The sequence below is a fragment of the Gossypium arboreum genome, chromosome 8 (assembly GCF_025698485.1).
Source record: "Gossypium arboreum isolate Shixiya-1 chromosome 8, ASM2569848v2, whole genome shotgun sequence".
NCBI lineage: Eukaryota > Viridiplantae > Streptophyta > Magnoliopsida > Malvales > Malvaceae > Gossypium > Gossypium arboreum.
The window spans coordinates 88,278,768-88,350,856 of NC_069077.1; positions in this window are offsets into that span (position 1 = coordinate 88,278,768).

The following is a 72,089-nucleotide window of genomic DNA, read 5'->3' on the forward strand; positions in this document are numbered from 1 at the left end:
GGACATGAATGGAATTTTTGGAAAGTTTAGTAGTAAGGGCATTTTGGTCATTTAGTTATTAAAATGAATTAAAAACAAAATTAAAAGCCAATTTTTGTCCATCTTCTTCATTAGGCCAAAATTTCAAGGGTTCTCCATAGTTAGGGTTTGTTTCAAGCTTCCAAGCTCCATAGTAAGTGATTCCAAGCCCCGTTTTTAATGTTCTTTACGTTTTTGGAATCCCGGTAGCTCGATTAAGCTTATACTAGCAATAATTCAACCTAGGGTTCATATTTGGAAAAATACCCATAGGTGAAATTTTTTTATTTTGGTGTTTTATGATAGAATATGAGGTTTTAAATTATGTTAGACAACTTGTACTACTCGGTTTTAAGCGAAAACGAGTAAAAGGGCTTAATCGGTAAAAATACCTAATAGTCATAAGTACATGTTAGAGTGTGAATTTGATGTTGCCATAGAAGGGCAAAATGATCAGCATGTCATAAAACATAAGAATAAGGGATGAAGTTTAATTCTCGAACCTAGGGGCAAAAGCGTAATTACGTAAAAGTTTAGGGGCAAAAATGTAATTTTTCCAAAGTTCGTATTAAATGCTGTTTTGATGAATGTATGTATTAAACAAGATTAATTTGGCATTATAGATCAAGAGAAACGAGATTCAAGTCGCGATCGAGGGAAAAACAAAGTTTACGAAGAATAGGCTCGATTGCTAATAATTTTGTACCGAGGTAAGTTCATGTGTAAATGTAGTAACATAATTATCATTTTAAGCAATTTAATGTTGTTTATATGATATGATGCTGATTATTATCATGAAATATTATGCTTTGTGGTTATTGTTGAATAATATGTAATTATGTGAATTACTTGATGAGTATGAACTATCACCAAAGTATCGGTTTCAATATTCCGTGGAAGACGGTAAAGATGTGTGATCGAGGAAAACGCCCGTTTGAACCTTGGGAATAGATTAGAATACAAGTGACATGTCACTAGGATATTTGAGTTCCGAACTCGTTGAGTTGAGTCCGAGTTCGTGAGATGTAACTAGGCATCCGAGCTCGTTGAGTTGAGTCCGAGTTCACTTATGGATGCGAACGCCCGAGTTCATCGAGTTGAGTCCGAGTTCACTTATGGGTGGGTTACATGGTAGCTTGGCTACATAAGTTCCGCAGGCTATTGAGTTTGTCTAGCTGTGGGTATGGCTCTTATGTTCATGAGATCCGCGTATTCGAATTATATTCCGATGTGTTCAACGGGTGAATCTTACATGAATAAGAAGGCCTAAAACGAAGGTGACATGTTGGTAAGTGTGGTAAATGAGAAAATTTGACAGGTATGTGCTTAACCCTCAGGTTGAAAACTTGGTATGATGAAATCGTAGAAAGATATTAAATGTAAATGAAACATGAATGTCATGGTTTTGTTTATGCAAATGATGTTTTATGTGAGATTGTGTGATTATGTTACCTTCTATTTGCATGTGAACTTACAAGCATTTGTGCTTACTCCCTCCTTTTCTTTCATTGTAGTTTTGACAAGCCGACTTGAGAATCAGGATAGGTCGAAGACTCGTTCACACTATCCGAAGGCTTAAATTGGTAAAATGGCTTGTGTATTTTGAATGTGGCATGTATGGCAAAACACTCACTTTGTGTAATTGATCTTATGATATGGATATGGTTTGGTAAGAAAAGAGTTTGTAAATGATTAGCCATTGGAATGGCCAATCTAAGTCATATTTGATGTTATGTATGTTTAAAATGCTATTTAGTCCATGAAAATCCTTAGTAAAGTGAAATTTACCATAAAACAGAATCTGACAGCAGCAGTGATGTAAATTTGAAAAATAACTAAAAATAGTATAAATGGAGTTAAATGATGAGTAAGTTATGAAATTGAAGCTTAATGAGTCTATTTTCATATGGATTGAACAAAACAGGTATATAAATTATATTTTATGAGATATTTGAATTTTGTGAAACAGGGCCAGAGTGATTTCTGGATCCCCTATTCTGACTTTAAAAATTCATCATAAATTTTAAAAAAATAATTAGAAGTCATGATTTATATGTACAGATTTCATATTGAGTCTAGTTTTAATAGAAACAAACTTCATAGTCATTCAAATTATGTATAGAGAGATATCTAATTCGTAATATATAGAGGTCAGAGCAGTCAAACCCTGAAACATGGGAGATTTTAACTAATAAACTGTACTAATTGGCTCCGTCAAAAATTCTAGAAAAAAATTAGTAAATATATATATGGTTCTAGTTTTAGGGAAAATTTACGGAATTTTATTTCGAGTTTCGTGACTCGAGATATGAATTTTTAAGCGACTGTGACGCAGATTGCTAGCTTTCTTGGAAATCTTAAAATAAATTGTTTGAAATTTGTTTAAGTAATGAATTAAGTCATTAACACCTCGTGTTCGACTCGTGACAGTCTCAAGTACAGGCGTTAAATTTGGTGGGATCAGAGCAGGTTTAGTCGATTCTCGGACTAATGTGTTGTATGTACGGGTTTTGCTATACATGCCATATATATATTGTGATAGTGTGACGACTTCTGACCTTTTAAATGATTTTTTTATAGTAAATAAATCCCGATCCGATTCTACCGATAATGTAGAGAGTAATGCACCAGCTCCGCTGAAGGGCGGTGCCAACTAAAATCCACCTCCTCTTGTTGGTCAAGGAGGAGGAGAAGGGCTCGAAGCCTTTCTCCGGATGATGAGTGCACAGTATCTTGAGTTCGTTCGTGACGAATGAATGCACAACCTCCCCACCTCCCCGATTCCTCAACCTGTACCCCGATGCCTCAAGGTGTAGATCGATAAAATTTCACGAACTCCAGTTGATGTAATCCGTAAACAAGGGGCTGAAGAATTCAGGGCAAATATTGATGATGATGCCGAGAAAGCAGAGTTTTGGCTCGAGAATTCTATTCGAGTATTTGATGAATTGTCTTGTACACCTGAGGAATGCTTGAAATATGCTATATCATTGTTGAGGGATTCAGCTTATCATTGGTGGAAGACATTGATTTCAGTAGTATCGAAAGAGAAAGTAACTTGGGAGTTCTTTCTAGAAGAATTTCGGAAGAAATATATCAGTGAAAGATTTATTGATTAGAAGTGTAAAGAGTTTCTTGAATTAAAGCAGGGGAACATGACAGTTACTGAAGACAAAAGGGAGTTTGTCAGGTTGTGTAAGTATGCTAGAGAATATATTCCTACAGAAGCTAAAATGTGCAGACGATTTGAAGATGGACTCAATGAAGACATAAAAGTATTTGTTGGGATTCTTTAATTAAAAGAAATGGTAGTGTTGGTTGATCGAGCTTGCAAGGCTGAAGAACTACTTAAAGAGAAGAAAAAGGTAGAGGCTGAGACTAGAAATTGGAAGAAAAGACCAACGAGCAGTTCATTCTCACAGCAATCCAGAAAATCTAGAAATATGAATCCTCGTTCACAGGTTTCGGCTAGACAATCATATGGAAATTCTAAGAAGCAAAATGTGGGTCCTAAATCTCAGACTACTTCTGGGGCTAGTGTGGGAAATACGAGATTTGTTAAGCCTGAGTGCCAGCGGTGTGGCAAAAATCATTTTGGCCCATGTAGAGTGAATGAATGTTTTCGGTGTGGTTCTCCGGATCATTTTATTAGAGACTGGCCAGAGAGAGCTGAGAAAGAAAATTTTCAGAATGTAAAAGCTAGTGGTGCAGACCCGAGGGGAAGATATTCGAGAAAAGCTAGAAATGAAGCAAGCAGCAAAAATGTAGCAAGAGATTCAGCAGCTAAATCTGAAGCAAGGGCTCCAGCTAGAACTTATGCTATAAAGGCGCATGAAGATGCTTCATCACCCGATGTGATTACTGGTATATTTTCTCTTTATGATGTTAATGTTATTGCTTTGATTGATCCCGGTTCTACTCATTCATATGTATGCATGAAACTGGTGTCTAGTATGAATATACCTGTTGAGAACACAGAATTTATGATTAGAGTGTCGAATCCGTTAGACAAATGTTTGATAGTTGATAAAATATGCAAGAAATGCCCTTTAATGATTCGGGGTCATTACTTTTCGGCCGACTTGATGTTGTTTCCGTTTGATGAATTTGATGTTATTTTGGGTATGGATTGGTTGACATTGCATGATGCTATAATAAATTGCAAAGAAAAGGTTATAGAATTAAAGTATGAAAGTGGTGAAATTCTGCGGGTTGAACCAGACAAATCAGAGGCATTATCTAGTATGATTTCTTCGATGTCGGCTCAGAGATATTTGAGAAAGGGTTATGAAGCTTATTTGGTGTATGTAATTAATACAAAAGAAGTTGAAAAGAAAGTTGAATCAGTGCCGGTTGTGTGCGAATTTGCGGACGTATTTCCAGAAGAATTGCCGGGTTTGCCTCCAGTCAGGGAAGTAGAATTTGGTATTGATTTGATACCGGGAACAACTCTGATCTCGATTACTCCATATAGAATGACACCAGCAGAGTTGAAAGAATTAAAGTCACAGTTGCAAGAGTTAACTGATAAAGGCTTTGTGAGACCGAGTTTTTCACCTTGGGGTGCTCCCGTGTTATTTGTAAAAAAGAAGGATGGTTCTATGAGATTGTGTGTTGACTATGGGCAGTTAAACAAGGTGACAATAAAAAAAAATTATCCGTTGCCAAGGATTGATGATTTGTTTGATCAGCTAAAAGGAGTGACATGGTTTTCAAAGATTGACTTGAGATCTGAGTATTACCAGCTGCGAGTAAAAGAGTTGGATGTGCCTAAAACTGCTTTTAGAACAAGGTACGGTCATTATGAATTTTTAGTTATGCCGTTCGGGTTGACAAATGCTCCTGCTGTGTTTATAAATTTAATGAATCGTATATTTCGGCCATACTTGGACAAATTTGTTGTGGTGTTTATAGATGATATTTTAATTTATTCAAAAGATGAGACAGAGCATGCTGAGCATTTGAGGATAGTTTTGCAAACTTTGAAAGATAAGCAGCTGTATGATAAGTTTAGTAAAAGTGAATTTTGGCTCCGGGAAGTTGGATTTTTGGGTCATATTGTTTCAGGTGATGGTATACGGGTTGATCCTAGTAAGATTTTAGCCATTGTTGATTGGGAACCACCGAAAAATGTAACCGAGGTTAGAAGTTTCTTGGGGCTAGCTAGGTATTATCTGCGGTTTGTAAATGGATTTTCTATAATTGCTGCTCCTATGACTAGACTACTCCGAAAGAATGTTAAATTTGAATGGACGGAAGAATGTCAACAGAGTTTTGAAGAATTGAAAAAGTTATTAATTGAAGTACCAGTGTTGGTACAACCCGAATCAGGTAAAGAATTTGTGGTGTATAGTAATGCTTCTCGAAATGGCTTAGGATGTGTACTTATGCAAGAAGGAAAAGTGGTGGCTTATGCTTCGAGGCAGTTAAAATCTCACAAAAGAAATTATCCGACTCATGATTTGAAATTGGCTGCTATAGTGTTTGCTTTGAAGATTTGGCGACATTATTTGTATGCTGAAAAGTGCTGAGTATATACTGACCACAAAAGTCTTAAGTACATGATGTCACAAAAAGACTTGAATTTGAGACAGCGAAGATGGTTGGAGTTATTGAAATATTACGAGCTTGTTATTGATTACCATCTGGGAAAAGCGAATGTGGTTGCTGATGCTTTAAGCAGAAAATTGCTATTTGGTTTGAGAACTATGAACACTCGGTTAAAGATATCAAATGATGGTTCGATTCTAGCAGAGTTAAGAGCAAGACCGATGTTTTTACAAGAGATTTTTGAAGTTCAGAAAGATGATCAAGATTTGTAAGCCAAGAGAAAGCAGTGTGAAGTTTATACAAGATCAGATTTCAGAATTGGATCTGATGGTTGCTTGATGTTTAAAAATTGGATTTGTGTATCGAAAAATAATGAGTTGATTCAATAGATTTTGCATGAAGCACATAATGGTTGTTTGGCAGTTCATCCGGGCAGTACGAAAATGTATAATGACTTGAAGAAAATGTACTGGTGGAGTGGAATGAAAAGAGATATTTTCGAGTTTGTATCAAAGTGCTTAGTTTGTCAACAAGTGAAAGCTGAACACCAAGTACCTTCGGGATCACTCCAGCGTATCATGGTTCCTGAATGAAAATGGGATCGGATTACTATGGATTTTATATCAGGGTTGCCGTTAACTCCGGGGAAGAAAAATGCCATCTAGGTAATAGTTGATAGACTGACTAAATTGGCTCATTTTATTATGGTACGTACGGATTATTCTCTTAATAAGTTGGCTGAATTGTATATCCGTGAGATTGTTAGACTTCATGGAATACCTTTGTCAATCATTTCGGATATAGATCCGAGATTTACTTCACGGTTTTGGCAAAAGTTGCAAGAGGCATTAGGTACAAAGTTAAATTTCAGTACTGCCTTTCATCCACAAACTGATGGACAATCAGAGAGAGTAATTCAGATTCGTGAAGACATGCTCAGATGTTGCGTATTGGAATTTCAAGGTACTTGGGAAAGGTACTTACCGTTGGTAGAATTTGCTTATAATAATAGTTATCAGACGAGTTTGAAGATGGCACCTTATGAAGCATTGTATGGTTGTCAATGTCAGACGCCATTGTATTGGACTAAACTCAAGGAAAATCAGATTTATGGAGTTGATCTAATAAAAGAAACCGAAGAAAAGGTGAAAGCGATTCGAGATTGTTTGAAAGTCGCTTGAGATAGATGAAATCTTATCTGGATTTGAAATGAAGGAAATTGAGTTTCAAGTTGGTGATAAGGTATTTTTGAAAGTGTCTCCATGGAAGAAAGTCCTTAGATTTGGACGGAAGGGCAAGTTAAGTCCGCGTTTTATTGGACCATATGAAATAATTGAAAAAGTTGGACCGGTAGCATATCGGCTAGCATTACCACCTGAATTAGAGAAGATTCATGATGTGTTCCACGTATCTATGTTACGTCGGTATCGTTCGGATCCTTCACATATAATTTCACCGACAGAAATTGAACTACGACCAGATATGACTTACGAAGAAGAACCGATTAAGATTTTAGCTCGAGAAGTCAAACAATTAAGAAATAAAAGTGTCGCTCTCGTGAAAGTATTGTGGCAAAAGCACATGGTAGAAGAGACTACATGGGAACCTAAAGAAACTATGAGAAACCAATACCCACACCTGTTTACCGGTAAGATTTTCGAGGACAAAAATTCTTAAAGGGGGGGAGAGTTGTAATATCCTGAATTAGGGCCTAATCGGAATAGTGGTTTTGTGACCACAAATCTGAGATAGAAATAATTACTTTATAATTATTTTGATGTTTATGATATGATTGCATGATTGTGTGAAAATTTCGTGATGAAATCCTATGCCTAAAGTGCTTAAATTGAAATTAGGGACTAAATCGAATAATTTGCAAAACTTGCATTCTAGGAGTTTTTAGTATGAAATTGTTTTGGAATATTAATGAGGAGGTCTTAAATAGAAATTTGACCAATTTCTAAGTCTATGGACAAAATTGGACATGAATGGAATTTTGGAAAGTTTAGTAGTAAGGGCATTTTGGTCATTTAGTTATTAAAATGAATTAAAAACAAAATTAAAAGCCAATTTTTGTCCATCTTCTTCATTAGGCCAAAATTTCAAGGGTTCTCCATAGTTAGGGTTTGTTTCAAGCTTCCAAGCTCCATAGTAAGTGATTCCAAGCCCCGTTTTTAATGTTCTTTACGTTTTGGAATCCCTTAGCTCGATTAAGCTTATACTAGCAATAATTCAACCTAGGGTTCATATTTGGAAAAATACCCATAGGTGAAATTTTTTTATTTTGGTGTTTTATGATAGAATATGAGGTTTTAAATTATGTTAGACAACTTGTACTACTCGGTTTTAAGCGAAAACGAGTAAAAGGGCTTAATCGGTAAAAATACCTAATAGTCATAAGTACATGTTAGAGTGTGAATTTGATGTTGCCATAGAAGGGCAAAATGATCAGCATGTCATAAAACATAAGAATAAGGGATGAAGTTTAATTCTCGAACCTAGGGGCAAAAGCGTAATTATGTAAAAGTTTAGGGGCAAAAATGTAATTTTTCCAAAGTTCGTATTAAATGCTGTTTTGATGAATGTATGTATTAAACAAGATTAATTTGGCATTATAGATCAAGAGAAACGAGATTCAAGTCGCGATCGAGGGAAAAACAAAGTTTACGAAGAATAGGCTCGATTGCTAATAATTTTGTACCGAGGTAAGTTCATGTGTAAATGTAGTAACATAATTATCATTTTAAGCAATTTAATGTTGTTTATATGATATGATGCTGATTATTATCATGAAATATTATGCTTTGTGGTTATTGTTGAATAATATGTAATTATGTGAATTACTTGATGAGTATGAACTGTGACAGCCCAAAATTGACCCTAGTCGGGATGTGGTTTCGGGACCACAAAATCGAGGCATAAAAATAATTTAAAATTTATTTTGATGCCTATGATATGTGTTAATTTGTGTGTGGCATTTTTGATGATTCGATTTAGTGTTATAAAGGTGAATTTCACTAGAAAGGACCTAGTAGTAAACTTTGAAAGTGTGATGGGGAAATGTGTGATGACTTGTTGATAATGCATGCAAAAATAAGGGATTTGCATGCCAAATTTCCCCCCCCCCCCAACATGTAGTGGCCGGCCATGACAAGGGTGTATGGGTTAAACATGTCATGAAACATGTTTTGTTGATGCATTAGGGAGAAATGATAAAATAAAGAGTATGGGTAAGTAAAGAATGAAAAAAAAAAGTGTGTGAGTGTGGTAACTTCTCCCCATTGCCGTGAGTTGTAGAGGAGGAAAGGAAAAAAATTTTGTTCATCCATTTTTCTCTTCTTTGGCCGAAAATACTAAGGAAAAAGGAAGGATTTTTGCTTCATGCTTGGTTTAGAAGAGAACTAGAAGGAGATTCGGCTATAATTGCATCAAGATTAAGGTATGTTTGAGGTTGTGTCATGAGGTTCATGCTTGTTTTGGTTGCTAACTTGATGTGCATGTTAGCCATGGTTCAAATCCTTGTTATGCCATGAAAATGGTATTTGGCCAAGGTTGATATTGTGTTAAAGCCATTGCATGCTAAATGTGAAGCTTGTTGATGATGCATGTAATGATGGATTGACTACTCTTGAAATTTCTTTTAGTATTCTTGAGTAGGACATTGAATTCTTTGTTTAACCATGACCAAAGTTAAAAGGGTATGGTTGTGATGTATTCGCCATGGTGCATTCATGAGCATGATTTATGCTTGTTACTTGATTGGTAAAATTTGTGTTTGGATGGGTATGAACCCCTTGAGATTGACCATGCACCTATATGTATATATATGTTTGCACATGATGTGTTGGAATGACATATATACTACCTCAAAGTATGTATTTTCATGTGATTGTGTTTTGATTATGAAGCAAATGATAGATGTGTATTGAGCTACAATATGTAAAGCATTAGCTAGTAAAATGTGTGCCATGCATGTGTGGTATTAAACATGTAATTGGCCTCAACATCAACATGCATAATCGGCCCATGAATGAGTACCTAAGAGGTTGTGTTGTTTGGCCATGAGTAAGCATGTTGAAGGCTTTGTGTGTTGAGTCGATTCATGAATTCCGTACTTATGTGACTTTAATGTCTAGTGAATATATGTGGGCTAAGTGCCTTGAGTTCCTCTTTTTGATACTCAAATGATTGAATCAATTTATTTGCTAAATTAAGCTCAAGAGCAAAGAGGGACCAAATCCGATAAAGGGAAGGAAAAAGTAGTCGAATAGCCATCGGAATCATTCGACAACATCCGAGGTAAGTTTTCGAGTATCGAAACTTAGATTTTGATTCGATTGAACAAAGTAATAAGCAATCGAAATTGTGCCCTTGTATGTGGCCATTGAGCCGAAATGATATTCTTGATTAAGTAAATTGTGCATAAAAGTTTGATTGAAATTGAAACAAAGATGTGTATGAATGTGCGAATTGTGATATCCGGGCTAAGCCCGAAGGCAATTGTGCAAGTTGTGATATCCGGGCTAAGCCCGAAGGCAATGGTGCGAGATCCGGGCTAAGCCCGAAGGCAATTGTGCGAGTTGTGATACCCGGGTTAAGTCCCGAAGGCCTTTGTGCGGGTTACCATAACGGGCTATGTCCCAAAGGCGTTTGAACGAGTAGCTATATCCGGTTAAACTCCGAAGGTATGTGATTTGAGAACTTTGAACTTGCTGTAAAAATTTTCAGTTATTACGCTTATGAAATTCCCAACAACGAGTGCGTTTGGTGTGCTTTGCACACTATGAGTAAGTGTATATGAGTATTCGCTCAAATGATAAATGAGCTATCGGCCTTGACTAAGCCGTTATTTGTGTATGAATACAAGAGTTGGGATTGTGAAGTAAGCATGTCTTTGAGAAATTGTGCATATGAATTATTGTTTAGCTACTTGAATGCTATGCTTAGGTTGTGTGTATATTATGGCTCGAAACTTACTAAGCATAAATTGCTTACTCCGTTTCTTTGTTTCTCTGTTTATAGATTTTGCTCGTTAGCGATCGGATTCGGGATCATAGAAGTTGAAGTCAACCACACTATCAAAGCCCTTTTGGTACTCCTTTAGTTGAGTTTTGGATATGGCATGTATAGGACTACCCTCGGTTATTTTAAGTACTTGTGATGTATATGTGTACGGCCATGCGAAAATGGTTCGTAAAAGTGGAGTATGGAATTTGACCATATGTGGTTTGTAATTATATTTGGTTTCATGATGTGATTATGGTTTGAATGAGAGAGTTGGTCACATGATCAGCCATTGGAATGGCTAAATATGATCATATGTGGACCTAAGTATGACTAGACTATAGTTGGTCCATGGGAACTACAATATAGGTAAAGCCTACCTTAAAAATAGAGGCTGCCAGCTGCAGTGACGTGGATGTGAAAAATCACCAAAATTTGTAGGAATGGTGTTAAATAGTGAATAAATTATGTGATCTAACCTTGATGAGTCTATTTTCATATGAAAGTAACGAAACGATCATATGATCAGTATACCGAGAGATATTAAAGTTCTCGTGAGACAGGGCCGGAGCGGTTTCTGGGTCCCCTGTCGCGACTTTGAAAATTTTCCATAAATTATCAAGAATGAATTAGAAGTCATGCCTTATATGTAAAGATTCCTTTTTGAGTCTAGTTTTATTGGAAACAAACGGTATCAGTATTGAAACCCTGTACAGAGAGATATTCAAGTTATAACGCGCAAAGGTCAGTGTAGTCGACCCCTGTAACATGGGCGACTTTAACTAATAAACTGTACCAATTGGCCCGACCAAAAATTCTAGAAATAAACCCATGGATGGATATATGAGTCTAAATTCAGGTAAAATTTATGGAATCAGTTTCTGAGTTGTGAAACTCGAGATATGCTTTTTAAGGCGACAGCGACGCAGTTTTCCAGCTTGCCTTGGAATGTCAAATTGGTCGGTGCCATAAGTGGTTTTGGCTTGTTAACCCCTCGTGTCCGACACCGGCAACGGTCTTGGGTTCGGGGTGTTACATGAACTATCACCAAAGTATCGGTTTCAATATTCCGTGGAAGACGGTAAAGATGTGTGATCGAGGAAAACGCCCGTTTGAACCTTGGGAATAGATTAGAATACAAGTGACATGTCACTAGGATATTTGAGTTCCGAACTCGTTGAGTTGAGTCCGAGTTCGTGAGATGTAACTAGGCATCCGAGCTCGTTGAGTTGAGTCCGAGTTCACTTATGGATGAGAACGCCCGAGTTCGTTGAGTTGAGTCCGAGTTCACTTATGGGTGGGTTACATGGTAGCTTGGCTACATAAGTTCCGCAGGCTATTGAGTTTGTCTAGTTGTGGGTATGGCTCTTATGTTCATGAGATCCGCGTATTCGAATTATATTCCGATGTGTTCAACGGGTGAATCTTACATGAATAAGAAGGCCTAAAACAAAGGTGACATGTTGGTAAGTGTGGTAAATGAGAAAATTTGACAGGTATGTGCTTAACCCTCAGGTTGAAAACTTGGTATGATGAAATCATAGAAAGATATTAAATGTAAATGAAACATGAATGTCTTGGTGTTGTTTATGCAAATGATGTTTTATGTGAGATTGTGTGATTATGTTACTTGCTATTTGCATGTGAACTTACAAGCATTTGTGCTTACTCCCTCCTTTTCTTTCATTGTAGTTTTGACAAGCCGACTTGAGAATCGGGATAGGTCAAGACTCGTTCACACTATCCAGAAGGCTTAAATTGGTAAAATGGCTTGTGTATTTTGAATGTGGCATGTATGGCAAAACACTCACTTTGTGTAATTGATCTTATGATATGGATATGGTTTGGTAAGAAAAGAGTTTGTAAATGATTAGCCATTGGAATGACCAATCTAAGTCATATTTGATGTTATGTATGTTTAAAATGCTATTTAGTCCATGAAAATCCTTAGTAAAGTGAAATTTGCCATAAAATAGAATCTGACAGCAGCAGTGATGTAAATTTGAAAAATCACAAAAAATAGTATAAATGGAATTAAATGATGAGTAAGTTATGAAATTGAATCTTAATGAGTCTATTTTCATATGGATTGAACAAAACAGGTATATAAATTGTATTTTATGAGATATTTGAATTTTGTGAAATAGGGCCAGAGTGATTTCTGGATCCCCTATTTTGACTTTAAAAATTCATCATAAATTTTAAAAAAATAATTAGAAGTCATGATTTATATGTAAAGATTTCTTATTAAGTATAGTTTTAATAGAAACAAACTTCATAGTCATTGAAATTCTGTACAGAGAGATATCTGATTCGCAATATATAGAGGTCAGAGCAGTCAAACCCTGAAACATGGGAGATTTTAACTAATAAACTGTACTAATTGGCTTAATCAAAAATTCTAGAAAAAAAGTAGTAAATACATATATGAGTCTAGTTTTAGGGAAAATTTACAGAATTATATTTTGAGTTTCTTAACTCGAGATATGAATTTTTAAGCGACTGTGACGCAGATTGCTAGCTTTACTGGAAATTTTAAAAACAAATTGTTTGAGCTGTTTAAGTAATGAATTAAGTCTGTTAACACCTCGTGTTCGACTCTGACGATGGTCTCGGGTACGGGGCATTACATGGTTTCACAACCTGGCCCAATATTCTCTACACATCCATACGATTTATTCGTGTGGGGCCCATAAGTTCGTGGGGCCCACACTGCCCATTTCGGCCCAACATGGCCTAAAACGGCCTAAGCCCGTGAAATCGCTCATGGCGGCCTCTAAATGTAACACCCCAAACCCGGCCTAGACATTATGGCCGAATCTAGCGATGCCATATTGAAGTGTTTTTCGAAAAACATAACTTCGTGGAAAAGCCTGTTTTATATCAAACATCTTTGTGATCTTAATGAAAATATAGGATGCCTCGTTCATTGTTAATGAATCAAGTCATTTTAGCAAAATGTTAATCATCTTAGATTGTTATTACATTTTAAAACAATGTTTGTTGTGGAAGCTTGTAAATTATGTTGTGCAAACGTGGTGTTTTGAAAAGCATTTATTATTTTTTCAAAAATCTGCGTCCTACTACTAATAGATATGATTCAGAATAAATAAAATCCCAAATTAAAAGTTAAAAATTTAAAGAGGCCTTATTACAAAAACAAATACTCCAAAATAACACCGGTTGCGGGACTAAACAATATTTGTAGCAGAGCTACCAATACGGTACACTTCCTCCAACCATAATAAACCCATCCCCATGCAACATATCATGTGTCATGTCATATTATCATACATGTATGCAGTATATAAAATGGCATGCTTGATTACAATCATACATATCATAAGGGCATAATAGTCATTCTACCCCATAGGGGCATAATAGTCATTTTATTAGTTTGGGGTCTAAGTATACTTACCGAACCAAAACTAGGTCTAAAGTCGTCTCGGACGACCCGTGCAACCCTAACAGTCAAACATTGAGAATGGGCCCAAGGCCCATAATACGGCCCATGTGGGCCCACACGCCCGTGTGGCCCATAAAGCCCAGACATGACAGCCTGGCCTAATATCGTCTACACATCTGTGCAATTTATCCGTGTGGGGCCCACCTGGCCCATTTTGGCCCAACATGGCCTAAAACGGCTTAAGCCCACAAAATCGTGACCAACATTAGTCATGCTTAATACTGAAACACTCCCCAAACGAACTTGTTACCGTCACTTACTTCAACTCCTTTAATCGATGTTGCCTTACAACTTCATAGGTAAACCAAGTCCAACACGATTAGATGCTGCCAAAATAACATTATTAGAACCCTAACATAGTTTAATCAACATGGCCTCATTCCCTAATCAGTTGGGTACAGCTTCCCCCTTACCAAAAGGCTTACTGACCCCACGTGAGAAGAGTTGAGCAGAAGAGGAAGAACAAATTCAGCAGAGAACTAAAAAGGAGGATTGAACTGCAACAGAAAATAGAGGAGGGTGTAACGACAGGTACAGACAAAGAAGAGAATAGTTGAAAGAGTAGAAGTGAAGCAGGGACCTACCAAAAACGTAAAACCCAGATTCAGAGAGAGGTGTAGTCAGCCCACACTCCAAACGAAAGCCAGAAGCACTCGCTTTGACAAAGGCAACAATGGAACAGTTACCACTCCTAACAGAAATCAGTAGCACAAGAAGAAGGAAAGAAGAGATGAGAATCGGCGATGAAAAACAAGGGAAAGATTGATGGAATAAAAACAAAGTTTAACTACAAGGGAAGGAGGTATTCGGCTACATAAACCGAGTGTGAGCAATAGGAAAGCAACAAGAATAATCGAGGGAAGAAAAGTGAGGGAGAGAGGGGAAGTCGATCAATCAAAGCACAATATTGGAGAGCAAAACCAAAATAGGCCAACCCAGAAAATACCCAAATGGTCACAAGTAATATTTGGCTACCAAACAAACAAGACTAAAAAAAATGAAAAGAAGAATGGAGAGCAAAACTAGAACACAATTTTGGCACTAAGAGTAAAAGGTCCTATGACCGAATTGGCACAATGGAATTCTCACATTCGGCATACTACTCCCTCACTCCTCAGCCTCCCTTAATTCTCTCCTAAAATCTCTACATAATATCCTCCTAGAATTCAGCTATACACTCCCCACTCCCCTTAAACACTCCAACTGCCCCTTAGCATCAAAATTCTACTTACATACAACCTCTTACACGGCACAACAGCAAAATAAATTACTCCTTTTGCACACCAAGTCTCGAACCTCAGACCCTATGGAATAATCCACACGCCCCTATCCCCTAGATCAGTAGCCCTTTTATGACATGTTTTCCCCACAATTATTTAAAAACCTACTGTCTAGGTTCAAGCATTTATTCCCTAAAAACAAAACCTTTTGCACATGCCCAAGCTTGAACCCAAGACTTCTTAGACTCTTCCCAAGACACTTAACCACTGAAGCAAATACACAGTTGTGTCACTAACATACAATAATAAAAACTAAGATTTTAGGGCGTTACAACTTTACCCATAAAAGAAAATTTCGGCCTCAAAATTTACCTGATCAGAACAAATGAGGCTATTGTCGTAGCATTGCCTCCTCGGGTTCCCACGTGGCCTCCTTTAACCTGTGATTATGCCAAAGTACCTTAACCAGCGAGATAGACTTCGTTCTTAACACTTTTACATCATGGTCTAATATCGAAATTGGCTCCTCCTCAAAAGTCAAATTTGGTTTAACCTCTATCTCCTCAGTTGAAATAACATGCATGGGATTAGTGCGGTAATGCCTCAACATAGAGACGTGGAACACGTCGTGCATTCGGCCCAACTCCAGAGGTAACTCTAACTGGTAGGCAACTGGTCCCACATGTTTTAGTATGTGGTAAGACCCAATGAACCTAGAGCTCAAGTTGCCCTTCTGCCCAAATCTCAGTACTTCCTTCCATGGCGAGACCTTGAAAAACACGAAGTCCCCTATAGAATACTCAATCTCCTTACGCTTCAGAGCCGCATACGACTTATGTTTGTCCGATGCTGCCTTCAGTCGATCCTGAATTAGTCTAATTTTATCCTCAGTATCAGAAACTAACTCAGGGCCCAGAACTCGCCGTTCGCCCAACTCAGTCCAACATGAGGAAGTATGACACCTATGACCATATAATGCCTCATAAGGTGCCATCTGTATGCTAGACTGGTAGCTATTATTGTATGCAAACTCTGCTAATGGCAAGTAGTCCTCCCAATGGCCTCAAAAATTTATTACACAACTCTTCAACATGTCCTCCATTATCTGAATCACCCTCTCTGACTGACCAACTGTCTGAGGATGGAATGCAGTACTGAAGTCCAACCTTGTACCCAATGTGTAACACCCTGAATTTGGGGCCTAGAAGAGTTGGGTTTTGAGTCTGGGATTCGGATAGAAGAAAACCTGAATAGTTAAGAAGTTTTAAATATTATCGTTTAAGAAAAAATTTTGAATTAAATTACTACTAGAAAATTTTCTTTGTATTTATTATTACGGATATTTTAAATTTTATGAAATTTTAATTAGTATTATGAGATAAAATTATTATTATTAGAAAAATATTATTGTATGTATGTTTGAAAATTTTTATGAAAATTATTATTATTCTTGTATTATTGATATTCAAATTTTTATTATTAGATATATTTATAAAATTATTATTATTATTATTATTAGATAGGAAAAATATATATATTTATAAAAGTATTGTTGTTTTGGTGTTTAAACTCTAGGAAAAAAATTGTTTTAATTTTTGCCTCATAGAAGGAATCTGGGCATAAGGCTTATAAAATAAATTGGGCAAGACTGGGCATGAAGAAGCATACCTGGCCCAGTGGTTAGCATGCTAGGTAGTGGGAAGGAGAGCTGGGGTTCGACACCCAGCATGTGCAAAAGTGTTTTATTTTTCTTTATATCAGGGAACGACACAGGGAAGCCTTATATATAGTTGGGGTTAAAGGAAACACAAAGGGAAGCTCGGTCTAGTGGCAGAGGCGTTGGGAGTGTGGTATAGTGCCTAGGTTCGAGGGTTGGCACACACAAAGGCTTGTTTTTATTTTAGAAGCCAGGTCACCTTAAAGTAAGGTTTAAGAATAGTTGCGACCGAGTTATACTACAAGGACGCTTGTGGCGCAGTGGAGTAGGGTGCTAGGAGTTCCACAAGGGCACGGGTTCTAGTCCAGGCGCAGGTATGTTTTAATTTTATATTTTTAAAATGAACGGGACTTCAGCAGGTAACCTTTAAGATAAAATGTGACGGTATATTGTTGAAAGCGAACATGCCTCTTAGTGGCCAGCAGCGTCCTAGGTAACCTGGAGGTCCTGTGTTCGAGCAAATACGATGCAAGAGAGCTTCTTTTTTTTGTCAGACGACGGGAAGCGCCGACGAGATTGAAACTCTACCAAGAACAGGAGGAGTCGGTGAGCGGTGGATCGTTGCTAGCAAAGGAGAGTTTGAATTAAATTCAAACTTTGAATTTGGCTATGAATTAAGGAGCTAAGGAAGGAATTAAAATTGGAAAAGGACTTTTGTGCCTATTTAAACACCCATTCGGCCATAAGCATAAGGTGCCGATTGCTTTTATTTTGGGGGGGCCTTCATGAGTTATATCCTTCTTGGAGGTTTGGGATATTTTTTTTAGTGCGGTAGCCAATTTTCTCTATGACAGCCCTAAATTGACCCTAGTCGAAAAGTGGTTTCGGGACCACGAAACCGAGTCTTATAAATAATTAAAAGTTATATTCTGTGTTTATGATGTGAGTAAATGCATGTGTGAAAGTTTCATGCATTAATTTGATCATTTTTATGTGGATTTATTAAAATGGACTTATATGAAACATTGATGGAAAGTGAGAGGTTAATCTTACAATGGTCTATTAGTACATGCATTGAAAAGAGTGGTTTTGCATGTCAATTTACCCATAATGAACATAGTGGCCGGCCAAGAAAAGATAATGCTCCACCAATTCAAATTTAAAACAATTTTGTATTAACAAATGAATTAATAATTGTAATAAAAGGAATTAAATAAAAGAGAAGAAAGAGGATTGTGTTCATCTTCTTCTCCTACCTCTCTCAAGCCGAAACAAAGAGGAAAAATAAGGGAAAACTTACCTAGAGCAATTCGGCATTCATCTTTAGCTATTAGGAGGTAAGCTTTGAATTTGTTGATTTGGCTTTATATTATGCTAAGTTAATTTGTGAATGCACTCTTGGTAATGTCAAGAAAGTTGAGATTTCCTATGGTGATTTGAGCAAGATGCCGAATGATTAAGTGTTGGAATTAGGGCTATTTTCATGTTGTAGGGAACAATGGGGAATGACTAGAATGGGGTAAAGATTTTGGATGAGAAGCTTAGAGACACCTTGTACATTCGGTCAAAAATTGAGTCTATTTAGAATGTTAACTTCTTCCTCTATGATTATTTTTCCTTGCATGTTAAATGGTTCTTGATAAGGCCAAATAAGTTATGAAAGTTTTTATAAATGTATGAAGTTCAAGGTGCAAAAATTTTAGTCTTGATGTTATGAATAATTCGGTTGAAATAAGGAGAATGGGAGTTGTCATTTAGGTTAAGATCAAAGAAATTAATCTTGTTAAAACTTTAAACTAATAATGCCCATATGTGTGATAGCCGAACATAGACTTTGTTTAAAGTCTTGGTCAAAGGCCGGTTAAGTGTTTTGAATGGATATCTAAGTGTTAAATAATAAAACTCTTGATGACTTGGGTTATATAGCATTCGGCCAAAGACTATATGGGCTTGCTAATTCGGTTTAAGTGAAGAAACTATGATAGAGAGATATGACTAAATTGTGGACTTTGACAATTTAAACGATGCATTTGACTTGTGTACTGACTTGGGATGATATGTGTTTCTATATGAAGTTAGATGGTGTTGATGAAATTCGATAATGCATGATGTTTAAATAGTATTGAACAAGGTCATTGTACTTAGATTGTATGACATACATGTATTGAATGGAATTGGCCAAGTGAAAAATAATTAAATAAATTTATTTGTTTAAATTTAAGCTCAAGAGCAAAGGGGAACTAAATCTGATAAAGGAAAGGAAAAAGTGATCGAATAGCTGTTGAAATCGTTCGACAACAACCGAGGTAAGTCTTCGAGTAATGGAAATTAGTTTATGATTTGTTCAAGTCATGACATATAAGCATAACAAATAAACGGTGATATAATGAATCTACTTGAGTTACATATATTGAGGTAATTAGTTTATACTTATGACGGGCATCCGAATGCGAATAGAGGTCATGTTATGAAGCAAGTCAAAATCATGCTCTTTGTATGTGGCTATTGAGCCGAAATTGGTAAGGTTTGATAAATGTCTTGTGTTTGAGCTTTAGTAATAAAAATGAAATAAGGATGTGTCATGATTTATTGATATATGTGCATGATTATTTGGATGATAACCGGGCTAAGTCCTGAAGGCATTTGTGCGAGTTACTATAACCGGGCTAAGTCCCGAAGGCATTTGTGTGAGTTACTATAACCGGGCTAAGTCCCGAAGGCATTTGTACGAGTTACTATATCCGGGCTAAGTCCCGAAGGCATTTGTGTGAGTTACTATATCCGGGCTAAGTCCCGAAGGCATTTGTGTGAGTTACTATAACCAGGCTAAATCAAGGCATTTGAGCGAGTAGCTATATCCGCTAATTTCAAGGTACTTGGGTTTGGGAATGAGCAATCTCGCTGTAATAATTTCAATTAATACGCTCGTAAAACCCCAACGATGAGGTATGTTTTGCATATGCATTGCAATAATTGATTCCTTATGTATGAATATAAGGGTTGGAAATGTGAAGTAGGTATGATTTTGAGAATATGTGTATATGAAATTATTGGTTTAGTCATATGAATGCTATACTTCAGTTGTGCATGATTTCATTACTCAAAAACTTACTAAGCATTAAATGCTTATTCCGTTTCTTTGATTCTTTGTTTTATAGATTTTGGTTAAATCACTATCGGATTCGAGAGTGTCAAAGTCGAAGTCATCCACACTATCAAAGCCCTTTTGGTACTTTTTTAGTTGAACTCTGAAAATGGCATGTATAGGACTACCCTTTTGTTGTTGGTCATGTACCTTTCAGTAATGTATATATTTGGTTAGCCATGCGAAAATGGCTTATATATATTTTGAGCATAGCGTTATAATCATTTTGTATGTTGATCACGGAGTGTTATGGAAATGTTGGTAACAATTAGCCATTGGAATGGTTAATCACGATCATTTTGGTGCCATGTATGACAAAATTTTAGTTGATCCATGGAAAACCATGAAATAGGTAAAGTTTACCTTAAAATAGATCTTGACAAAGAAGAAGTGATGTGGATTTGAAAAATTGGTAAAAATAGTAGGAATGGAATTAAATAGTGAATAAATTATGTAATCGAACCTTGATGAATCTATTTTCATATGAAAGTAACAAAAATATAATATGAGCTGTATTTTGTGAGATGTTTAAGTTTTCGTGAAACAGGGCCAGAGCGATTTCTGGATCCCCTATTCCGACTTTGGAAATTCATTATAAATTAACCAGAGATAATTATAAGTCATGCCCTATATTTACAGATTCCTTTTCGAGTCTAGTTTCTTTAGAAACAAACGGCATAAGTATTGAAGCCCTGTACAGGAGATATCTAAGTCGTAATGCATGAAGGTCGAGTAGTCGAACCACAAACAAGGACGCAGATTAGCCGACTTTGTCCGAAATTTTAAAATGGACTGTGCAAATAAATGAATTAAGTCTATTAGCACCTCGTGTTCGACTCCGGCAACGGTCTCGGGTACGGGGTGTTACAATTTTATTGGTATCAGAGCCACGGTTTAGTCGATTTTAGGACTACCATAATACGTTTGGGTCTAGCTATACATGCCATTATGTGTCTATTTGATAGTGTGGTGATTTCTGAGAGTTAAAAATGTGTTTGTTTATAGTAATGGATCCGATCCCAACCGAACGGTAGTGATGATCTTGAGAGTGTAGCGCTGCTCCTCAAGACAAGGGACGGCGCGGCGGACTCTCAACCTATTGCTAGTAATCGAATGATGAAGCTAGACAAGCTTTTTATAGCGTGATGAATGATTGGTTCAACCAATACATTCGAACTAATCTACTGTTCCACAACCTCCATTCCCGACTAATACAACCCTGCACCTACAATACCTCCGTAATTGACCAAATAAGGTCAAATAAGCCCTAGTTGATGTAATTGAAAACACAGGCTCTTGAATTTAAAGCTACGAACAATGATGATGCCGAGCAAGCTGAATTTTGGTTGGACAACACTATTCGGGTACTCGATGAGCTATCTTGCACACCCGATGAGTGCCTAAAGTGTACTATCTCCTTGCTACGTGATTCTGCCTACTATTGGTGGAATACGTTGATTTCTATTATGCCCAGAGAGCAAGTAACTTGGGAGTTTTTCCAAACCGAGTTTCGGAAAAAGTATATCAGTCAGAGATTCATTGATCAAAAACGGAAGGAATTTCTTGAACTTAAACAAGGTTCCATGTCGGTTACTGACTATGAACGAAAGTTTGTAAGACTTAGCCGGTACGCTCTAGGATGCATTTCTTGAAGTTGTGATGTGTAAACGTTTGAGGATGGATGAGCGATGATATAAAGTCAGTATGTTGGCATTTTAGAAATCGAGAATTTGTGGTACTTGTCGGCGAGCTTGCAAAGCCGAGGAGCTCGAGAAGGAGAAAAGAAAAGCGATATGGGAGCAAAGGAGTTTCAGAAGAGATCTTCGGAAAGCCCTTTCAACGATCATCGAAGAAATTTAGAGATGATTTAGGCCGATCTAGAGACACTTCGGCTTTTCTAGACGAGATCGTGATCGACACCTGCGGTACACGAGTCACTTGATTCGCCGGTGTTGGAAATGAACGTCGAGATGAATAGAGTGCGATATTGTGGTAAATGGCATTCGGGAGTTGTAGATTCCATGACCGCTCTGTTACAAGTGCGGTCAGTTGACCACTTTATTAAAGATTGCCCGAGATTGTCTGAACAGAATGTAAATCAAAGTGGGAAACCGGGTGCTACCACTGCTCGAGGTAGACCATCTAGAAACATGGGAAATCCTAGTGGTGGTCAGAGAGGATCTAGAGACGCTACAACCAGATCTGAGGCTCGTACTCCTGCTAGGGCTTATGCTATACGCGCACGCGAGGATGCTTCCTCGCCAGATGTTATTACCGGTACTTTTACACTCTTTGATACTAATGTGATTGCTTTGATTGACCCTGGTTCTACTCATTCTTATATATGTGAAAACCTTAGCATCCAGTAAGACTTTACTTGTTGAGTCTACTGAGTTTGTAATTCGAGTGTCGAATCCCTTGGGTCGTTATGTACTTGTTGACAAAGTGTGTAAGAAATGTCCCCTAGTAATCCGAGGTTCCTGTTTTCCGGCCGATTTGATGCTTTTACCGTTTAATGAATTTGATGTTATCCTTGGTATGGATTGGTTGACCGTACATGATGCAATTGTAAATTGCAAAGGAAAAACCATTGATTTGAGGTGTGTAAATAACGAGATAATCCGAGTTGAGTCTACTGACTTGAATGGGTTGCCAGCTGTAATATCATCGATGTTGGCTCAGAAATATGTAAGGAAGGGGTGTGAAGCACACCTTGCGTATGTACTTGATGACAAAGAGTTAGAAAAGAAACCTGAATTTGTGCTGGTGGTTTGTGAATACCCGGATGTTTTTCCTAAAGAATTATCGGGTTTACCACCTGTTCGGGAGGTAGAGTTTGGTATTGAGCTTGTACCTGGGACTACACCGATTTCGATAGCTCCGTATCGTATGGCACCAACCGAGTTAAAAGAGTTGAAAGCTCAGTTACAAGAGTTGACGGATAGAGGTTTCGCTCGACCAAGTTTCTCACCTTGGGGTGCACTAGTATTGTTTGTGAAAAAGAAGGACGGAACCATGAGGTTGTGCATCAACTATCGTCAGCTGAATAAAGTGACAATAAAGAATAAATATCTGTTACCGCGTATTGATGATTTGTTTGATCAACTAAAGGGAGCCTCGGTGTTTTCAAAGATCGGGTTATTATCAGTTGTGAATTCGAGATTCGGACATACCCAAAACTGCTTTCAGAACGAGATACGGTCACTACAAATTCTTAGTGATGCCGTTTGGGCTCACTAATGCCCCCGCGGTATTTATGGATCATTGGATCTTCAGACCGTATTTAGATGGTTTGTAGTTGTGTTTATCGATGATATTTTGGTCTATTCGAGAAATGAAACCGATCATCTTTGAACACACAGGATTAGTGTTGCAAATTTTACGGGATAAGCGGTTGTATGCTAAGTTCGAGAAGTGTGAGTTCGGTTAAGAGAGGTTAGCTTCTTGGGACATGTGGTATCTGCAGATCGGTATTCGAGTTGATCCGAGCAAAATTTCAGTCATACTTAACTGGAAGCCTCAGAAATATTCTGAAGTTCGAGCTTTTGGGGCTTTAGGTTACTGCGCTTTGTAAAGGGTTTCTCGATGATAGCCACACCAATAATGAAACTACTTGAAAGATGTTAAGTTTGAATGGACGAAAGTGTCGAAAAGTTTCGATCAATGAAAACTTATTTGATGAAGCTCGAAGACTAGTGCAGCCCGAATCGGGCAAAGAGTTTGTCATTTATAGTGATCTTGTGATGACCTTAAAACGACCCTAGTCGAAATGTGGTTTCGGGACCACAAAACCAAGGCATAAAAATAATTTAATATTTATTTTATTGCCTATAATGTGTGTTAACTCATGTGTGATATTTTTTATGCTTTGATTTAGAATTATAGATGTGAATTTCACTAGAAAGGACCTAGTAATAAACTTTGAAAGTATGAGGGGAAATGTGTGATGACTAATTAAAGGATGCATGCAAAACAATGGACTTGCATGTCAAATTCCCCCATAGCTAGTGGCCGGCCATGACAAGGATTTATGGGCAAAAATCATGTCATGAAACATGTTTGGTAAATGGGTTATGATGGAAAGAATAAAATAAGGGGTATGGAATAAACAATTAATGTTAGTAGATGAGAAACAAAAAAAAAGTGTCCATCTTCCTCCATAGCTTGGCCGAATGTCCTAAAGAAAGAAAGAAAAAAATTTTGTTCATCTCTTTTCACTCTCTTGTTGGCCGAAAATACTAAGGATAAGGAAGGAGTTTTGCTTCATATTTGGTTTGGAAGAGGATTAGGAAGAGGTTGGCTAAACTTGCATCAAGATTAAGGTATGTTTGAGGTTCATGCATGTTTTTAGTTGCTAGCTTAATGTTCTTGTTAGCCCATGGTTCAAATCCTTGTTATGTCATGGGAATGAAATTCGGCCAAAGTGAATGTGGTGTTAATGCCATTGCATGTTAAATAACAAGCTTGAAAGTGATACATGTGATGGAGGATTGAAGATTCTTAGATTTTCTTTTAGCATTTTTTTTTTTTGAATGAGATACTAAGTTCTTTGTTTCACCATGACCAAATTGAAATGGTGTGGTGTTGTGGTATTCGCCATGATATATCCATAAGTATAATTCATGCATGTTGCATGGTAAGTAAGATTTAAGCTTTGGAAATGTGTATATATTTGGATATAAGCCACTTGAGAATTCGCCCTTGCACCTACATGAATATATGTTTGCACATGATGGATTGGTATGACATATATACTAATTCAAAGTGTATATTTGCTTGTGATGATGTGTTGATTATGAAGTAAATAAGAGATGTGCAATGAATTACGATATGTAATGTGTTAGTAGTAAAATGTATGCTGTTTTTTTTGTGTGGTATTAAGTGTATATTCGCCACATGAGGGTAATTAGTGTGCATGCATTCGGTTTGAGGCAAGCATATTGATGCCTATTCTTGGCTTAGAAAATTCGCTAAGAGGAATATTAACTAATGTGTTGAGTTCGATTTATGATTTCGTACATATGCAACTTTGATGCCTAATGTATATAAGGGCCAAGTACTTTGAACTTCACGTTGATGTTTGAATGTATTGAATTGCTTGTTGTGATGTAAAATGTGCATGACCATTGTGTATTTGAGCTAAAGGATGGCCATATGACCATTTACACTCCTTGTCATATTCGCCATAAGCTATCATGATGAGATTTTAATAAGTTAAATTTGTGTGAATTAGCTCAAGAGCAAAGGGAGCTAAATCCGATAAAGGGAAGGAAAAAGTAGTTGAATAGTCGTTAAATCGCTCGACAACATCCGAGGTAAGTCTTCGAGTGATGACCCTACTTGAATTATATCAAAATTATGCTCCTTGTTTGTGTGGCCATTGAGCCGAAATAGTAAAGGTTGATAAATATTTTGTGTTAGAGCTTTAGTGTGAAAATGAACTATGGACGTGTCTTGAATATTGATATATGTGTAAGTGAACATTGGAAATATATCCGGCTAAGACCAAGGCATTCGTATGCGAGTTGATATATCCGGGCTAAGACCAAGGCATTCGTGCGAAGTTGAAATATCCGGCTAAGACCGAAGGCATTCGTGCGAAGTTGATATATCCGGCTAAGACCAAGGCATTCGTGCGAAGTTGATATATCCGGGCTAAGACCAAGGCCTTTGTGCAAGTCACCAAATCCGGTTATGACCAAGGCAATCGTATGAAGTCGCTATATCCGGTTAAATCCGAAAGTATGTGATTCGAAGTGAGCAATCTTGCTGTGAAAATTTCAGCTTATACACTTGTGAAAATTCCAGCAATGAGGTATGTTTGTATGTGCTTGTACTAATTGAATTCTTACGAGTAAGTATGCGCTAAGTTGATAAACGAGCTACCGGCCTTGGGCTAAGTTGTTCTTTTGTGTATGAACATAAGGGTCGGTGATGTGAAATAAGTATGAGTATGGGAATGTGAATTAGTAAAGTGGTTTAATTAGCCATGTGAATAAAATACCTTAGTCAAAGCTGATTTCATTGCATGAGACTTACTAAGCATTAAAATGCTTACCCGTTGCTTTGGCTCTCTGTTTTATAGGTTTATTTCGTTAGCTATCGGATTCGGGATCAAAGAAGTCGAAGTCATCCACACTATCGAAGCCCCATTTTGGTACAAATTTTGGTTGAACTTTGAAATGGCATGTATAGGACCATCCTTTGTTGAAGGTCATGTACCTTCCGGTTTGTGTAAACTTGGATAGCCATGCGAAAATGGCTTATATACGTTTTAGCATAGAACTATAATCGTTTGTATGTTGACCCTTATGAGGTATGGAATTATTTTGAAACGATTAGCCATTGGAATGGTTAATCATGATCACGCTTTGTGCTATGTATGTAAAAGGGCCAATTGAATCATGGAAAGTATGAAATAGGTAAAGCCTACTAAAGGCAGATGCTGACAGCAGCAGTGACGTGGATGTGAAAAATCACTAAAATAGTAGGAATGGTATTAAATAGCAAATAAATTATGTAAGTGTACCTTGATGAATCTACTTTCATATGGAAGAAACGAAATGGTCATATGAGTTATAAGTTAACAGATTTTAAAGTTCTTGTGAAATAGGGCCAGAACGGTTTCTGGATCCCCTGTTCCAACTTTGGAAAATCATTGTAAATTAACCAGAGATAATTAGGAGTCATTCCATATATGTGTAGATTCCTCTCTGAGTCTAGTTTCTATAGAAACAAACGGCATCAGTATTGAAGCCCTGTACAGGAGATATCCAATTCGTAACGCACAAAGGTCAGTGTAGTCGATCCCTACAACAGGCGAGACTTTAACTAATAAACTGTACTAATTGGCTCGACCAAAAATTCTAGAAAAAAATATGTAGATGGACATATGAGTCTAGTTTCAGGAAAAATTTACGGAACTGATTTTCGAGTTGTAAAACTCAAGTTATGAATTTTGGAGCGACTAGTACTCAGATTGGCAGCTTGTCTGAAAATTGTCAATAAGTGGGTTGAAGTCTGTTAACACCTCGCGTTCGACTCCGGCGACGGTCTCGGGTTCGGGGTGTTACAATTTTATTGGTATCGAGCTACGGTTTAGTCGATTCTAGGACTACCGTAATGCGTTTGGGTCTAGCTATACATGCCATTTTATGTGATTATATGATAGTGTGGTGATTTCTGACGTTTGAACTTGTGTTTATTTATAGTAATGGATCCCGATCCCAACCGAGCGATAGCTGATGATGTGGAGAGTGTGGCGCTGCTCCGCACAAGGGACAGCGCGGCGGACTCTCAACCTGTTGCTAACAATCCGAATGACGAGGCTAGACAAGCCTTTTATAGCGTGATGAATGATTGGTTCAACCAATACATTCGAACTAATACTACTGTTCCACAACCTCCATTCCCAACAAACACACCCAGCACCTACAATGCCTCCGTAATTGACCAAATAAGGTCGAATAAGCCCCAGTTGATAGAATCCAAAACATGGGGCTACTGAATTTAAAGCTACGGATAGTGATGATGCCGAGCAAGTCAATTTTGGTTGGACAACACGATCCGCACTCGATGAGCTATCTTGTACACCGATGAATGCCTAAAGTGTACCATCTCCTTGCTACGTGATTACGCCTACTATTGGTGGAGTACTCGACTTCTGTTGTGCCCGCGAACAAGTAACTTGGGAGTTCTTCCAAACCGAGTTTGGAAAAAGTATATCGGTCGAGATTTATGGACCAAAAACGAAAGGAATTTCTCGAACTTAAACAAGGTTCCATGTCGGTTACCGACTATGAACGAAAATTCGTGAGGCTTAGCCAGACGCTGCAGAATGCATTTCTTGAAGTCGTGATGTGTAAACGCTCAAGATGGACTGAATGATGAGATAAAGCTGTATGTTGGCATTTTGGAAACCGAGAGTTTGTGACTCGTCGAGCGAGCGTGCAAAGCCGAGGAGTTTAGTATGGAGAAAAGGAAAGTGAAGCGGGAGCAAGGGAGTTTCAGAAGAGGTATTCGGGAAGCCCTTCCAACAAATCATCAAAGAAACTTAGAGATGGCTTAGGCCGATCTAGAGACACTTCGGCTTTTCTAGACGAGATCGCGATCGACCCCTGTGACCACACGAATCACTTCGATCGCCAGAGTGGGAATGATCGACGAGAGAGGACTGAGTGCGATGATTGTGGCAAATGGCATTTTGAAGTCTGTAGATTCCGTGACCGCTCTGTTACAAGTGTGGATCAGTTGACCACTTCATTAAAGATTGCCCGAGGTTGTGCGAGCAGAATGTAGATCGGAGTGGGAAACCGGTACTACCACCGCTCGAGGTAGACCATCTGGAAATACGGGCAAGGCTAGTGGTGGTCGAGAGGATCTAGAGATGTTGCGACCAGATCCGAGGCTCGCGCTCCAGCTAGGACTTATGCTATACGCAAGACGCGAGGATGCCTCCTCGCCGGATGTTATTACTGGTACTTTCACTCTCTTTGATACTAATGTGATTGCTTTGATTGACCCGGTTCTACTCATTCTTATATATGAAACCTTAGCATCCAAAGAAGACTTTACCTATTGAGTCTCTCGAGTTCGTAATTGGTGTCAAATCCTTTGGGTCGTTATGTCTTTGGTCGACAAAGTGTGTAAGAAATGCCCCTAGTAATTCGAGGTAATTGCTTTTCCGCGGACTTGATGCTTTTGCCGCTCGATGAATTTGATGTTATTCTTGGGTTGGATTGGTTGACCGTGCATGATGCGGTTGTGAATTGCAAAAGCAAGACTATTGATTTGAGATGCATAAACAACGAGATGATCCGAGTTGAGTCTACGAACTTGAAGGGTTGCCGGTGTAATATCATCAATGTTGGCCCGTAAATATGTAAGAAAAGGGTGTGAAGCATACCTTGCGTATGTACTTGATGATAAGGAGTTAGGAATAGAACCCAAATCATGCGGTGGTTTGTGAATACCGGACGTTTTCCCAAGAATTGCGGGTTTGCCACTGTTCGGGAGATAGAGTTTGGCATTGAGCTTGTACCAGGACCACACCGATTTCGATAGCTCCATATCGTATGGCACCAACGGAATTAAAGGAGTTGAAAGCTCATTGCAAGAGTTGATGGATAGAGGTTTTGCTCGCCGAGTTTTTCACCTTGGGTGCACCGGTGTTGTTTGTGAAAAGAAGGACGGAACCATGAGGTTGTGCATCGACTATCGTCGACTTAATAAAGTGACAATAAAGAACAAGTATCCGCTACCACGATCGATGATTTGTTCGATCAACTGAAGGAGCCTCGGTGTTCTCAAAAATAGATTTGAGATCGGGCTATTATCGCCATGTAATCCGAGATTCGGACATACCCAAAACCGCCTTCAGAACGAGATATGGTCACTACGAGTTCTTAGTGATGCCGTTTGGGCTCACTAATGCCCCTGCGGTATTTATGGATTTGATGAATCGGATCTTCAGATCATATTTGGATCGGTTCGTAGTTGTGTTCATCGACGACATCTTGGTCTATTCAAGAGATGAGACCGAACATGCGGAGCACCTGAGATTAGTGTTGCAAATTTTACGGGATAAGCGATTATATGCTAAGTTTAGCAAGTGTGAGTTCGGTTAAGAGAGGTTAGCTTCTTGGGTCACGTGGTATCTCAGATCGGGTATTCGAGTCGACCCAAGCAAAATTTCAGCCATACTTAACTGGAAACCTCCAAGAAATATTACTGAGGTTCGGAGCTTTTTGGGACTTGCCGGTTACTACCGACGGTTTGTAAAAGGATTCTCGATGATAGCCACACCCATGACGTAAACCGCTTGTAAAGATGTCAAGTTTGAATGGACGGAAAAGTGTCGAAAAGTTTTGACCAATTGAAAACTCATTTGACTAAGCTCAAAGATTAGTACACCGAATCGGCAAAGAGTTTGTCATCTATAGTGATGCATCCCTACTTGGGTTGGGTTGCGATTGATGCAAGAGGGTCGAGTTGTAGCTTATGCGTTGAGACAACTGAAGCCACATGAGAAAAATTATCCGACCCATGATCTCGAACTAGCTGCCATCGTGTTCGCTTTGAAAATATGGTGACATTACTTATTTGGTGAGAAGTGCCATGTTTATTTGGATCACAAAAGTCTCAAATATTTGATGACTCAAAGAGACTTGAATCTGCGACAAAGACGTTGGCTTGAGTTGTTAAAAGATTATGAGCTTGTCATTGACTATCACTCGGGAAAGGCTAATGTGGTTGCGGATGCTTTAAGTTGTAAATCACTATTTGCTTTACGAGCGATGAATGTACACTTGTCTGTTCTATCCGACAATGTGTTAGTAGCAGAATTAAAGGCCAAACCATTGTTGATTCATCAAATTCGTGAAGCTCAGAAAGTCGATGATGAATTGGTCGCAAGACGGGCTGAATGTGTTTCGAATATGGAATCAGAGTTTCAAATTGATGATGACGATTGTTTGAGGTTCAAAAGTCGTTTATGTGTTCCAAGAAATTCAGAACTTATTTCGATGATTCTGAATGAAGCTCATTGTAGCCGAATGTCAATTCACCTGGGGAGTACGAAAATGTACAACGATCTGAGACGTCAGTTTTGGTGGCATGGTATGAAACGAGACATTTCCGATTTTGTTTCGAAATGTTTAATATGTTAGCAAGTGAAGGCGGAACATCAAGTGCCTATGGGTTTACTTCAGTCGATCATGATACCTGAATGGAAATGGGATCGAGTCACGATGGATTTTGTATCTGGGTTGCCAGTATCGACAAGTAAGAAAGATGCGATTTGGGTTATTGTTGATAGACTGACTAAGTCGGCTCACTTTATCCCCGTATGTACAGATTTTTCATTGTATAAACTAGCTGAATTGTATGTTTCTCAGATTGTGAGATTACACGGGGTACCTATTTCTATTGTGTCGGATAGAGATCCGAGATTCACCTCGCGATTTTGGAAGAAATTGCAAGAAGCTTTGGGTACCAAGCTGCATTTTAGCACTGCTTTTCATCCCCAAACCGATGGTCAATCCGAGCGGATAATTCAGATACTTGAGGATATGTTGAGATGTTGCATCCTTAAGTTTAGTGGTTCATGGGAACGGTATTTACCTTTGATTGAATTCGCTTACAACAATAGTTTTCAATCAAGTATTAAGATGGCACCTTACGAGGCTTTGTACGGTCGTAAATGCCGTACACCATTGTTTTGGACGGAGCTCGTGAAGGTAAAATTTTGAGTTGATTTGATCAAAGATCTCGAGCGAAAGTAAAAATAATTCGTGAAAGTTCAAGGCGAGATCCGATCGTCGAAGTCGTGACGCGGATTTAAAACGAAGAGATATTGAGTATCAGGTGGGAGACAAAGTGTTTCTTAAGGTTTCACCTTGGAAAAAGATACTCAGATTTGGTCGTAAGGGCAAACTGAGTCCGAGATTCATTGGGCCATACGAAATCTTTGAACGAGTTGGTCCAGTTGCATATAGGTTGCTTTTACCCCCGAACTTGAAAGGATTCACAACGTTTTCATGTTTCAAGCTTGACGTTCTGATCGATCCTTCGCACATAATTAGTCCATCGAGGTTGAAATTCAATCTGACTTGAGTTATGAAGAAGAACCGATTCGTATCCTAGCTCGTGAAGTGAAAGAGTTGCGAAACAAAAGGGTTCCGTTAGTAAAGGTGTTATGGCTCAAACACGGAATCGAAGAAGCTACTTGGGAAACCGAGAACTCTATGAAAGAATGATACCCAAACCTATTTACCGGTAAGATTTTCGGGGATGAAAATTTCTTAAGTGGGGGAGAGTTGTGACAGCCCTAAATTGACCCTAGTCGAAAAGTGGTTTCGGGACCACGAAACCGAGTCTTATAAATAATTAAAAGTTATATTCTGTGTTTATGATGTGAGTAAATGAATGTGTGAAAGTTTCATGCATTAATTTGATCATTTTTATGTGGATTTATTAAAATGGACTTATATGAAACATTGATGGAAAGTGAGAGGTTAATCTTACAATGGTCTATTAGTACATGCATTGAAAAGAGTGGTTTTGCATGTCAATTTACCCATAATGAACATAGTGGCCGGCCAAGAAAAGATAATGCTCCACCAATTCAAATTTAAAACAATTTTGTATTAACAAATGAATTAATAATTGTAATAAAAGGAATTAAATAAAAGAGAAGAAAGAGGATGGTGTTCATCTTCTTCTCCTACCTCTCTCAAGCCGAAACAAAAAGGAAAAATAAGGGAAAACTTACCTAGAGCAATTCGGCATTCATCTATATAGGAATACGTAGATCCAACATCAATCAGTGCAGTATAAGGTACATTATGAATAAAGAAGATACTTGTGATAACATCTGAGGTGTCTTCATCCTCTCTGCTTCGTGTAGCATAAACCAAAGCTGGCTGCCTCGCCTCAGTTTGACCAGCACCTTTGCCTGGTGCCCTCTGACCGCGGCCCAAACCATTACCACCTCTGGCTTGACCATAGCCTCTCAGTGGCTGCTGAACACCTCTCGGCAGCTGAACAGTACCCATACCGGTAGCTTGCATCTGATTGGGTCTTCGTGGACAATCTATGATATGATGCTCCAATGATCCTAATCTCAACAGGCCCTAATCCTTTTCCAGCACTCGCCTTGATGGTGTCTCCCACAATCAGCACAGGGCTGCGATCCAGTAGCAGCAATAGGGGACCCAACTTGAGTGGCCCATCAACTCTGGCCTTTTTCTTAGGCCTTTGAAATGATCTTGAGGGCTCTGAATCCCTCTTGTTCCCACCCTTTTCCTTCTCATGGTTCTGGCGCTCAACGCGCTTCACATCCTCGGTGATCTTCGCCTTATCAACCAAAGTATCAAAATCTCACTACCACTGTAGAGCTATCAAAACCCGTAGGCTATATCTGAGGACATCCTTGAAATGAACACAACGCTCCTATTCAGTTGCCACCATCCAATGTGCATAACGGCTCAATCGTAAAAATTCAGCCTCATATTCAGCCACTACTTTATCCCCCTAAGTCAAATTCAGAAACTCTCTCCTCCGAGCATCCACATAACTTGTGGCCACATACTTTCCCTGAAACACAGTCTTAAAAAATTCCCAAGTCAATCGGTCGAGCTGAGTTCCCTCTATAACTATAAGCCACCACTGATAAGCCTCATCTCTTAGTAGTAACACTGCACCTTTTAATTTCTGCTCGAGGGTGCAGTTGAGGTCGTCCACGATCCTCTCTATAGCCTCAATCCAATACTCAGCCACATTAGGGGCAATTCCAACAATACCCTTAAAAATCTCAGCCCCATTAGACCGAAGTCATTCCGTAACTGACCCACGGCCTACAGGACCAGTATTGGGCCTAGCGACCCTCTCCAGAATTCTTAACATGGCTTGGGACAAAGCGTCAGCCCTAGCCGCACAATCATGAAACCCAGTGTCAGTCACAGGTGAAGCCGGTGCGTCTCTAGCTTCAACGTTTGGCATGTGGCCAGATGACAAAGGCCCAGCCCGAGCACCTCCACGGCATTCGCTGCGGCTCTTGTACCCTTCTAAAAGTACCTTTAGTGCTCATATTGCTCTGCGTATTATTTGTATTAACAATCTTATGCATCAGTTTACAGTTCCAGTGTTTATTAATAGATATTTTATGAAAAATAGTATCAGTAATTCAGAGTTCATTTTCGCAGATAGAAGTCTTACTACAGTTTTAGTTTACCCTAAACAGAGTATTTCAATATAGTCTACTACCTACAGTAGTCTCAGTATTTCAATTTAAACAGATAGTAGTTTTAGAGGACTTGCAGAATCGATGCCGGAGACTCGGTGTACCACACATTCATTAGAACATTTCAAAATACGTTAAATTCTTTAAAATAGTTTTTTTAAAAATTATAAATTTTAAAGAAACCCAAATCCAGAACCGAGTTTTACAACCTGGCTCTGATACCACTAAATGTAACACCCAAAACCCGGCCTACACTGTAATATCACTAACCCGTATCCGTTGCCGAAATTGGTTAAGAGGCATTACCGGGCTCATAACTTAGATCAAAATAATTAAATATCAAATACCATCTCAATTCAATAAAATACTATTCATTCATGTTCATTATGAACTCAAAACAAGCATACAACGTCTAATCCATGCATCTAGGACTAAATCGATAACATGTGAACTTTTCAGAACTTATAAAAATTTTCAACTTTTAAAAGGTCTTGCCCGTGTGAACATTGTGCCTCACACGGTATTAGACACGCCCGTGTGTCTAAGCCGTGGTGAAACAGGGCATACATACTGACTTGTCCACACGGCCACAAAACACGCCCGTGTGCTAGGTCGTGTGAAAATTAGGGAGGCTATTAACTTGGCCACACGACTGACCACACACCCGTGTGCCACACACGACCAATAGACATGCCCGTGTGTCTAGGCCGTGTCAAAATTGGAGGGTATACTGCCTTTAATTCGTAGGGCACCCCAGGGGACACACGGCCGTGTAACGTGACCGTGTGTCATACACGGCTGAGGCACACTCCCGTGTCTCTTCCCGTGTGGACAAAAATAGGCCATTTGAATAGCCAACTTGTCGCCCCAATTTGGGTCAACCTACAAGTAAAGAAATAAGCATATATGCACAACCAAATCAGCTAATTTCCAAACCAAAACATAAGCCACCCACGACATATCAATTCCAATCAAATACATACTCATAAGCCTTACTAATTTATATCAAAACATAAGTCAAAAGCTTTTCAAAACATTTCTTTCTATACATCATTCAATTTCATGCTAAAACTTGCCAAAACTTACCAACATTTACCATTTCTTTTGTCCAACTAAAACATATCAAATATATCATATTGCACCACATATCTTATGCCAAAACCATGATATGTCCACAACCATACCAAGCCATATCACATGGCTAAATATATATATCATAAAACATAATCCCACAACTTCTAGCCTATACATGCCATACTTTAATATATATATTTTAAAAGTACAAAAAAGAGGTTCGATAGTATGGTGATGACTTTTGACGATCCCCGAGCTCACAGTAGTTTTGATGTCTATAAAACAATGCAAACACACACACAAAGTAAGCTTCCAAAAGCTTAGTAAGTTCGTACTAAAATCATCAACAATATATAAAATATGAAACATCAACACCTAAGTACTTCTAAATTCTCAACTCATCTATCAATTTCATGCCAACATCATCCATATGTTTACACCAATTCAATAAACTTTACATGCATAATACCATCTACCTCATAGGTATTATACATACCTGAACATTCCCGTAGTCAATCATTTTCATTCTCACCTCTTGTTCGGATATTTTAAGACTTTCCAAAGATTACTAATTCCTTAAACGTCCACACACTTAGTGCTTTAAAGATTAGCTAGAGCTATAATAATTTCGTACACTTAGTGCTGTAACACTCCAAACCCAGCCCAGATGCTATGGCCTAATCTGACGTGTCACATTGAAGTGTTTTAGTGAAAACCGTGTTTTCATTGAAAACTCTTCTTAAACAAAAGAAACCTTAGTTAACATAGAAATAAACATACCTTTCAGTTAAAAAAGCCTTGTTTAAAACATTTGATTTAAGAAAACTTATCATTTAAAAATTGAGTTGCGGAAGCGTAGAAAACATACTATAATTTAGGAAACCCGTGATCAACTTCTCACAATTATAATGAAAATAGTAATAATAATTCAAGTAACCATAGCATAATGAAAACCTTATTACAATCTGATCTGAACACACTTAAAAAGAAATAAAAAACTTAAATGCTTAAAAAAACCAAGTCCGAATTATCTTGCTAGCCGGCCACCCAGAGTCCCTCCAAACATCGAACCTTCTACTAAGCATCACCTGAAAATAAAATAAAAGAGTGGGGTGAGTTTTCTCAAACTCAGTGTGTACAACCCTCGATGAAAAATAAGCATTCAAAGAGAAATCATCAAACATGCAATGCAATCCCATCCAAATTATCCATCCGCTACACACCAGCTCCATCCCCTGTCACACCATGTAGGGATATAAATATCGACCCACCCAGCCCACACACCAATGGTAGCCCGGTTGCGAAACTACCTTCATTTACATATTGGGTTTTAAAAGCCGTCGGTGGATCCACAATTGTTAGGCAACCATGCGATCCTCATATACTTCCTCCGTTCCATAGTTCCTACCCTATATGCAACCTAAGAAAAACGTCATATGTATCCATGGCACATCCATAAAACTTACATTCAACACCTAGGGGTATTTCGGTTGTTTTCGCCCTTAAGGGCATTTCGATAATTTTCCCTTAATTACGATTTTCACTTACCTTGTCCCATGAACAAGTCCCGTGGGCTAAGATGAACGAATACTATGCACCAGGTAGGATTCCAAAGAAGAGGAGGTGGGTCATTAAGACCGCTTAAGTACCACGCACTCCCTAGATCCAATCTTAGACATGCATATACCCGTTGCCACACCTTAACCCTATGACTTGTTCACGGTCGCAATATATTAATTAAGTCTTATGTAGTTATCATATACTAGGCCCAAAACCCCTTACAAATCCCTAAACATATTCACATACCTGTATCTAGGCTATTATGCCCATTCATATTCATATGGCCCATTAGGCCCAAATCACATTTATATGGCCCGTTAGGCCCATTCACATTCATATTCATGCTCACATACAAATTCATATCACATAGAATCAATATTCAGTTTTTTCCTATTATGGGCCCAACAGCCAATCGAGCCCTTTTAGCCCATTCTAGCCCGTATGGCCAAATCACAACCCAAGTCCACGGAATCTCCTATGAGGAAACCTATTGGTACCCTCTTTACGAGTGTTCATGCACTCGCAAGAGTACCGTAGCCAAACTTTCAACTTTTAAGCATTTCAACTTTTCGTATTTTGTTATTTCGGCTTCTGCCAATTCATAGTGTGTGTGCAGTGTATGTACGCACCAGGTAGGGAAGCGTGCTGCGATTTCCTTAGCCCAAACCTACAATCGATATCACTTAAAGATTAATCTCACTTACTTATCAAATACTTTACCAAAACCCAGAATTTCACCTTAACATTACCTTGCACGATAAGTATAACATCCCCTTCACTAACCACGATCAACTCCTAGATCAAACCTAAGGTGCAATTCGGTAATGAGCTAAGATCCGAGATCTGATACTAATTCCCTACCATAGTTGATTAAAAAGAGTGAGGGACAATATTCGATACTTAGCAAAGAAACCGATTGGGAGAACAACACTTACACTAGATTTGACCAAAGTAAAAGTAGTGATTGCACCAAAGGTATTCGGTCAAAGAAGTTCGGCCCTTTATGATTTTCTATGGAAAAAGAGGGTTATTCGGCTCCAAGGAAAAGAAAGAAAAGTCAGCAATAAGGTAAAGGAAGGATAAAATTCGGCACAAGGAAGGAGAAAAAGAAAAGAAAGGCAGAGGGTTTTCGGCTTTTAGAGAAAAGAGTTTCTGGTAACATTGTGAAGGAAATTCGGTCATTAGCTTCATACCCTAGCATTCGGCACCTACTTATAAGCCTTATAGCCGAATTTTCCCATGCCCAATTCCTCATTCAGCTCCATCACTTCTCCCATCTCATCTCCCCATTTTTCTCCCTGATAACCCCTTGATTCATTCCTTAATTTTCTCTCCTGAACACTTCCCTTGGAGTCCACTTTCACGCCACTTCTATCCTTCTAAAAGGTCAAAATTAAACTTCTAAAAATACTAAACTAGGATTCAAACCTTGGATCTCCTTGCTAGCCACTAACGCCACTTCCCTACACTCTAAGTGGCGTCACTTAGCCACTCTTCCACAAGGCTTTTTGATGCCATTTTTCCCTATCTTTATTTAAAAGCCCAACTTCTTGCCAACAAGGTCCTTTTAATAGTTAAACTATAATTTCATTTACCCTTAGGTTCGAAATCAAACCTTAATTAATACCTACTATAATTATCACATGGCTAGGAACAAAAACACAATTTTTATCAAAACTGAAAACCAACAAAGTTTAGGATTTTAGGATTTTAGGTTTCGTGATTTTTGGGATGTTACAACTCTACCCCCTAAAAGAAATTTCATCCTCGAAATTTCCAACTACTAACACAAACTACCACACCACACTTCCGCTGCGCACTCAAATTCCAACTTAGGTAGATAGCACACTATGGGTAAGTACGTACCATTATTCACATCTGGAGCATCTCCATCCTCTTGACGACGTGCTGCATAGGCCAAAGCTAGCTGCCTTACTTCAGCATGACCAGCACCTCTACCTGGTGCTCCACGACCCAAACCATTTCCACCCCTGGCCTGATCACGACCTCTCGACGGTAGCTGACCACCCCTCGGTGGCTGCACACCACCTCGGTCCACGACTGGCACCTGACCAGACATTCTAGGGCAATTCCTGATCCCATGCTCCATAGATCCACAAGCTAAACAAGCTCTCGTCCTCTTCCAACACTCACCTCCATGGCTTATCCCACAATCAGCACAAGATGGCACCCCTGGATTAGCAACAGGGGGCCCTACTCTAACTGACCCATTAACTTTGGCCCTAACCCTAGGCATCTGTCCAACACTAGGAGTCTCAGCCTCCATTTTACTCTTACCCCTTTCTTTTTCCTGATTTAAGCGCTCAGTGCGCTTTACCTCCTCCGCTATCTTCACTTTCTCCACCAATTTCGAGAAAACTTACCCCCTTTGTTGAGCTATCAATACCCTAAGGCTATCTTCCAGTCCGTCCTTAAACCTAGCGCAACGTTCATAGTCCGTTGCCACCATAACTCTTACGTACCTACCAAGACGCAGAAATTTCGCCTCATACTCCGCCACCGATTTGTTCCCCTGGGTCAAGTTCAAGAACTCCTTCCTCCTAGCATCCATATAAATCGCTCCTACATACTTCCCTTGGAACGCAGCCTTGAAAAACTCCCAAGTGACCCGCTCCGGTTGGATGCCCTCTTTCACTGTCAACCACCACTGGTAGGCTTCTTCCCTAAGCAGTGACACTGCTCCTTTCAACTTTTGCTCAGGTGAGCAATCCAAATCCTCCATTATTCTTTCAGTGGCCTCCAACCAATATTCAGCCACATTAGGAGCCACGCCAGCCACACCCTTAAAGATCTCAGCCCTGTTCGATCGAAGTCACTCCGGAATGGACCCCCGATTTTTGCTGCCATTATTAGGCCCAACGACCTTTTCCAAAATTCTCAGCATTCCTGCGACAATGCATCTTCTCCCACAGCCCGATCACACTGTCCATTCCTAGCCACAGGTGAGGCCAGAGCCTCTTCTACTCCAACATCAGGCATATGGCCCGATGTCGATGATTCAGCGTAACACCTCTGCGGCCTCAGCCACGGCCTCTCGCACCTCTTCTAGAGCTCATCATCGATTTGTGAATTTTTTAAATTAAAAATTTTATGAAGTCTTATTTAGTTTCAATAATTAACCCGATGTTTTATGAAAGCATTTGAAGAGAGTTGTTTTCGTAAATCCTCTACAGTTTCAAGATACTACGGGCTTTAGTTCAATTCTAACATAATCGTCTCAAGTAGCCCTCTAACTATCTACTATATAGCAATTTAAACAGGCTCAAGAATAGAAGAACTTACTTAGTTCGACGTCAGAGACTCGGTGTGCCACTTAGTAAGACTTCCCCTTTTCCAAAAACATTGTAATTCAATTTTTTTTAAAACACAAAAAGAATCAAGTAATAAGGGCCACTTCACAGCCCGAGTTTTGCAACCTAGGCTCTGATACCACTAAATGTAACACCCCAAACCTGGCCTAGACGCTATGGCCAAATTTGACGTGTCACATTGAAGTGTTTTAGCGAAAATCGTGTTTTCATTGAAAACTCTTCTTAAACAAAAGAAACCTTAGTTATCTTAGAAATAAAAACACCTTTCAGTTACGAAAACCTTTTTTAAAACATTTTATTTAAGAAAACTTATCATTCAAAAATTGAGTTGCGAAAGCATAGAAAACATACTATAATTTAGGAAACCCATGTTCAACTTCTCGTAATTACAATGAAAATAGTAATAATAATTCAAGTAACCATAGCATAATGAAAACCTTATTACAATCTATCTGAACACACTTAAAAAGAAATAAAAAACTTAAATGCTTAAAAAAACCAAGTCTGAATTATCTTACTAGCCGGCCACTCAAAGTCCCTCCAAACATCGAACATTTTACTGAGCATCACCTGAAAATTAAATAAAAGAGTGGGGTGAGTTTTCGCAAACTCAGTTTGTACAACCCTTGATAAAAAACAAGCATTCAAAGAGAAATCATTAAACATGCAATGCAATCCCATCCAAATTATCCATCCGCTACACACCAGCTCCGTCCCCTGTCATACCATGTGGGGATATAAATATCGACCCACCCAGCTAACACACCAATGGTAGCTTGGTTGCGGAACTACCTTCATTTACATAGTGGGCTTTAAAAGCCGTCGGTGGATCCACGATTGTTAGGCAACCATGCAATCCTCATATACTTCCTCCGTTCCATAGTTCTCACTCCATATGCAACCTAAACAAAACGCCATATGTATGCATGGAACATCCATAAAACTTAGATTCAACACCTAGGGGTATTTTGTTCGTTTTCGCCCTTAAGGGCATTTCGATAATTTTCCCTTAATTATGGTTTTCACTTACCTTGGCCCATGAACAAGTCTCGCGAGCTAAGATGAACAAATACTATGTACTAGGTAAGATTCCAGAGAAGAGGAGGTGGGTCATTAAGATCGCTTAAGTACCAAGCTCTCCCTAGATCCAATCCTAGACATGCATATACCCGTTGCCACACCATAACCCTATGACTTGCTCACGGTCGAAATATATTAATTAAGTCTTATGTAGTTATCATATACTAGGCCCAAAACCCCTTACAAAGCCTCAAACAAATTCACATACCTGTATCTGGCCAATTAAGCCCATTCATATTTATATGGCCCATTAGGCCCAAATCACCTGTATATGGTCCATTAGGCCCCAATCACATTTATATGGCCCGCTAGGCCCAGTCACATTCATATTCATGCTCACATACAAATTCCTATCACATAGCATCAATCTTCAGTTTTTGCCTATTATGGGCCTAACAGCCCATCAGGCCCATTTTGCCCATTCTGGCCCGTATGGCCAAATCACAACCCAATTCCACAGAATCGCCCGTGGGTCTCAGGCAACCTATTGGTCTGCCCTTTACGAGTGTTCGCGCACTCACAAGGCTACCCTAGCCAAACTTTCGGCTTTTCAGCATTTCGGCTTTTCGGCATTTTAGCATTTCGGCATTTTAGCATTTCGGCTTTTACCGATTCATAGTGTGTGTGCAGTGTATCTACACACCTGGTAGTCAAGCATGCTGCGATTTCCTGAGTCCAAACCTACAATTGATATCACTTAAAGATTAATCTCACATACTTATCGAATACTTTACCAAAATTCAGAATCTAACCTTAACATTACCTTGCGGATAAGTATAACAACCCTTTCACTAACCACGATCAACTCCTAGATCAAACCACAACACCTAAGGAAAAATTCAAAAATGAGCTATGTAACACCCCAAACCCGACCTAGACGTTATGACCGGATCCAACGTGCCACATCAAAACGTTAAAACATTTTTTCATTCTAAGTCTAGGAAATCGTACTTGATGTTCAAAGGATTAATTCATTAAGGGTTAAAGTGAATGGAAGCTGCGCACCAGGTAGGAAACCGGAAAAAGGAGGTGACTCCATCGGACTGCTTAAGTACCAAGCTCTTACGGATCCAATCCTAGACATACACACCGCCATTGCCACACTCTAACATCGCGTATATTTTTAGGTTACCATTGAAATTATGTCTATTTTAGAATAAAACGTACTTAAGTTTGTAAAACGTTATCATAGCAGAAGCCTTGTTTGTAATCGTGTTACTTCGAAATTAGTTTATGTTTTTGGAAAACGAACCCTAGATCTAGCCCATTTTGATAGTTAATATAATTTAAGGTCATCATGATAAGTTATAAATCGAAACCCAATTAAAAATAATCATAAGCGGCCTTATTACATAACAAAACCCAAATCATCAAAGTAAAGAAAATTGAAGTCCAAATCACCAGAAGAAATCCATATTGCGGAACGAGTGGCCACTCCGAATCCCTCGCAGCTCCAAGCCCACTATGGCTGGGGATTACCTGTATGGATGAAAATAAGGGATGAGTTTGGGGAAACTCTGTGTGTAAAATTAACCCAACCATAGCCCATATCACTCAAACCATAGAAACAGTAATAAATTGGCCTTAGCCTGTAATGAATCGTAATTAAGCCCATACGCCCATAACAGATCGGATCGATATTTCATGTATATGCAAAACCCAACACATAACCAACCACATACACCCCTTACCAACCTTTCACCATGTGGGAGACTACTCGACCCACCCAACCGCTACACACCACGTAATTATGCAGATGGTCGCCAGAATGAATAATGTGACAGAGTCACCAGATCTGAATAATCGTGGCGAGCCACGTATCAGTAAATATGTGGCGAGCCACCAGATCGAATAATTGTGGCATAGCCACCAGGACGCTTCCTTCAAAATATAACCCATGTCCCCATGCAACAAATATTCATTCATGGCATACATCATACAGATTTAAATCAACATGCTTTTCAGCCAAAATTAACCCTAGGGGCATATTGGTCATTTACACCTAGGGGTATCATGGTAATTTTCCATACATAAGGGTATTGTAGTGATTTAGCTACTTCTAGGGTTTTCATGCATATCCTATCCATTTACGTCCTATCAAAATACTTACCGCGCATGCTTACCAAATTGAGCCCGTTGGCCCATGAACCAGATTTTTGGCCCATTAAGCCCACATTATCAAAATGTACGAAATCGCACGTACTGCAGTTTATTACCTTCATAATACCAAACATGCAAACCCAACTATCTTACGAGTATTCGCACACTCGTAAATTCCTAAAATACCAACTTTCCGGCATTTCGGCTTTTCGACTTTTGCCGATCTAGTCTATGAGAGGGTGTCACATTACATTGCTTTTGCGACGATTCGTTGTCGATATCCACGCACGAACTGCCTACAATTAAATCACTAACATATTACTCTAGATATCGAATTAATACTGAGTAAATAGCCCCTTACCATATTCGGCCAAACATGCTTAGAACCTTTTTGCTCTTACCTTGTTGCCGAACTATGTCTTAAATCCAAAGTTCTGATCGTTCCACTTGTCCATGCCCTTGATCAGCAGCCTCTAAATCACACCATTTACCAAAGCAGAATAGTTATTACAACCCCTTAGGGCTACAAGTCCAAATCGACAGCCTCCCTAACATTTAGGGATTTCTGCCTTTCCTTAAAATACGAAAGAAAGACTATGTCTTGAAACTACTTACCACCGATTCCTTCGACCAATGTGAAGCCCTAATTTGACCCTAGTCGGGAATGATTTTGGGACCACAAAAATCGAGTCACAAAAATAATTAAGTGTTATATTCTATGCCTATTATAAGTGAAAGTGCATGTGTGAAAGTTGCATGCTTTGATTTTTGTCATTTAAATGTGAAATTGATTAAAAAAGACTTATGTGAAATATATTGAAATTGTGGTAGGTTGAAGTGTAGTGGTCAAATATTGCATGGCTTAAAATATGGGGATTTGCATGTCAAATTCTCCATTTTTATGTAAGTGGCCGGCCATGATGATGGTTGAATAGCCATATATGCATTATATATTATATTATAATAGTTAATGGTTTAAATTATAAAAAAAAAGGGGAAGCCATACATCCTTGCCTTGTGCTTGCCAAATGTTGAGAAAGAAAGAGGAAATATAATTATTAAATGATATTTGGCCACTATATAGGTAAGTGGACGGTAATGGACCACCATTAAAAGTTTTTGATATTAAATTACAAAGATTAATTTAGTAATTGGCTTATTAAAATGAAATATAATAGAAAATGGTGATAAAAACAAAGTTACACCCATCCTTTCTTGCATTTTTTCCGAAAACCATAAAGTAAAGAAAAAGGAAATGAAGCTAAGGCATTCGGCTACGGTGAATGTATAGATTAAGGTATGTTTAATGCTCTTTCATTGAAAATCCTTGTATATTTGGAGTGGTCATCAAGTATAGAAGTCAACTCATGGAAAAATTTTTGTAAATGGATGAAGATGACATTCGGTCATGGATGTTTATATTTCTTTGATGTTGTTTTTGATGTTTTGTGTATTAAGGGTTGATAATAGATGGAAGTTGAATGGTTGTTGTATGTAGATAACATGCATGCTAATAATGTTTTTATTTTCTACTTAATACCTTATTGATTATGAGTTAACATGAATATTTAGTTGAACATATACCTTGAATTATGTTCAAAAATTTTAATTGATTAGTTGTACTCTTCTTTTTGCTTTTGAATATTCGAAATATTGAAGGTGAAAGGGTGGAAAATTTCAAGTTGAAAAGTTATCCAAATGCTGGAAATTCAGCATGCATATTCTTTTATTTAAATGCTTTGACCGAATGTTGGAAGTTAACTTGTATGCTGTCCGTTCTTGCATGAGGGAGTTAAATTGAACTTAAGATAGTTTATTACTAATTAATTTGCTGCTGTAATGCTGTAAATTATTGGCGGTCCAAATTAGGACAAAATCATGGTGTTATGTGCTAGCATGATATGTATGTGTGATTTAAGTGAAAAATGTTTAGATGATTTATAGTAATTGGCTAATGTGTTTTTGTGGATATAGATGCCGAATGTGGACTCAAGAAATTAATTGGAAAATTTGTTGTTTGTTTAGGTGATAGAAAGTATGAAATGGTCTTATGTGATACGTGTATATAAGTAGATGGAAGTGAAGTGTCGTATATTTTTGTATATGGGATTAATTGCACTTTGATTTTAATGTGCATGATTATTACTATGTTTAAAATGTGTGAAAGCCAAATATGCTCATGATACAATGCTTGATTAGTTGATTAAAAATAAGTTAAATTTGTGTAATTCAAGCTCAAGAGCATAAGGAGCCAATTTTGGATAAAGGGAAAGCGAAACTAGTCGATTAGTCAATCCGTAGTTATTTGATAAAATCCAAGGTAAGTTTTGACTAGTCACCTTTAGTATATAATTGACGATGCCTTGATATATGTATATTAGATGAATTGTGACCTTTTGGTTCTACTTGAATTAAGTTGTGTGATAAATAATTTATGTATATGACTTGTAGTCGAATGGTCACTATGGGTTATGTAACACCCCGAACCCGAGACCATCGCCGGTGTCGGACACGAGGGGTTAACAAGCCAAGTTCACATGTTTTGCCCACCAATTTGACATTTCCAGTCAGGCTGGAAAACTGCGTCACTGTCGCCTTAAAAATCATATCTCGAGTTTCAAAACTCGGAAACTAGTTTCGTAAATTTTCCCTGAATTTAGACTCATATATCCATCCATGGATTTATTTCTAGAATTTTTGGTCGGGCCAATTGGTACAGTTTATTAGTTAAAGTCACCCATGTTACAGGGATCGACTGCTCTGACCTTCGCGCGTTATAACTTGAATATCTCTCTGTACAGGGCTTTAACACTGGTGCCGTTTGTTTCTAATGAAACTAGACTCAAAGTGGAATCTGTACATATAAGGCATGACTCCTAATTCTTTCTGGATAATTTATAGTAAATTTTTAAAGTTTCGACAGGGGACCCAGAAACCGTTCTGGCCCTGTCTCACAATAGCCTTAATATCTCTTAACATGTAACTCCTATGACCATTTCGTTTCTTCCATATGAAAATAGACTCATCAAGGTTCATTTACATAGCTTATTCACTATTTAATACCATTCCTACAAATTTTGGTGATTTTTCACATTCACGTCACTGCAGCTGGCAGCATCTGTTTTAAGGTAGGTCTTACCTATTTGGTAGTCTCCATGAACCAACTAGTCTTGCCATACATAGGTTCATATATGATCATTTTAACCATGCCAATGGCTGATCATGTGACCAACATTCCCATTTCCAATCCATTGACACATCATGACACCAAATATATACATACAAACCACAAATAGTCTAAGTTCATGCTTCCTTTTTCGAGCCATTTTCGCATGGCCGTATATATATACATCACAACATATTTAACCAACAAGGGTAGTCCTATACATGCCATCTCAAGTTCAACCAAAATTTATACCAAAATGGAGGCTTGATAGTGTGGATGACTTGACTTCAACGATCCCAAATCCGATTGCTTGAGCGAAATCTAGAAAACCGAGAGCCAAAGCAACGGGTAAGCATTTTATGCTTAGTAAGTCTCAAGGAATATAATCAACTCTAATTACAGCAATACATTCACATAGCCAAATGCATCATTTCATTAATACACATTCTTACTTCACACTTCATCATTATATAATTTCACAAAGTATCAATCAATTCAATAACTGAAATTCATTAGTCGATTGAGCTTAATGTTGCTCAAACATGTCGACTTTCCAATGCACATATAAACGCACCTCATTCTTTGGGCTTTTGAGTGTACTCATTGAATTTATTACAGCAACCAACACTCACCTCCAGCCCAAGATTCTTCGAATATAACCGGATATAACCATGTGCACAAATGCCTTCGGTCTTAGCCCGGATAGAATGTCTCGCATTTACGAATGCCTTCGGTCTTAGCCCGGATGTAGCCACTAGCACAATTGCCTTCGGTCTTAACCGGATATAATTTCCAGCATAATTGTCTTCGGATTTAGCCCGGATATCATTCAATTTCCCATGAACACATACATCAATTATCATTGGACATACATATTTCATTTTCAGTTATTAAGGCTCAAACGCAATTATAGTCACAAGCATATTCGCCTTCGGGACTTAGCCCGGTAGAATTCAAATACTCATGCACACATAATCAATAATCAATACACATCCATACTTTATTTCACATAATTCAAGTAGGGTCACTTCTTGAGGACTTACCTCGGATGTTGTCGAACGGCTTTTTCGGCTATTCGATCACTTTCTCCTTCCCCTTGTCCAATTGTGGCCCTCTAAGCTCTTGAGCTAATTCAAACAAATTCAATTTATTAAAACCTCATTGTGCTAGCTTATGGCCGAATATGACAAGGAGTTTAAATGGTCATATGGCCACCCTTTAGCTTGAATACACAATGGTCATGCACATTTTATACTACATCAAGCAATTCAATACAATTTATTCGAGCATCAAGGAAATGCTAAGGCCTTCAATAGGCTACCCAAGGCCGAATATTCATGTACATGTTGAGGCCAATTATGCACTTAATACCTCACAAAAACAGCATGCATTTTACTAGTTAATGCTTTGCATATTGTGGCTCAAAACTTATAATATAGCATCGAGCACTTATATGTGTGCTAGGCAATTGTGCTTGCAAATTTCACAATTATTCTTCAACATCTTCTTCTTTAAACAAACTTATTCATCACTTCCTTCATAACCAAAACATCATGTGCAAACATATATATACATATATGAGCATGGCGAATTTCAAGGTGTCCATAGCCATCCAAAACACAAATTTTAACTAACATGCAAGAAGCATGAACCATGCTCATGAATGCATCATGGCGAATATGACAATCATGCTCCTTTTCAACTTCAATCATGATAGAACAAAAAGAAAGCTCAAAATCTTACTCAAGAGTAGACAATCCATCATTGCATGCATCATCATCAAGCTTCACACTTAGCATGCAATGGCTTTATCACCATAACAACTTTGGCCAAATACCATTTCCATGGCTTAACAAAGATTTGAGCCATGGCTAACATGCACATCAAGTTAGCAACCAAAACATGCATGAAACTCCTAACACAACCTCATACATACCTTAATCTTGATGCAAACTTAGCCAAATCTCCTCCTAGATCTCTTCCAAACCAAGCATGAAGCAAAAATCCTCCTTCTTTCTTAGTTTTGGCTCAAAGAAAGGATGAACAAAATTTTTTTCTTTCCTTCTCTACAACTCACGGCAATAGGGGGGGAATACCTCACTCACACACATTTTTTTTTCATTCTTTTCTTACCCATACACCTTTGTTTATTATTTCTCCCTAATGCACCAACAAAACATGTTTCATGACATGTTTTGCCCATCCTCTCTTGCCATGGCCGGCCACTTCATGTTGGGGGGGAAATTTGACATGCAAATCCCTTATTTTTGCATGCATGAGCAACTAGTCATCACACATTTCCCCATCATACTTTCAAAGTTCACTACTAGGTACTTTCTAGTGAAATTCGCATTTATAACACTAAATCGAAACATCAAAAATGTCACACACAAATTAACACATATCATAGGCATCAAAATAAATTTTAAATTATTTTTATGCCTCGGTTTTGTGGTCCCGAAACCACATCCCGACTAGGGTCAATTTTTGGCTGTCACAACTCTCCCCACTTAAGAAATTTTCGTCCCGAAAATCTTACCGTAAATAGGTTTGATATCGCTCTTTCATAGAGTTCTCGGTCTCCCAAGTAGCTTCTTCTATCCCGTGCTTGAGCCATAACACTTTCACCGTGGAACCCGCTTGTTTCGCAACTCTTTCACTTCGTGATAGGATACGAATCGGTTCTTCCTCATAACTCATATTAGCTTGAATTTCAATTTCGATGGACTAATCACACGCGATGGATCGGATCTATAGCGTCAAGCATCGAAACGTGAAAGACATCGTGAATCTTTTGAGTTCGGGGCAAAATCAAACGATATGCCATGGACCGACTCGCTTCGGATATCTCATATGGCCCAATGAACCTCGGCTCACCTTGCCCTTACTACCGAATCGAGTATCTTTTTCCAAGGCGATACCTTGAGAAACACTTTATCACCCACCGATACTCGATATCCTTACGCTCAGATTCGCGCACGACTCGACGATCGGAGGCTATCTTCGACTTTCACGGATTACTTTCACTTTCGCTCAAAGATCTCTAATCAAATCCACCCGAAAATCTTGTTTTCACCAAGCTCATCCAAAACAATGGTGTACGGCATTTACGATCGCACAAAGCCTCGTAGGGTGCCATCTTAATACTTGATTGAAAGTGTTGTTATAAGCGAATTCAATCAACGGCAAATACCGCTCCCATGAACCACTAAACTCGAGGACGCAACATCTTAACATATCCTCAAGTATCTCGAATTATCCGCCGGATTGACCATCGGTTTGGGGGTGAAAGGCGTATTGAATGCAACTTGGTACCCAAAGCTTCTTGCAACTTTTTCCAAAATCGTGAGGTAAATCTCGGATCTCTATCCGACACGATGGAAATAGGCACCCGTGTAATCTCACAACTGAGAACGTACAATTCGGCTAATTTGTCCATTGAAAATCCGTGACGTCACGGGACAAAGTGAGCCGACTTAGTCAATCTATCAACCACGACCCAAACCGCATCCTTCTTACTTGTCGACAATGGCGGTCCGGATACAAAGTCCATTGTGACTCGATCCCATTTCCACTCGGGTATCGTGATTGGTCAAGTAATCCTCAAGGCACCGATGTTCCGCTTTCACTTGTTGACATATTAAACATCTCAAATAAAGTCGGAGATGTCTCGCTTCATATCATGCCACCAAACCGACGCTTCAAATCATTGTACATCTTCGTACTCCGGGTGGATTGCCATTCGGCTACAATGGGCTTCATTCAGAATTATCGAAATGAGTTCAATTCTTTGGAACACACAGACGACTTTTGAACCTCAAACAATCGTCATCGTCGATTTGAAATTCGAGTCCTTGTTCGAACACACTCAAATTTCGCTTTTGCGACCAACTCGTCGTCGACTTTCTCGAGCTTCTCGAATTTGATGTATCAATAGTGGTTTGGCTTTCAATTCAGCTACTAACACACTATCGGATTGGACGGACATGTGCACGCTCATCGCTCGAAGTTTAATAATGATTTACGACTCAAGGCATCCGCAACCACATTCGCCTTTCCGGGTGATAGTCAATGATCAGCTCATAATCCTTTAACAACTCGAGCCAACGTCTTTGTCGCAGATTTAAGTCTCTTTGGGTCATCGATATTTGAGACTCTTGTGATCCGAGTACACATGGCACCTTTCACCAAATAAGTAATGTCGCCATATCTTTAAGGCGAACACGATGGCGCCAATTCGAGATCATGAGTCGGATAATTTTTCTCATGTGGCTTTAATTGCCTCGACGATAGGCCACAACTCGACCCTCTTGCATCAATACACAACCTAATCCAAGTAGGGAGGCGTCGCTATAGATGACAAACTCTTTGCCGGACTCGGGTTGCACTAGAATTGGGGCTTCAATGATAAGTTTTCATTGATCGAAACTTTTTGACATTTCTCCATCCATTCAACTTAACATCCTTTTGGAGTAGCCGTCATCGGCGTGGCTATCGTTGAGAATCCTTTACAAATCGTCGGTAATAACTAGCAAGCCCCAAAAAGCTCGAACCTCAAGAATATTTCTGAGGCTTCCAATTAAGTATGGCTGAAATTTTATTCGTGTCGACTCGAATACCGGCGAGATACCACATGACCCAAGAAGCTAACCTCTTAACCGTAACTCACACTTCTTGAACTTAGCATATAATTGCTTATCCCATAAAATTTGCAAGACTAACCGCGGTGTTCAAGATGTTCGGTCTCATTTCTTGAATAGACCAAGATGTCATCAATAAACACGACTACTTAATCGATCCAAATATGGTCTAAAGATCCGATTCATCAAATCCATAAATACCGTAGGGCATTAGTGAGCCCAAACGGCATCACTAGGAACTCATAGTGACCATATCTCGCTCAAGGCGGTCTTGGGCACGTCCGAATCTCGGATTCGCAATTGATAATAGCCCGATCTCAAATCTATTTTCGAGAATACCGAGGTTCCTTCAGCTTGATCGAACAAGTCATCAATACGTGGAAACGGATACTTGTTCTTTATCGTCGCTTTATTGTCGACGATAGTCGATGCACGTACCGCATGGTTCCATCCTTCTTCTTCACGAACAACACCGGCGCACCCCAAGGCGAAAAACTCAAGCGAGCAAAACCTCTATCCACCAATTCTTGCAACCGAGCTTTCAACTCCTTTAATTCCGTTGGTGCCATACGAGACGGAGCTATCGAAATTGAGTGGTACGGTACCAATTCGATGCCAAATTCTATTTCCGAACAGTGGTAAACCCGCAATTCTTGGGAAAACATCCGGTATTCACAAACCACGGGCACAGATTCGGGTTTCTTTTCGATTCCTTGTCATCGAAAGCACGACGCAAGGTACGCCGCACCCTTTTCTTACATATTTCGGGCCAATATCGGCGATATTACGGTGGCAACCCTTTAAGTCCGTAGCCTCAAATTAATAGTCTTGCTCTTGCAATTTACAACCGCATCGCATGGTCAACCAATCCAAACCAAGAATAACGTCGAACTCATCGAACGGCAAAAGCATCAAGTCCGCCGGAAAACAAGAACCTCGAACACTAGGGGACTTTTCTTGCACACTTTGTTGACAAGCACGTAATGACCCAAGGGTTTGACACCGAATTACAAACTCAAGAGACTCAATAGGCAAAGTCTTCTTGGATGCTAAGGTTTCATATATATGAATGAGTAGAACCAGGTCAATCAAAGCAATCACATTTGTATTGAAAAGAGTGAAAGTACCAGTAATGACATCTAGAGAGGCAAGATCCTCACGTGCGCGCAGATGGCATAAGTCCTTGCAGAGCACGAGCCTCAGATCCGATGGTAGCATCTCTAGATCCTCTCGACCGCCAACGACATTGCCCATATTTCTAGGTGGCCTACCTCGAGCGAAGAGTAGCACCGGGTTTCCACTCGACTCACATTCTGCTCAAGCATCCTCAGCAATCCTTCATAAAGTGGTCGGCCGATCCACACTTATAGCAGAGCGATCACGAAACCAACAGCTCCCGAATGCCATTTGCCACAATGTGGACACTCGCCTCTCTCTACGATCATTTCCACCATCGGCGATCAAGTGACTCGTGTGGTCACAGGGGTCGATCGCGTCCTCGTCTAGAAAAGCCCAAACGCCTCTAGACCGGCTCGCATCATCTCAAATCTCTTCGATGCTTGTTGAAGAGACTTTCCGAGGACCTCTTTCGAATTCTCCAGTTCCCACATCAGCTTTTTGTTTCTCCTTTCTAAGCTCTTCGCTTTACAAGCTCGCTCAACAAGTACTACGAACTCTCGTATCTCGAGAATGCCAACAAACATCCTTATATCATCATTCAGCCCATCCTCAAGCGTTTACATAATAGCTTGGACGAAATGCATTCTCGCAGCATCGGCTAAGCCTCACAAACTTTCGCTCGTAGTCGGTAACGGACATAGAACCTTGCTTAAGATCAAGAAATTCCCTCCGCTTTTGGTCGATGAATCTCGATCGATATACTTTTTTTGAACTCGGTTTGAAAGAATTCCCAAGTCACTTGCTCTCTAGGCACCACGAAGTCGAGTACTCCACCAATAGTAGGCGGACTCACGTAGCAAGGAGATGGTACACTTTAAGCACTCATCGGTGTACAGGATAGCTCATCGAGCACCGGATAGTGTTATCCAACCAAAATTCAGCTCGCTTCGGCATCATCATCATCCGTAGCCTTAAATTCAGTGGCCCCATGTTTTCGAATCCTATCGACTGGGGCTTACTTGACCTTATTTGGTCACCACCGGAGGTATTGTAGGTGTGGGGTTGCATTTGTCGGGAATGGAGGTTGTGGAACAGTAGTGTTAGTTCGAATGTATTGATTAAACCATTCGCTCATCACACTATAAAAGGCTTGCCTAGCCTCGTCATTCGGATTGCTGGCCATAGGTTGAGAGTCCTTGGCGCTGTCCCTTGCGCGGAGCAGCGCCACACTCTCCACATCATCAGCTATCGCTTCGGTTGGGATCGGATCCATTGCTATAAACAAACACAAAGTCAAATTGTCGAAATCACCACACTATCGATTCATCATTTAATGGCATGTATAGCTAGACCCCAAACACATCACGGTAGTCCTAGAATCGACTAAACCGTGGCTCGATACCAATAAAATTGTAACACCCGAACCCGAGACCATCGCCGTGTCGGACACGAGGGGTTAACAAGCCAAGTTCACATGTTTTGCCCACTAATTTGACATTTCCAGTCAGGCTGGAAAACTGCGTCACTGTCGCCTTAAAAATCATATCTCGAGTTTCAAAACTCGGAAACTGGTTTCGTAAATTTTCCCTGAATTTAGACTCATATATCCATCCATGGATTTATTTCTAGAATTTTTGGTCGGGCCAATTGGTAGAGTTTATTAGTTAAAGTCACCCATGTTACAGGGATCGACTGCTCTGACCTTCGCGCGTTATAACTTGAATATCTCTCTGTACAGGGCTTTAACACTGGTGCCGTTTGTTTCTAATGAAACTAGACTCAAAGTGGAATCTGTACATATAAGGCATGACTCCTAATTCTTTCTGGATAATTTATAGTAAATTTCTAAAGTTGCGACAGGGGACCCAGAAACCGTTCTGGCCCTGTCTCACAATAGCCTTAATATCTCTTAACATGTAACTCCTATGACCATTTCGTTTCTTCCATATGAAAACAGACTCATCAAGGTTCATTTACATAGCTTATTCACTATTTAATACCATTCCTACAAATTTTGGTGATTTTTCACATTCACGTCACTGCAGCTGGCAGCATCTGTTTTTAATGTAGGTCTTACCTATTTGGTAGTCTCCATGAACCAACTAGTCTTGCCATACATAGGTTCATATATGATCATTTTAACCATGCCAATGGCTGATCATGTGACCAACATTCCCATTTCCAATCCATTGCCACATCATGACACCAAATATATACATACAAACCACAAATAGTCTAAGTTCATGCTTCCTTTTTCGAGCCATTTTCGCATGGCCGTACATATATACATCACAACATATTTAACCAACAAGGGTAGTCCTATACATGCCATCTCAAGTTCAACCAAAATTTATACCAAAATGGAGGCTTGATAGTGTGGATGACTTCGACTTCAACGATCCCAAACCGATTGCTTGAGCGAAATCTAGAAAACCGAGAGCCAAAGCAACGGGTAAGCATTTTTATGCTTAGTAAGTCTCAAGGAATATAATCAACTCTAATTACAGCAATACATTCACATAGCCAAATGCATCATTTCATTAATACACATTCTTACTTCACACTTCATCATTATATAATTTCACAAAGTATCAATCAATTCAATAACTGAAATTCATTAGTCGATTGAGCGAATGTTGCTCAAACATGTCGACTTTCCAATGCACATATAAACGTACCTCATTCTTTGGGCTTTTTGAGTGTACTCATTGAATTTATTACAGCAACCAACACTCACCTCCAGCCCAAGATTCTTCGAATATAACCGGATATAACCATGTGCACAAATGCCTTGGTCTTAGCCGGATAGAATGTCTCGCACGAATGCCTTGGTCTTAGCCGGATGTAGCCACTAGCACAATTGCCTTCGGTCTTAACCGGATATAATTTCCAGCATAATTGTCTTCGGATTTAGCCGGATATCATTCAATTTCCCATGAACACATACATCAATTATCATTGGACATACATATTTCATTTTCGTTACTAAGGCTCAAACGCAATTATAGTCACAAGCATATTCGCTTCGGGACTTAGCCCGGTAGAATTCAAATACTCATGCACACATAATCAATAATCAATACACATCCATACTTTATTTCACATAATTCAAGTAGGGTCACTTCTTGAGGACTTACCTCGGATGTTGTCGAACGGCTTTTTTGGCTATTCGATCACTTTCTCCTTCCCTTGTCCAATTGTGGCCCTCTAAGCTCTTGAGCTAATTCAAACAAATTCAATTTATTAAAACCTCATTGTGCTAGCTTATGGCGAATATGACAAGGAGTTTAAATGGTCATATGGCCACCCTTTAGCTTGAATACACAATGGTCATGCACATTTTATACTACATCAAGCAATTCAATACAATTTATTCGAGCATCAAGGAAATGCTAAGGCCTTCAATAGGCTACCCAAGGCCGAATATTCATGTACATGTTGAGGCCAATTATGCACTTAATACCTCACAAAAACAGCATGCATTTTACTAGTTAATGCTTTGCATATTGTGGCTCAAAACTTATAATATAGCATCGAGCACTTATATGTGTGCTAGGCCGAATTGTGCTTGCAAATTTCACAATTATTCTTCAACATCTTCTTCTTTAAACAAACTTATTCATCACTTCCTTCATAACCAAAACATCATGTGCAAACATATATATACATATATGAGCATGGTCAATTTCAAGGTGTCCATAGCCATCCAAAACACAAATTTTAACTAACATGCAAGAAGCATGAACCATGCTCATGAATGCATCATGGCCGAATATGACAATCATGCTCCTTTTCAACTTCAATCATGATAGAACAAAAAGAAAGCTCAAAATCTTACTCAAGAGTAGACAATCCATCATTGCATGCATCATCATCAAGCTTCACACTTAGCATGCAATGGCTTTATCACCATAACAACTTTGGCCAAATACCATTTCCATGGCTTAACAAAGATTTGAGCCATGGCTAACATGCACATCAAGTTAGCAACCAAAACATGCATGAAACTCCTAACACAACCTCATACATACCTTAATCTTGATGCAAACTTAGCCAAATCTCCTCCTAGATCTCTTCCAAACCAAGCATGAAGCAAAAATCCTCCTTCTTTCTTAGTTTTGGCTCAAAGAAAGGATGAACAAAATTTTTTTCTTTCCTTCTCTACAACTCACGGCAATGGGGGGGGAATACCTCACTCACACACATTTTTTTTCATTCTTTTCTTACCCATACACCTTTGTTTATTATTTCTCCTAATGCACCAACAAAACATGTTTCATGACATGTTTTGCCCATCCTCTCTTGCCATGGCCGGCCACTTCATGTTGGGGGGAAATTTGACATGCAAATCCCTTATTTTTGCATGCATGAGCAACTAGTCATCACACATTTCCCCATCATACTTTCAAAGTTCACTACTAGGTCCTTTCTAGTGAAATTCGCATTTATAACACTAAATCGAAACATCAAAAATGTCACACACAAATTAACACATATCATAGGCATCAAAATAAATTTTAAATTATTTTTATGCCTCGGTTTTGTGGTCCCGAAACCACATCCCGACTAGGGTCAATTTTGGGCTGTCACAGGTTAAGCTTGAATGGTGAAATGGATATGTGATATTTATGTATCACTTTTGAACCGAAATGTAAATGACGGTGCTCATATGGAGCTTATATCCGAATGTAGCAAATGACTACTAATGTGATATGTTGAATGAGATGTGTTAATATATGATTAAATATGCATGATATTTGATGTATATCCGGACTTAAGGTCCGCAGGCTTCGTGCTGGAATTGTATCCAGACTTAAGGTCCGCAGGCTTAGTGCTGGAATTGTATTCGGACTTAAGGTCCGCAGGCTTCATGCTGGAATTGTATCCAGGCTTAAAGACCCGCAGGCTTCGTGCTGGAATTGTATCCGGACTTAAGATCCGCAGGCTTCGTATTGGTACTATATCTGGACTTAAGGTCTGCAGGCTTCGTACTGGTACTATATACAGGCTTAAAGTCCCGTAGGCTTTGTGTTGGTGATTGAATTCAAGGTTTAAACCTAGCAGGCTTAACGCCGATGATTCGAATAAGATTATGAATTTGAATGTTCGAGGTAAACTACTACTGATTATGTATGTTACATTATGAGGGCCAGGTTCGTATTATGTACTCGTATGTGATTTTGATTTGGATTGAATTATAAGTGTATAAAGTGATGCATATGTGAATAAGTGTTACAACTATAAATGTGATCGTGATACATTCGGTAAATCTGTGAAGTTATGTGGAAGTATATGATTGTTATATGTGATTATGATCATGGAAAATTAAATGTGGATATGATATTGTATTTTGTTCGTTTTGATTGAATTAAAGTTGATAGTGAAGCATTTTAAATGCCTATGTTATAGAAGTTCAATCTTGAATGACATGATATACATGTTTAAATAATATGAAAGCAAAGAATGTGTGAAAGAGTAGATTGTAATAAATCTGCTTGGGACAAAGAGATAACATGATTTTTGGAAAATTACCATAAATAGTGGGAGTTGAGTTAGAGGCTAAATAAATTATGTAATGAAGGCTTAATGAGTCTAGTTTCTTATAAAAGAAACTGTGTAAGCAAAATAATTTCCGATAATGAGATATTTGAAGTGGCGTGGGACAGAGTCAAAATGACTTCGAGGTCCCCTATTCTGTATTTAGAAAATCATTGTAAATTGTAAAATGATGGTTATAAAATAAAATTTATATCATTAGATTCCTTAATGAGTCTAGTTTCAAATGAAATAAGCGAGAACATGTTTTGAATTCTGTACAATGAGAAATCTGATTCAAAGAGAAGAATGGTCAGAATAGTAAAACAGTGAAACAGGAGAAACTTTAAGAAAAATCTGGTATTGATTGGTCAATCCAAAAATTCTGAAAATTTTATGGATAGAAGATATATGAGTTTATTTTCAGAGAAAATTAACGGAAATTGATTTTGAGTTTCGTAGCTCTAGTTATAAATAATTTAGTGACTGTTGCTCAGGAAGATAGCTTGTCATAAAATTGAGTATATATTGTAAACATTGATTAAACATGTAAATGAGCTGCTAATTGTTTTCTTAAGAACTTACTAAGCGCAAAGCTTACCACCCTTCTTTCCCTTGTTCTCTAGGAGCTGCTAACTGTTGAGCTAAAGCTATTGGTGTAGTGATTTCAAGTACTTTGGGTCTATGGCATGTATAGGTGTGTAAATATTAGAGTATGTGATATGGCTTTAACCGTATGTGTTGGCCTATTTTGATTATGGGGTTGCAAATCCATTTTAATTATGCATATATGTGCTATGGTATTACGTGATGAGTTTATAATAAGTAAAGCATGAATTTTCCAAGTTTTTCTTAAGTTCTCGGTTTAGTCCCGAACCACCCCGGATGTATGTTTTGGGCCTCGTAAGCCCCATAAGGGACATATTGCATGAAAAAAAGGAAAAGTTTTTAATTGTTTGAGATTTCTTGGCCCTGTTTAGTATAGAAGCGTTAGTAAAAGTCAGGTAGCACCTCGAACCCCATCCCGGCTTCGGATGCAGGCAAGGGGTGTTACAACCAATGTTTCCAATTGATGCCTACTTAAATCCAATGCCACTCTACCCTCAAACGATCACCAAAGTCAAGCCTTCAGTGTTTTCAATATTCGCTAAGTCCCTATGAAAGTGGGGTTTTCGATTTTTTGCAAATGTAGAAAAAGATGAATTAATAGGGTTTACCGTGGTCTTGTCGACAAAAACTTAAGGTTTAAAGGAGGAAAGAATCGCCAAAGATGATAAGAAAAATAAGAGAATTTTGCTAGGAAAAATCGCAGAGAAGAAAGTGTAGCTTTGGGATTTTGGCTTTTTATAGCCAAAGGCTATGAAGGTTTTGAAACGTCTCAAGGGAAGGATGGAGATGAACAAGAGGTTAGAAGGGTTCGGCTATGAAGGAGAAAGGAGAATAAGAAAAGGTTGATGAAGAGAGGGAGAAAATGAAAAGGAAATGGTCAAAAACGCCCAACTTCCCTTAATGCCGAATTTATATCGACCTTAACCCTAGCCGAATTTTGCCTCCCTAAAGCTCCCTTGGCGGCCAACTCTTGCTCCTCAAGAGTCCATTATTCGCCAACACAGCTCTCCCTAATCAGCTCCTAAATTCTCTCCTTATCCCTCCTTACTCAATCTCTGAGCAACTCCAACTCTTCCTAATAGTCTTTCACTTCAGTCCCACTACTTACCTTTCCCATTCATAAAAATTAATCCCTTTTTTGCTGTCATTGTGACTTGAACCTGGGTCCTCCCAATCATCCACATGCCAATTATAGCATTCCCAGTGGCGTCACTTAGCCACTTTACCACATGCTTCCTTGTGATTTATTTTACATAATTAATACCTAAAAGCCCAATTAACCAGAACCCCTTTTTCTTATGGAATTAAAATTAATTAAAACTACCGGGTTTTACCTTAAGCTTGGGCCTTCTAAAGGCCCACTAACGTACTTAATCCTACGACAAACAAACAGGAAACAGAATTTTTAAATTTTTCCAACATTTTTAAAATTCCCGAAAATTGGGGCGTTATAACTCTACCCTCCTTAAAGAAATTTCGTCCTCGAAATTTACCTGGTCCAAACAGATGAGGGTATTGTTGTTGCATCGCCTCCTCTGGCTCCCAAGTAGCTTCCTCTCTGCCATGATTACGCCAAAGCACCTTTACTAATGGGACATATTTCCTTCTCAGAATCTTAACATCTCGATCCAAAATTTGCACAGGCTCCTCCTCAAAAGTCAAATCAGTTTGCACCTCAATTTCTACAACCGGCACGACATGAGTAGGGTCAGAACGATAATGCCTTAACATGGAGACGTGGAAAACATCGTGAATCCTGTCCAACTCTAGAGGTAATTCCAACTGATAAGCTATTGGGCCTACTCACTTCAAAAGCCGATAAGGCCCAATGAACCGCGGACTCAACTTGCCTTTCTTAACAAACCTCAATATCTTATTCCAAGGAGAAACCTTTAAAAAGACCATATCCCCTATTGAGTACTCAATCTCCTTACACTTCAAATCTGCATACGATTTTTGCCTATCAGATGCTTCTTTCAAGCGGTCCCTAATTATTCTGACCTTAGCCTTAGTATCAGCCACCAATTCCGGTCCAAAAACTTGTCGCTCCCCTAGCTCCGTCCAACAACTAGGTGTATGACACCTTCGACCATACAGTGCTTCATACGGTGCCATTCGAATACTCGCCTGATAACTGTTATTGTACGCAAATTCTGCCAACGGTAAGTAGTCCTCCCAACTACCTCGAAAGTCAATCACGCATCCCCTTAACATGTCCTCCAGAATCTGAATGACCCTTTCTGACTGACCATCAGTTTGGGGATGGAAAGCCGTACTGAAGTTCAACCGCATCCCCAATGCCTCATGCAACTTTTGCAAAACCGAGATGTGAATCTGGGATCCCGGTCAGAGATAATCGAAACTCGGACTCCATGAAGTCACACAATCTCCGCCACATACAGTTTGGCTAACTTTTGAAGTGAAAAGTCGGTACGTACTGGTATGAAATGGGCCGATTTGGTCAACCTATCCACAATCACCCATACCGAGTCTTTCTTCGATGGTGTCAACGGCAACCCACTCACAAAGTCCATGGTTACCCTCTCTCACTTCCAAAGTGGTATCTTTACTGGCTGCAACAGTCCAGAAGGTAATTGATGCTCAACTTTCACTTGTTGGCATGTCAAACATTTTCCTACAAACTCCGTCACTTCTCGCTTAAGTCCAGCCCACTAGTACAATTCCCGCAAGTTGTGATACAACTTATTCCCTCCAGGATGCATGGCACATAGTCCCCCATGAGCTTCCTTCAATATTGTCTGCCTCAAGTCAGAGTCCTTCGGAACACAAATTCTTCCTCGGAAACATAGAACTCCATCACCATTTAAACCGAACTCAGAAGTTTTCCCTTCCTTAACTTGTTGAAAACGAGCGACCAAAGACTCATCTTCCAACTGCTTTTCCTTAATCTGGTCCACCCAGGTTGGCTTTACTTACAATTTAGCCAACAAACTACCATCATCATACAAACTCAAACGAGCAAACATTGCTCTCAGATCAGATACGGTTCTACGACTCAAAGCATCGGCTACCACATTAGCCTTTCCTAGGTGATACTCGATTGAACAGTCATAATCCTTAAGCAACTCAATCCATCTCCTTTGCCTAAGGTTCAGCTCCTTCTGAGTCAACAAATACTTAAGACTCTTATGGTCTGTGTATATAATGCACCTCTCTTTGTACAGGTAATGTCTCCAAATCTTAAGTGCAAAAACCACTACTGCTAATTCCAAATCATGAGTAGGATAGTTCCCCTCGTGAGGCTTAAGCTGCCGTGACGCATATGCAACCACCTTACCCTCTTGTATTAACACGCAGCCCAAACCTACATGTGATGCGTCGCTGTACACAGTAAAATCCTTTCCAGACTCATTGAATTAACACAGTGCTTCATCAAAACTTTCTTCAACTTTTCAAAAGCTTCCTCATTGGGTCTCAGTCTATACAAATGGTACCCTTTCCTTATGAGTTTAGTCGAGGTGCACCAACACCGAAAAACCTTCCACAAACCTTCAGTAGTATCCCCGCTAATCCCAGAAACTCAAGATCTCGACATCTTGACCTAGGCGGCTTCCACTCCAAAATCGCTTCAATTTTTGAGGATCCACCTTAATCCCTCGCAGAGACCACATGTCCTAAGAAAGTTACCTCCTCAACCAGAATTCACACTTCTTGAACTTTGCATAAAGTTCCTTCTCCTTAACACTTGTAGCACTATACGAAGATGCTCATCATGCTTTGCTTCCGTTTCAGAATATACCAGAATATCGTCAATAAAGACGACTACGAATTGATCCAGAAATGGTTGAAACACCCGATTCATCAGATCTATAAATGTCGTAGGAGCGTAGCCTAAATGGCATAACCAGAAATTCGTAATGACCATACCGAGTCTTGAATGCCGTCTTATGGATATCCGTTTTCTTGACCCTCAACTAATGATATCCAGATCTAAGGTTGATCTTAGAAAATACAGAAGCCCCCTTAAGCTGGTCAAACAGATTGTCAATCCTTGGCAGTGGATACTTATTCTTAATGGTCAGTTTGTTCAACTGGCGATAGTCAATGCACATCTGCATTGTACCATCCTTCTTCTTCACGAATAACACCGGTGCTCCCCATGGAGACACGCTTGGCCTAATAAAGCCTCTATCCAACAACTCTTGAATTTGTGCCTTTAGCTCCACCAACTCCTTCGCTGCCATCCTATACGGTGCGATAGACACTGGCGCTGTTCCAGGCAACAAGTTGATTCCAAACTCCACTTCTCAGTTTGGAGGTAATCCTAGAAGCTCCTCCGGAAAAACATCTTGAAACTACTTTACGGTCCTGGCCTTATCCACTGTCAATCCCTTCTCTTCCGACTGGCTTACGAATGCCAAATAGGCCTCACAACCTTTTTGAATCCACTTTTCGGTCCTCAATGCCGACACCATATTAGACAAATAATCCCTTCGCTCACCTATCATCATAACCTCCTCACCCTCCGTGGTCCTTAACACCATTCGTTTTGCAGCACAATCCAAATTTGCCCTATGCTTAACAAGCCAGTTCATTCCCAGAATGAGGTCAAACTCTCCGAACGGCAACTCCATTAGATCTCCAGGAAAGATCCTACCTTGAGTTTCTAGGGGTACATCCCTATACAGTTTGTCTACCCTAACCGAGTGGCCCAAAGGACTTAACACAGAGACCCCACTCACTATCTTTTTAGAATGCACTCCCAATGACCCAGATATGGCACATGTAACATAGGAATGAGTAGATCCAATATCCACCAAAGCAGTATACGGCATGCTAGAAACCAAAAACGTACCAGTTATGACGGGTGCATCGCCCTTCTCTCGACGACGAGCCACATACACCAACGCTGGTTGTCGAGCCTCAGCATTTCCGGCACCCCTACCAGGCGCCCCTGGACCTCGACCATTTTTATTTCCATTTTTGCCCCTACCTTGTCTACGTCCACTCGGTGGTTGTGGTCCACCTCTCGCGGGTTGAACAACCTTCTGTACAGCAACCTGAGCCTGATCAGCTCTCTATGAGCAGTCCTTAACTCTATGCTCCATAGATCTGCATCGAAAACAAGCACCGGAACGTTTCCTACACTCACCCAAATGTACCTTTCCACAGTATCCACAAATTGGCGGTCTAACCACATTCACCGAAGCTGCTCGAACTGGCTCCTCCACTCTCGCCCTTTTGACATTCTTATTTGCTCCACCCGAAGGTCCAGAATCCCTTTAGAAACGGTTCTTATCTTTCTCACGGTTCTGCCTCTCAGTATGCTTTACCTCCTCAACTATCTTAGCTTTTTCCACCGAACCGCAAATCCCGCCCCTCTCGCAGAGCAATCAGACCTTAAGGTCATCTCGAGTCCATCCTCAAAGTTTAACGCTACGCTTATACTCGTAGCGACTATCCCCACAAAGATCTGGCTCGGCCTCGTAAACTCAAACCTCGACTCAAAGAATAGCTTTACATCCTTGGACCAGATTCAGAATTCCTTCTGCGGGTATCCACATAACTTGCCCCGACGCACTTTCCTTTAAAGGCTATCTTAATGACTCCCAAGTAACCCTATCACCGGGTTCCATCCTCACGGTGAGCCACCATCGATAAGCCTCATCTCGCAGCAGCGATACGGCCCCCTTCAGCTTCTGCTCCACCGAGCAATCCAAGTCATCCATAATTTGTTCTGTGGCCTCCAACCAATATTCCACCATGTTCGGGGCTACACCAGATACGCCCCTAAAGATCTCCGCTCCATTAGCTCGGAGCCGTTCAGAAATCGATCCTCGAATTCCGTTGCTCGAACTTGCCCCGGCAACCCTTTCCAGAACTCGACGCAGAGCTGCGGCAGGCGCCATCCCCGCACCACGATCATGAGACTCCACTTGTTGCCGATGGTACGGTGCATCGCCATGCATATGTCCCAAGATGAAGATACCGCCGAGCCCTTCCTCGGCCACGCCCACGGCCTCTTCCACGAGTGGCTCTTGTACTCATATCGTATTATCCGATTATGAATTTTATGCATTAATATCATTCCAATGTTTATTACAGATGTTTTATGATTCGCATAAGAATTGAGTTGGTTTTCGCAGAATCGATGTCTAGCTACGCTTTTAGTCTTTTAGCAAGCTTTTCTAGGATTTCAAGTAGCATCCTATCTAGAGTATTCTAGTAAAGTTTCAAAGATGACAGATAATTCGAATATATTCGTAAAAATTCGAATACTTACAGGCTTGGTAGGAGATTCTGAATGCCACCTTCAGAAGTCCAGATTTTAAAAGCAGATTTTTTTTTTGAAATCTTCATTTTTATAAACCCATTCCACGAATGAGTTGTCGCAACTCGCTCGATACCACAAAATGTAACACCCCAAACTCAGCCTAGACGTTATGACCGGATCCAATGTGCCACATCAAAATGTTAAAACATTTTTTCATTCTAAGTTTAGGAAATCGTACTTGATGTTCAAAGGATTAATTCATTGAGGGTTAAAGTGAATGGAAGCTGCGCACCAGGTAGGAAACCAGAAAAAGGAGATGAGTCCATCGGACTGCTTAAGTACCAAGCTCTTACGGATCCAATCCTAGACATGCACACTGCCATTGCCACACTCTAACATCGCGTATATTTTTAGGTTACCATTGAAATTACGTCTATTTTAGAATAAAACGTATTTAAGTTTGTAAAACTTTATCATAGCAGAAGCCTTGTTTGTAATCGTGTTACTTCGAAATCATTTTATGTTTTTGGAAAACAAACCCTATATCTAGCCCATTTTGATAGTTAATATAATTTAAGGTCATCATGATAAGTTATAAATCGAAACCCAATTAAAAATAATCATAAGCGGCCTTTTTACATAACAAAACCCAAATCATCAAAGTAAAGAAAATTAAAGTCCAAATCACCAGAAGAAATCCATATTGCAGAACGAGTGGCCACTCCGAATCCCTCATAGCTCCAAGCCCACTATGGCTGGGGATTACCTGCATGGATGAAAATAGGGGATGAGTTTGGGGAAACTCAGTGTGTAAAATTAACCCAACCATAGCCCCTATCAGCTCAAACCATAGAAACATAATAAATTGGCCTTAGCACAGAACAGAATACAGAATTAAGCCCATAGGCCCATAACAGATCAGATAAGATATTTCATGTATATACAAAACCCAACCATAACCAACCACATACACCCCCTTACCAATCTTTCACCATGTGGGGAGACTACTCGACCCACCCAACCGCTACACGCCACAGAATTATGCAGCATGGCTGCCAGAACAGATAATGTGACAGAGTCACCAGATACAGATAATCGTGGCAGAGCCACCAGATCAGAGAATTGTGGCATAGCCACCAGGACGCTTCCTCCAAAATATAACCCATGCCCCCATGCAAAAAATATTCATTCATGGCATACATCATACAAATTTAAATCAACATGTTTTTCAGACAAAATTAACCCTAGGGGCATATTGGTCATTTACACCTAGGGGTATCATGGTAATTTTCCATACATAAGGGTATTGTAGTGATTTAGCTACTTCTAGGGTTTTCATGCATATCCTATCCATTTACGTACTATCGTAATACTTATCGCAAGATACTTACCAAATTGAGCAGTTGGCCCATGAACCCGATTTTTGGCCCATTAAGCCCACATTATCAAAATGTACAAAATCACACGTACTGCAGTTTATTACCTTCAGAATACCAAACATGCAAACCCAACTATCTTACGAGCATTCGCACACTCATAAATTCCCAATATACCAACTTTCTGGCATTTGGGCTTTTCGGCTTTTGCCGATCTAGTCTATGAGAGGGTGTTAGTTACACACCTATTTTGCGAAGATTCGTTGTCGAGATCCACGCACGAACTGCCTACAATTAAATCACTAACATATTACTCTAGATATCGAATTAATACTGAGTAAATAGCCCCTTACCATATTTGGCCAAACATGCTTAGAACCTTCTTGCTCTTACCTTGTTGCCGAACTATGTCTTAAATCCAAAGATCTAATCATTCCACTTGTCCAAGCCCTTGATCAGCAGCCTCTAAATCACACCATTTACCAAAGCGAGCAGTTATTACAACCCCTTAGGGCTCTGTGTCCAAATCGATGACCTCCCTAACATTTAGGATTTACGCTTTCCTTAAAATACGAAAGAAAGACTATGTTTTGAAACTACTTACCACCGATTCCTTCGACCAATGTTTCCAATTGATGCCTACTTAAATCCAATGCCGCTCTACCTCAAACGATCACCAAAGTCAAGCCTTTAGTGTTTTCAATATTCGCTAAGTCCCTATGAAAGTGGGGTTTTCGGCTTTTTGCAACGTGTAGAAAAAGATGAATTAATAGGGTTTTACTATGGTCTTGTCGAAAAAACTTGAGGTTTAAAGGAGGAAAGAATCGCTGAAGATGATAAGCAAAATATGAGAATTTTGCTAGGAAAAATCGACACGTAAGAAAGTGTAGCTTTGGATTTCGCTTTTACTACCAAAGGCTATGAAGGTTTTGAAACGTCTGAAGGGAAGGATGGAGATGAACAAGAGGTTAGAAGGGTTCGAATATGAAGGAGAAAGGAGAATAAGAAAAAGGTTGATAAAGAGAGGGGAGAAAAATGAAGAGGGAAATGGTCAGCAAACGGCCCAACTTCCCCTTAATGCCGAATTTATACTGACCTTAACCCTAGCCGAATTTTGCCTCCCTAAAGCTCCCCTTGGCCGGTCAACTCTTGCTCCTGAAGAGTCCATTATTTGGCCAACACAGCTCTCCCTAATCAGCTCTTAAATTCTCTCCCTTATCCCCTCCTTACTCAATCTCCTGAGCAACTCCAACTCTTCCTAACAGTCTTTCACTTCAGTTCCACTACTTACCTTTCCCATTCATAAAAATTAATCCCTTATTTTCATCATTGTGACTTGAACACAGGTCCTCCCAATCATCCACACGCCACTTATAGCATTCCCAAGTGGCGCCACTTAGCCACTTTACCACATGCTTCCTTGTGATTTATTTTACACAATTAATACCTAAAGCCCAATTAACTGTAACCCGCTTTTCTTATGGAATTAAAATTAATTAAAACTACCGGGTTTTACCTTAAGCTTGGGCCTTCTAGAGGCCCACTAACGTACTTAATCCTACGACAAACAAACAGGACACAGAATTTTTAAATTTTTCCAACATTTTTAAAATTCCCGAAAATTGGGGCTTTACAAGCTAAGATCCGAGATCTGATACTAATTCCCTGCCACAGTTGATTAGAAAGAGTGAGGGACAATATTCGATACTTAGCAAAGAAACTAATTGGGAGAACAACACTTACACTAGATTTAACTGAAGTAGAAGGAGTAATGATTGCACTAAGGGTATTCGGCCAAAGAGGTTCGACCCTTTATGATTTTGTATGGCAAAAAGGGGTTATTCAGATTCAAGGAAAAAGAAAGAAAATTCAGCAATGAGGTAGAGGAAGAATAGAATTCGGCACAAGGAAGGAGAAAAAGAAAAGAAAGGAAGAGGGTTTTTGGCTTTAGAGAAAAGAGTTTCTAGTAACAGGGTGAAGGAAATTTGGTTATTAGCTTCATACCCTAGCATTCGGCACCTATTTATAAGCCTTATAGTAGAATTTTCCCATACCCAATTCCCTATTTGGCTCCATCACTTCTCTCTTCTCATCTCCTCGTTTTTCTCCCTGATAATCCCTTGATCCTTTCCTTAATTTTCTCTCCTGAACACTTCCCTTGGAGTCCACTTTAACGCCACTTCCATCCTTCTAGAAGGTCAAAATTAAACTTCTAAAAATACTAAACTAGGATTTGAATCTTGGATTTCCTTGCTAGCCACTAACGCCACCTCCCTACACTCTAAGTGGCGTCACTTAGCCACTCTTCCACAAGGCTTTTTGATGCCATTTTTCCCTATCTTTATTTAAAAGCCCAACTATTTGCCAACAAGGTCCTTATAATAATTAAACTATAATTTAATTTACCCTTAGGTTCGAACTCAAACCTTAATTAAGACTTACTATAATTATCACATGTCTAGGAACAAAAACATAATTTTTATCAAAACCGAAAACAAAGAAAGTTTGGGATTTTGGGATTTTTGGGTTTCATGATTTTTGAGGCGTTACAAATGCTTTCCCAATTAACCGAAGCTTTATCTCGGTATCGTACACTTAGTGCCTCATATAGCCAAAACTAGTTTAAATCACACACTTAGTGCCAAATACATTTGATTTATCATTGTATTTGATAAACCGTAAATTATACATATTTTTACCCCATGTTTAATGCATTTTATGTATGATTTCTCATTAGAATTAGTGAATTTGATGCTCCTAATGCTTTAATTTCATATTTTATACTTAGGAGAGCATAGGAGAGTGAAAGGAATGAGAAATGGGCCAAAAACTAAGAAAATGGGCGAAAGTACGAAATCAACACGGCCTGGACCTCCTCACACGGGCAGACTACACGGCCGTGTCTATTTGGCAGGCTCGAACACGGCCTGAAGTAATCAACCATGGGCATGTCACACGGGCGTGTCTCTGTCGAGCCCAAGTTGAGTCCAATTCGGAAAAAGCCAATTTTGAGGGTTTTTAGGCATTCCAAAGCCTATAAATATGCACTAGAGGAGGAGAAAATGGGAGACGGAGAAGAGGGGTAAGGAATTACCCTAAGGAAGCTGATTGATCCATCTCAGAAGCTGGATTCATCATCAAGACTGAAGTTCTCTCCTCAATTTCCTTTCAGGAGTTTTGGGTTTTCTTTATGTTTTGTATTTTTTATTCTTCTGAGATGTTTTCTTATTTAGTTATGAACTAAATCCCCTAAATATCTAAGGGGAATGAAACCTAAGACGAATCTTGTTATTATTTTCTGAATCGTATGATAAATATTTAACTTGTTCTTAATTATGTGTTATTAATTCTTGTTTTGACATCCCAAGATACTAATTCGAGACACGCGCTTATTCAGAGGAGAAATATACCGTGTCTAAGAGTACATTTGCCATAATTACACAGAGTTAATTGCGCGCCTAGAAATAGGGTGACAAGATTTTTCCGGATTAAGGTGAAACCTAACAAGGGGATCCATAGATAGAGTTAATGCAACCCTAGAGTGTTAATTAGAGAAAAGTCTCGGTTATTCAATCTAGGGATTAGACGTTATTAGTCTTGAATAGGGATAATAACATAACTTAGGGATCTCTACAAAACAAGTTGAATGAATAAATCGTCTGATTCAGAGCCAGAATAACAAGTAAAGTCCAGGTGGATTTTTCCTTAAGTATTGTCTCAAGTCAATCGATTTTCCCAAAAGCAATTCCCCAATTCTTTTCTCTGTGCGTTCTTAGTTTAAATAGTTAGTTAATTAAAACAAACCGTTTTTATTCTTAAGCTAGATAATAAAAAGATAGTTATTACTAGTACTTTTGGTTCCCTTGGGTACGATATCCCGGTCTTTCCGTTACTATACTATTGTTCGATAGGTGCGCTTGCCTTTTCGTCGTGATAATAGTTAGTCTAGGTCTAATCTTCATTATAAATATTTATTACTTGTTACGAATCACACGATCAAGTTTTTGGCGTCGTTGCCGGGGAACTGAAATATTAGGAACACTAAATTTTTATTAATTTAGCCATTTATTTTTCTTGCAATTTTATTTTATTTTATTATTTATTACTTACTTTTTCTCTCTCTTGGCAGGTTTTTATAGTTTATGACTAGAAGAAACCCGTCAGGACCATTACTTTTTGACGAAGAAATCGATCGTACAATTTGCAAAAATAAAAGAGAAGTAAGGCATAGCTTACGATACATGGAGAACGAGGCCCTTACCATGGGTTCCCGCTTTAGCTGCAAATTCAAACGTTCTACAATGGTGTGAATACCTCGACAAGACAAATGGTTGACGTAGTTGCTGGCGGAAAAATCAACAATAAAATACCAGAAGATGCCTATGAATTTATAGAGGAGATGTCACTGAATAACTATTAGTGGCAAGTTATGAGGACAAAGCCAACGAAAACAGTCGATGTTTATAACGTCGACTCAGTTACTATGTTGTCAAATTAGGTAAACTTCTCAATGAAAAGATTGATAGTTTTCTTGGTTCTATGCAGGTACATCCAGTAATAAGGTGTGACACAAGCGGAGGAAGTGTGCATACAGAATACCAATTCTTCAATCCCACAACCGAAGAGGAACAAGTCAACTATATGGGTAACAATAACTTTAGATCTCAAAATAACCCATACAGTAATACTTATAATGCAGGTTGGGGGAACCACCCAAATTTCTCTTGGGGTGGTCAAGGGAATCAAAAGCCACAAAATCCTCAAGGTTTTCAACAGCCACTTTATCAACAAAAGAAGAAACCAAACCTTGAAGAGATGCTTTCCAAATTCATCTCGGTGTCAGAAACCCGTTTCCAAAATACCGAGACAGCACTTAAGAATCAACAAGCATCGATCCAAGGACTCGAAACTCAGATAGGCCAGCTGTCCAAATTAATCTCCAAACGACCACAAGGTAGCCTACCAAGTAATACTAAACCTAATCCGAGGGAACACTTCAATGCAATTAGCACTCAAAATAAGGAAGGATTCATTGCACCTAAGCCAGAATTACAACAAGACAACGCGATGAACAAAGGTCGAGAAGAGGTAAATAATGATGATCCTAAACAGGTAAGTACGAATCATGAACCTCGTGTGCCATATTCTAAAGCGATGACAAAAGACAGAACAGGAGAACAATTCAATAAGTTTGTCAAACTCTTAAAGAAATTACATATTAACTTACCCTTTATTGAAGTTCTTTCGCAGATGCCTAACTCAGCGAAATTCTTAAGGGAACTTCTGAGCAAAAAAAGGAAATTAGACGCTACATCACACATGGAGCTCAATGCAGTCTGCTTAGCTATTCTAAAGAATGAGCTACCTAACAAATTGAAAGATCCAAGGAGTTTTACAATTCCTTGCTTAATTGGTAGTTTATCTGTGAATAATGCTTTAGCTGATTAAGGGCCAAGTATAAATGTTATGCCGTATAAAATGTTTAAACGACTAGGTCTCGATAAACCCAAACAGACTAGGATGAGTATACAATTGGCTGACAAAAAGTTAGATTTCCTAAGGGTATTATTGAATATGTTCTCGTTAAGATTGATAAATTTATTTACCAGTAGACTTTGTCATCTTAGACATGGATGAGGATAACGAGGTACCTTTAATTTTAGGACGACCCTTTTTAGCAACTGCCAGAACCATTATTAATGTAGGTACAGGAGAGCTAACACTTCGTGCAGGAGACGACGCAGTAACACTCCAAGCACGCGATTCATTCAAAACTTCTAAGACTCAAGATAATGCTATGAAACTTGTCGATGATAAAACTAATATTCAATCGTTGTTGCAGGAACCTCCTCGAAAAAAGACAACGGAGGCAGTGCACTATTATCAAGTAGAGAACAAAGACATCCATGAAGAACGAAGACTACTGATAGAAGAGTTAGATGAATGGTGAGAACACAAACCGAGAACATATGATAAACCGAAACTGTGCAAAAACAAGCCCGATACCTCTCCTAATCAACTTAAGGTTGGCGATACAATCTTTCTAGATGTCGTTGACCACATTGTCACTACCACACCAAATGAGGAAATCCTCTTACGGATTTTCGATATTTTCCCATTGATGCGGTTAAGGTGAGTCATCCCAAGTTCGGCACTTTTAAGGTAAACAACACCTGATTAAAACCTTATTTTAAAATTAACAGCAGGAACGAGGAGTCTGAACTCCTCAAACCACCATGATAAATAACGGAGAGGTAGGTCAAGCTTAGACTATAAATAAGCGCTTCTCGGGAGGCAACCCGAGCACTAACATTATTAATTTCTTTAAATTATGATATTTAACTCCTAACCTACTAATAGAAATTTTGAATACAGGTGTTTCCATAGAGACACGTCCAATCACATGGGTGTGTTCAAGGCCATGTGAAAATAGGGCAAAAGATTTCCCCAACACGGGCTATG